We start from the raw sequence: 72089 nt of genomic DNA, 5'->3' as shown, positions 1-72089 counted from the left end.
CTTTGCCCCAATCTTTTCCCCTTTTTACTTTGAATTCATTTGTTCCTCATGTTTTCAGCTACTTCTAAACACATTTAATCAGTTCTGGTGTAAATGTGCTATTATTTTGATGTTGCTGTTGTCAAAATATCAAGAAAATTACTTTGGTAAAGTGAAATTAAAAGACATTGTGGAATTTTAATAATAATGTTGACAAAAGTGTCCTTTTTTACTCCAGGTAATTTTGGAAGAAAGTAGTGATTTGAGGTTTAGGGGGACTGAATTTTCTAAATAAGTGCAATAACTTTTTCTTTTCCGTGTTAGATTAAAATAGTGATATCACTAATTCAGAAAAAACATGTAGTTTCTATTTTCATTTCACTGTTTTCATCTGTTCATCTGCTCTCATTAGTTGAAAAACCATATAATCATTTATGTTTTCTGATGACAGATTATTTCAGTTACATTTGTCTTGTGGGCTAAGATAAATGGGTCACGGCTCTCACATTGTGGGCAGACACTTTACCATCTGAACCACCAGGGAAGTCTGATAAAACTACAAACAGTGATATTTTAAGTGCATTTTCTTGTATTAAGCTGTGATTTGCAAAGTCTTATTGTTAATGTGAAAAGAAAAAGAGCTGCTATTTCCATCTAATTGTGTTTATTTCTTAGAAACAAGTCTGCTTGCTCTGTTGACATTTTTTATACTCTCAAAGTTTATACCTAAGTTCAGAGTTTTTGGCTTTTTTTTTCTGGAGAAGTGTCAGAACTTGTCACAGAGCCACAAGACATGTCAGATTTCAGGTCATTTCTCTGAGTTCATTTGGGTACAAAGCATGCATATTTGCATGGTGACCTTTGCAAAACCAAACAAAGAATGTGACTTGTGGGTCATTTCCTAAACCCAGCAGATGAACTGACTATTCCCCAAAGCCTGGTAGTCTGAATAACAATGAAGTATGGAAAGTTCACTTCAAATCCTGAGGGGAAAAATAAGTCCCTGAAGTACATTTTTAATATATTGATTGTATATTACAACCAGTATTTTAATGGATTTTTGCTGAACTGTGCAATGCCAAAAGATCAAATTCTTTGCCACAAAGAAATATTGTCAAGCCTTCAAATATACTTTAATTTCTAATTATATTTCTTTGTCTCTGAGCTATTGTTCTTTAGAGAACCTTTTTTTATTGAAGGAGGGGAGGGTGTGATAAATAGATTTTTCCTGTAGTAGATTGTTCTTTGTAGTAAAGAAAATTTGCAGAGAGCTTCACTTAAGCTTTATTTGTTCTCTAGAACAAATGGAGGTGTAAATGAATTAAGAATATTTTTATTATTATTCTCTCCCCATATGTATAATATCTATAAAAGCATTTGGCATAATATATTGAGATAGGTATCATTATAGCTGGTTGCCATGGAAATGATTTTGACAATATTCCAGTAGGTAACTCTTTCCTATCAGAACAAACTGAAGAGAAGAGAAATGATTTACACTTGGGACTTTGAGATTCAATCAACTCACTCGGTTTTTAAACTCATCTATGCCTCCACGTTTAAAGGTAATGTCTGAACCAGAGATGTGAATATGAGATAAAGAGGACTTGATTTACCCAGCAGAGGCATTACTGGGTCATATGGTAGTCTTAATCTTAGTTTTTTAAGGGATCTCTATACTGTTCTCCATAGTGGCTGTATCAATTTACATTCCCACCAACAGTGCAGGAGTGTGCCCTTTTCTCCATACCCTCTCCAGCTTTTGTTATTTGTAGATTTTTTTGATGATAACCATTCTGACCTGTGTGAGGTGAGACCTTACTGTAGTTTTGATTTGCATTTCTCTGATAATGAGCAATGTTGAAAACCTTTTCACGTGTTTGTTGGCCATCTGCTTGTCTTCTTTGGATTACTTGTGATAGCTAGGACATGGAAGCAACCTAGACGTCCATTGACAGATGAGAATGGATAAAAAGTTGTGGAACATATTGACAATGGAATATTACTCATTCATAAAAAGGAATGCATTTGAGTCAGTTCTAGTGAGATGGATGAACTTAGAACCTATTATACATAGTGAAGTAAGTCAGAGAAAAAAAATCATACATTAACACATATATATGGGATTCAGAAAAATGGTACTGATGAACACATCTGCAGGACAAGAATAGAGATCCAGACATAGAAAACAGACTCATGGACACAGCAGGGAAGGAGAGGGTAGGATGGATTGAGAGAATTGCATTGAAACATATACATTACTAATGAAAAGTAGATTGCTAATACAAATTTACTGTATACTGCAGAGAGCTCAACTTGGTACTCTGTGACAACCTAGAAAGGTGGGATGGGGTGGGAGGGAAGGAAGTTCAAGAGGGAGGGGACATATATACAATGATTCATGTTGTGCAGAAGAAACCAACAGCATTTAAAGCAATTATCCTCCAATAAAAATAAATTTTTAAAAAGGAGAACATGATTTTACATACTTGGTGATTTGATATTGATTGTTAACTAATTGACTAAAGCTAAATAATGCTAACATCAAATGATTATTTTTAACTTATAATCCTAACATTTTTATGTTAATTATCTGTGTTAACAGCTGTATTAGTGGTTTAACTTACATATTGCTATCTAACCTAGTTATAAAATTATCAACTAGTGCTTCATATAATTGATGTTTGTGTTCCAAAATCTTATTTTGTGAAAAAACATAAATAAAAAATGAAAGCATTCATGATTTCTGAGTATTATATTTGCTCAATATTAAAAGAAGGAAAGGACAATAATCTTGATCATTGATGAAGTAGACTAGCCTTTCTTTTTTAATATCCTGCAGGTATATAATCTCATATTTCCCTGAATTTTCTGATAGCTCTCTGTGGTGTCTGGTCTATGATCTCAGTCAAGCTATACCTTAATTTCAATATGCAATGAAATTCTCTTGATGGCTCTCTTTTTTTCAATTTGTGTTCTTTCTAGGCAGTCTTCTTGACTTGCATACAGGTTTCTCAGGAAGCAGATAATGTGGTCTGGTATTCTCATCTCCCTAAGAATTTTCCACAGTTTGTTGTGATCCACACAACGGCTTTAGTATTCTCAATGAAGAACAAGTAGATGTTTTTCTGGAATTCCTGTGCTTTTTCTGCCAGGGGAGTGTGTAATTTCCTCAGTTCTGTCTCACTGCAGCAAAAATTTGAAGTGAGAGATGGACCAGTGTTATTATTCAGTTTTATAGGAAAAGCAAAGTATAGTACAACCTTAAGAAGTGAGGATAGGCAGGCCCAAAAGACAAAGAGAAGAGAGAACCTCTATCCTTCTAGGCTTCCTCTTTTTATACATTTGTTTTCTCCCCCGGAGGCTGCCCTTTGTAAATTGGGTTGTTCATTTTACCTGAGGTCCTCACTCTGGTCCTCGGACCATTCTTTGTTCTATTTTCACAGGCTTTTCCCATATTTGTCTTTTAGCCACCGCCATTTTGGACTCCTTTTCCCTATTCTAACTATCTAACATTTCTATGATCCAACGGATGTTGGCAATTTGATCTCTGGTTCTTCTGCCTTTTCTAAATTCAGCTGGTACATTTGGAAGTTCTCGGTTTATGTACTGAGGAAACCTAGCTTGAAGGATTTTGAGCATTACCTTGCTAGCATGTGAAATGAGCACAACTGTATGGTAGTTTGGACATTTTCTGCATTGCTCTTCTTTGGGATTGAAACTAAAACTGACCTTTTCCGGTCTTATGGTCACTGTTGAGTTTTCCAAATTTGCTGACAGGTCAAGTGAAGCACTTTAACAGTATTATCTTTTAGTATTTGAACTAGCTCAACTGGAATTCCATCATCTCCACTAACTTTGTTCATAGTAATGCTTCCTAAGGCCCACTTGACTTCACACTCCAGTATATCTGACTCTAGGTGAGTGATCACACCATCGTGGTTATCTGGGCTATTAAGAGCTTTTTAAGTATAGTACTGCTGTGTACTCTTGACAACTTATCTTAATATCTTAGGCTTCTGTTTAGATCCATACCATTTCTGTCCTTTATTGTGCCCATCTTTGCATGAAATGTTCGCTTGGTATCTCTAATTTTCTTGAAGAGACCGCTAGTATTTCCCATTTGATTTTTTCCCTCTATTTCTTTGTATTGTTCACTTAAGAAGGCACTTTTATCTCTCCTCCCTATTCTTTGGAACTCTGCATTTAGGTGTAATTATCTTTCCTTTTCTCCTTTGCCTTTCACTTCTCTTTTCTCCACTATTTGTAAAGCCCTCTCAACCAACCTCAGCCATTTTGCCTTGTTGCAATTCTTTGGGATGGTTTTGATCACCATCTCCCATACAGTATTACAAATCTCAGTCCATAGTTCTTCAGGCACTCTGTCTATCAGATCTAATCCCTTAAATCTATTTGTCACTTCCTTGTATAATCATAAGAGATTAGATTTAGGTCATACCCGAAGGACCTAGTGGTTTTCCCTACTTTCTTCATTTCAAGCCTGAATTTTGCAATAAGGAGCCACAGTCAGATTCAGGTGTTGCTTTTGATGACTATATAGAGCTTCTACATCTTCAGCTGCAAAGAATATAATCGTTATAAAGAAAAGCTATGATAAATCTAGACAGCATAATAAAAAACAAAGACATCACTTTACCAACAAAGGTCTATACAGTCAAAGGTATGGTTTTTCTATTCGTTATTGTGAATGTGAGACCTGGACCATAAAGAGAGCTGACAACTAAAGAATTGATTCTGTTGAACCGTGGTGCTACAGAAGACTGTTGAGAGTCCCTTGGACAATAAGGAGATCAAACCATTCAATCCTAAAGGAAATCAACTCTGAGTATTCATTGGAAGGACTGATCCTGAAGCTGAAGTTCCAATAATTTGGCCACCTGATGCAAAGTTAACTCATTGGAAAAGACTTTGATCCTGGGAAAGACTGAGGGCACGAGGAGAAGGGGATGACAGAGGATGAGATGACTGGATGGCATCACTGACTCAACGGACATGAGTTTGAGCAAACTCCAGAAGATAGTGGAGAACAAGGAAGACTTGTGTGCGGCAGTCCATGGGGTTAAAAATTGTCAGACTGAACAACATCAGCAGCCAGACGGTCTTATTTACTCCTCTTACCTCAACTAATAACACCGAGGTGTATATCACAACCCATTCTTCTGAGTTTTGATCTAATCATTTAAGCTGTTTATTAGCTACTTTCAACAGGTTCTATCATAGGTACACTATACTTATGCACTAAAACAGGCTCCATTATCTTAGTACCAAATTCTGTGTTTTTTTTTTTTAATCTTTCATGCTAGTGAAATCAATACACAACTAGCAAATCACATAAAACATTGCTTCTTCTTTTCTTTCTCTACTCCTTCCCCCAGGATCCAATAAGTCATCAAGTACTGTCTATTCAAACCAGGAAGTATTTTCTGAATTCATACTCCATTCTACATTTCAACCACTAAATTGATTTTTTTCCTCATTATTTCTGACTATATTATTTTGAGAACAATTCTAAATCAATCTATTCTTTACATTCTCATTAAATCCTTGGCCAATAGAAAAAATTCCAAGTTCTTAGCATGCTCAAACTACCTCACCATACATTTCCAGACTCATTCTCTGTGAATTTTCCCACTTATTCTATGCTAGTCACATTAGAAAATGTAACTTTGACAAATAATTCTTTCTCCACAAAATATTTCCCAAACTGCACTTCATGGACAGAATTGATTGTTTTCCTCCATGCTGCCACTGTCTTTTGAACAGCATTTAGTTAAATACTTGTCTGAAATAAGAATTTAAAACCTGTAATTTTCCTTTTAAGCATAACTTTAACTTCATAACACAAATTGTCATGCATTGCATTTTCATTATCTTCTAATAAATTATTTTCAATCTTCTATTTTTCTTTATTTTTGAAACAAGAATTATGTAGAATTTTGAAAATATGTTGCTTACTGATAAATATTTGAAACTTTTTAATGTTCTCTTTTAGAATTGATTTCTAGCTTAATTCCTGCAGGATTAAATGATTGTTCTGAATAATTTCAGTCATCAAAAATTTGTTCAGATATTTTTTATAGACAATTCTGGTAAACATACCATGCCTACCATGTACACTTGAAAAGAATAGGTATTTATATGTTATTGGGTGTTGTATTTTAATGTACATCATTACTGACTTTTGTCTGCTTGTCTCATTAGGTACAGGGAGATATGTATTAAACTTATGCAGTGTTGTATATTTGCTAATTGCCATTTGTTTTCACTATATTAAATGGAACATACAAATTTAATTTTTAGAATATTCTCTTACTTAAAATTAACTTGTTACTGTATTGCTATAGTGAAAACAGGGTTATTTTGGTTTGTGTTTGCAAGGCTCATCTTTTTCTTATTCTTTTTCCCATTTATTTTTACTAGTTGGAAGCTAATTACTTTACAATATTGTAGTGGTTTTTGCCATACATTGACATGAATCAGCCATGGATTTGCATGTGTTCCCCATCCCGATCTCCCCTCCCACCTTCCTCTCCATCTCGATCCCCCCTCCCAACTCGGTCTCCATCCCATTCCTCTGGGTCTTCCCAGTCACCAGCCCTGAACACTTGTCTCATGCATCCAACCCGAGCTGATGATCTGTTTCACCCTTGATAGTATACTTGTTTCAATGCTGTTCTCTCTGAACATCCTATCCTCACCTTCTCCCACAGAGTCTAAAATTCTCTTCTGTACATCTGTGTCTCTTTTCCTGTTTTGTGTATAGGGTTATCACTGCCATCTTTTTAAATTCCATATATATGCATTAGTATACTGTATTGGTCTTTATCTTTCTGGCTTACTTCACTCTGTATAATGGACTCCAGTTTCATCTCTCTCATTAGAACTGATTCAAATGAATTCTTTCTGATGGCTGAGTAATATTCCATGGTGTATATGTACCACAGCTTCCTTATCCATTTGTCTGCTGATGGGCATCTAGGTTGCTTCCATGTCCTGGCTATTATAAACAGTGCTGTGATGAACATTGGGGTGCACATGTCTCTTTCAGATCTGGTTTCCTTGATGTGTATGCCCAGGAGTGGGCTTGCTGGGTCATATGGCAGTTCTAGTTCCAGTTTTTTTTTTTTTTTTTAAAGAAATCTCCATACTGTTCTCCATAGCGGCTGTACTAGTTTGCATTCCCACCAACAGTGTAAGAGGGTTCCCTTTTCTCCACACCCTCTCCAGCATTTATTGCTTGTAGACTTTTGGATAGCAGCCATCCTGACTGGCATGTAATGGTACCTCATTGTGGTTTTGATTTGCATTTTTCTGATACTGAGTGATGTTGAGCACCTTTTTGTGTGTTTGTTAGCCATCTGTATGTCTTCTTTGGAGAAACGTCTGTTTAGTTCGTTGGCCCATTTTTTGATTGGGTCATTTATTTTTCTGGAATTGAACTTCAGGAGTTACTTGTATATTTTTGAGATTAATCCTTTATCTGTTGCTTCATTTGCTATTATTTTCCCCCAATCTGAGGGCTGTCTTTTCACCTTACTTATAGTTTCCTTTGTTGTGCAAAAGCTTTTAAGATTCATTAGGTCCCATTTGTTTATTTTTGCTTTTATTTCCAATATTCTGGGAGGTGGGTCATAGAGGATCTTGCTGTGATTTATGCCAGAGAATGTTTGCCTATGTTTTCCTCTAGGAGTTTTATAGTTTCTGGTCTTACATTTAGATCTTTAATCCATTTTGAGTTTACTTTTGTGTATTGTGTTAGAAAGTGTTCTAGTTTCATTCTTTTACAAGTGGTTGACCAGCTTTCCCAGCACCACTTGTTAAAGAGGTTGTCTTTTTTCCATTGTATATCCTTGCCTCCTTTGTCAAAGATAAGGTGTCCATATGTGTGTGGATTTATCTCTGTGCTTTCTATTCTGTTCCATTGATCTATATTTCTGTCTTTGTGCCAGTACCATACTGTCTTGATGACTGTTGCTTTGTAGTATAGTTTGAAGTCAGGCAGGTTGGTTCCTCCAGTTCCATTCTTCTTTCTCAAGATTGCTTTGACTATTTGAGGTTTTTTGTATTTCCATACAAATTGTGAAATTATTTGTTCTAGTTCTGTGAAAAATACCGTTGGTAGTTTGATAGGGATTGCATTAAATCTATAGATTGCTTTTGGTAGTATACTCATTTTCACAATATTGATTCTTCCAATCCATGAACACGGTATTTTTCTCCATCTGTTTGTGTCCTCTTTGATTACTTTCATCAGTGTTTTATAGTTTTCTGTGTATAGGTCTTTTGTTTCTTTAGGTAGATATACTCCTAAGTATTTTATTCTTTTTGTTGCAATGGTGAATGACATTGTTTCCTTAATTTCTCTTTCTATTTTTCCATTGTTAGTTTACAGGAATGCAAGGGATTTCTGTGTGTTAATTTTATATCTTGCAACTTTACTATATTCATTGATTAGCTCTAGCAATTTTCTGTTAGAATCTTTAGGATTTTCTACGTAGAGGATCATGTCATCTGCAAACAGTGTGAGTTTCACTTCTTCTTTTCCTATCTCAATTCATTTTAATTCTTTTTCTGCTCTGATTGCTGTGGCCAAAACTTCGAAAACTATGTTGAATAGTAGTGGCGAGAGTGGGCACCCTTGTCTTGTTCCTGATTTCGGGGGAAGTGCTTTCAATTTTTCACCATTGAGAGTGATGCTTGCTGTGGGTTTGTCATATATAGCTTTTATTATGTTGAGGTATGTTCCTTCTACTCCTGCTTTCTGGAGAGTTTTTATCATAAATGGATGTTGAATTTTGTCAAAGGCTTTTTCTGCATTTATTGAGATAATCATATGGCTTTTATCTTTCAATTTGTTAATGTGGTGTATTACATTGATTGATTTGTGGATGCTAAAGAATTCTTGCATTCCTGGGATAAAGCCCACCTGATCATGATGTATGATCTTTTTAATATGTTCTTGGATTCTGTTTGCTAGAATTTTGTTAAGGATTTTTGCATCTATGTTCATCAGTGATATTGGCCTGTAGTTTTCTTTTTTTGTGGCATCTTTGTCTGGTTTTGGAATTAGGGTGATGGTGGCCTCATAGAATGATCTTGGATGTTTACGTTCCTCTGCAATTTTCTGGAAGAGTTTGAGTAGGATAGGTGTTAGCTCTTCTCTAAATTTTTGGCAGAATTCAGCTGTGAAGCCATCTGGTCCTGGGCTTTTGTTTGCTGGAAGATTTCTGTTTACAGTTTTGATTTCCATGCTTGTGATGGGTCTGTGAAGATCTTCTATTTCTTCCTGGTTCAGTTTTGGAAAGTTATACTTTTCTAGGAATTTGTCCATTTTTTCCACGTTGTCTATTCTGTTGACAGAGAGCTGCTGGTAGTAATCTCTTTTGATCCTTTGTATTTCAGTGTTGTCTTTTGCGATCTCTCCATTTTCATTTCTAATTTTGTTGATTTGGTTCTTCTCCCCTTATTTCTTAATGAGTCTTGCTAATGGTTTGTCAATTTTGTTTATCTTTTCAAAAAACCAGTTTTTAGCTTTGTTGATTTTTGCTATGGTCTCTTTAATTTCTTTTGCATTTATTTCTGCCCTAATTTTTAAGATTTCTTTCCTTCTACTAACCCTGGGGTTCTTCATTTCTTCCTTCTCTCATTGCTTTAGTTGTAGAGCTAGGTTATTTATTTGACTTTTTTCTTGTTTCTTGAGGTAAGCCTGTAATGCTATGAACCTTCCCCTTAGCACTGCTTTTACAGTGTCCCACAGGTTTTGGGTTGTTGTGTTTTCATTTTCATTCATTTCTACGCATATTTTGATTTCTTTTTTGATTTGTTCATGATTTGTTGGTTATTCCAAAGCATGTTATTTAGCCTCCATATGTTTGAAATTTTAATAATTTTTTTTCCTGCAGTTTAGATCTAGTCTTACTGCATTGTGGTCAGAAAAGATGACTGGAATGATTTCAATTTTTTTGAATTTCCCAAGACTAGATTTATGGCCCAGGATGTGATCTCTTCTAGAGAAGGTTCCGTGTGCACTTTAGAAAAAGGTGAAATTGATTGTTGTGGGGTGAAATTTCCTATAGATATCAATTAGATCTAGCTGATCCATTGTGTCATTTAAAGTTTGTGTTTCCTTGCTAATTTTCTGTTTAGTTGATCTATCCATAGTTGTGAGTGGGGTATTAAAGTCTCCCACTATTATTGTGTTACTATTAATTTTCCCTTTCATACTCGTTAGCATTTGCCTTACATACTGTGGTGTTCCTATGTTGGGTGCATATATATTTATAATTGTTATATCTTCTTCTTGGATTGATCCTTTGATCATTATGTAGTGTCCTTCTTCGTCTCTTTTCATACCCTTTATTTTAAAATCTATTTTATCTGATATGAGCATTGTGACTCCGGCTTTCTTTTGGTCTCCGTTTGCATGAAATATTTTTTCCAGCCCTTCACTTTCAGTCTGTATGTTTCCCTTGTTTTGAGGTGGGTCTCTTGTAGACAGCATATATAGGGGTCTTGTTTTTGTATCCATTCAGCCAGTCTTTGTCTTTTGGTTCGGGCATTCAACCCATTTACATTTAAGGTAATTATTGATAGGTATGGTCCTGTTGCCATTTATTTTGTTGTTTTGGGTTCATATTCATACAATCTTTCTGTGTTTCCTGTCTAGAGAAGATCCTTTAGCATTTGTTGAAGAGCTGGTTTGGTGGTGCTAAATTCTCTCAGCTTTTGCTTGTCTGTAAAGCTTTTGAATTCTCCTTCATATCTGAATGAGATCTTTGCTGGGTACAGTAATTTGGGTTGTAGCTTATTCTCTTTCATTACTTTAAGTATGTCCTGCCATTCCCTTCTGGCCTGAAGAGTTTCTATTGAAAGATCAGCTGTTATCCTTATGGGGATCCCTTTGTGTGTTATTTGTTGTTTCTCCCTTGCTGCTCTTAATATTTGTTCTTTGTGTTTGATCTTTGTTAATTTGATTAATATGTGTCTTGGGGTGTTTTGCCTTGGGTTTATCCTGTTTGGGACTCTCTGGGTTTCTTAGACCTGTGTAACTATTTCTTTCCCCATTTTAGGGAAGTTTTCAGCTATTATCTCCTCGAGTATTTTCTCATGGCCTTTCTTTTTGTCTTCTTCTTTTCTGGGACTCCTTTGATTCAAATGTTGAGGCATTTCACATTGTCCCAGAGGTCCCTGAGGTTGTCCTCATTCCTCTTGATTCTTTTTCTTTTTTCCTCTCTGCTTCATTTATTTCCACCATTTTATCTTCTACCTCACTTATCCTATCTTCTGCCTCCATTATTCTACTGTTGGTTCCCTCCAGAGTGTTTTCTATCTCATTCATTGCATTATTCATTTTTAATGAACTCTTTTTTATTTCTTCTAGGTCCTTGTTAAACATTTCTTGCATCTTCTCAATCCTTGTCTCCAGGCTATTTATCTGTAACTCCATTTTGTTTTCAAGATTTTGGATCATTTTTATTATCATTATTCTGAATTCTTTTTCAGATAGATTCCCTATCTCCTCCTCTTTTGTTTGGCTTGGTGGGCATTTTTCATGTTCCTTTACCTGCTGGATATTTCTCTGCCTTTTCATCTTGTTTAGATTGCTATGTTTGGAGTGGCCTTTCTGTATTCTGGTGGTCTGTGGTTCCTTTTTATTGTGGAGGTTTCTCCCAGTGGGTGGGGTTGGACGATTGGCTTGTCAAGGTTTCCTGGTTAGGGAAGTTTGCCTCGGTGTTCTGGTGGGTGGAGCTGGATTTCTTCTCTCTGGAGTGCAGTGGAGTGTCTGGTAATGAGTTTTGAGAAGGGTCTATGTGTTAGGTGTGACTTTGGGCAGCCTGTGCGTTGATGCTCAAGGCTATGTTCCTGGGTTGCTGGAGAATTTGCGCGGAATGTCTTGCTCTGAAACTTACTGGCTCTTGGGTGATGGTTGGTTTCAGTATAGGTATGGAAGCTTTTGGATGGTCTCTTATTACTTAATGTTCCATGTAGTCAGGAGTTTTCTGGTGTTCTCAGGTTTGGGGCTTAAGTCTCCTGCCTCTGGCTTTCGGTCTTATTCTTCCAGTAGCCTCAAGGCTTCTTCAACTATACAGCACTGATAATAAAACTTCTAGGTTAATGGTGAAAAGATTCTGCACAGTGACGGACACCCAGAGAGGTTCACAGAGTTACATGAAGAAGAGGAGAGGGAATAAGGAGATAGAGATGAGCAGGAGGAGAAAAGGGGGGACTCAAGAGGAGAGAGAGAGATCTAGGTAGTACTTTGTTCCCTAAGTGTTCTCCGTAGCCCAGAACACCCACAGAGATTCACAGAATTGGATTGAGAAGAGAAGGGAGATGGAGGAAATAAAGGTTGTCTGGGAGAGAAAAAGGTGAGTCAAAAGGGGGAAAGAGTAATCATCACACTCCCGAGTTAAAATGGGTACTGAAAATTGGATTCTTAAATGTCCAAAATTGATATCAAATACTGAAAAACAAAGATTAATAATCTAGAGTAGAGGTTAGACTCTTAGAAATACAATATTAAAAACAAAAATACAAAAAATTTAAAATATATATGAAGTTTGCTTTAAAAATAGGGTCTTTTTTTTTTTACAAGGTTATAGTGAAATGAAAATGAAAATGAAGGTGTAATAGAGGAGCAATAGAGGACTTTAAAAGAAAATAAAAGAAAAAAAGAAAAAAAAATTTTAAAATAGTAAAAATATATGAAAATGAAAATTAAGAAGTAATAGAGGAGTAATAGGGAATTTTAAAAGAAAATAAAAGAAAAAAATTTTTTTAAAAGAAAAAAAATTTTTTTAATTAAAAAAGTAGTAAAAATATATCTAGGAATTTCTTTGGAGCTGTTGCAGGTAGTGTGAGTTTGGTTCAGTTTCAAATAGCTCCTTGTTCCAGTTTATGCTTCTCGATATCTACAGGCCCCTTCCAGTGTAGTCAGTGTTACCTACAGGGATTTTAATCTGTTGCCATGATCTTAGTTTTCTTAATGTTGAGCTTTAAGTCGACTTATTCACTCTTCCCTTTTACTTTCATCAAGAGGTTCTTTAGTTCTTCCTCACTTTCTGCCATAAGGGTGGTGTCTTCTGCATATCTGAGGTTATTGGTATTTCTCCCGGCAATCTTGATTCCAGCTTGTGCTTCTTCCAGCCCAGCGTTTCTCATGTTGTACTCTGCATATAAGTTAAATAAGCAGGGTGACAGTATACAGCCTTGATGTACTCCTTTTCCTATTTGGAACCAGTCTTTTGTTCCATGTCCAGTTCTAACTCTTGCTTCCTGACCTGCATACAGGTTTCTCAGGAGACAGGTCAGGTGGTCTGGTATTCCCATCTCTTGAAGAATTTTCCAGTTTATTGTGATCCACACAGTCAAAAGCTTTGGCATAGTCAATAAAGCAGAAATAGGTGTTTTTCTGGAACTCTTTTACTTTTCTGATGATCCAACCGATGATGTCAATTTGATCTCTGGTTCCTCTGCCTTTTCAAAACCAACTTGAACATCTGGAATTTCATGGTTCACATATTGCTGAAGCCTGGCTTGGAGAGTTTTGAGCATTACTTTACTAGCGTGGGAGATGAGTGCAATTGTGCAATAGTTTGAGCATTCTTTGGGATTGCCTTTCTTTGGGATTGGAATGAAAACTGACCTTTTCCTCTCCTGTGGCCACTGCTGAGTTTTCCAAATTTGCTGGCATATTGAGTGCAGCACTTTCACAACATATCTTTCATGATTTGAAATAGCTCAACTGGAATTCCTTCACCCCTACTAGGTTTGTTAATAGTGATGCTTTCTAAGGCCCACTTGACTTCACACTGCAGGATGTCTGGCTCTAGGTGAGTGATCACACCATCGTGATTATCTGGGTTGTGAAGATATTTTTCATACAGTTCTTCTGTGTTTTCTTGCCACCTCTGCTTAATATCTTATGCTTCTGTTAGGTCCATACCATTTCTGTCCTTTATCGAGTCCATTTTGCATGAAATATTCCCTTGGTATCTGTAATTTTCTTAGTCATCTGTATATTGAGATAACCTTATATTTTATATATTTTAATTGGTAAATTGAATTAATCGATTATAATGTTAATATGTTCCTGTATTCTTGAATTAAACCAAATTTGAATATATATTTTTCTTTGGTGGATTTGGCTTAGAATTCTTTATTTAATTCATTTTTTTGTTCTCTGGAAGAGTTTGTATAAAACTGGAATTATCTTTCTTTTATTTTTTGTTAAAGTTGATTGGGGGAAATTTAAACTGTGGATATAATTTCTTTACATGGCTATTTATGCAGCATTTATAACTCCTTTACAGCAATACATTCTAATTTTTGATCAGTAAGTTATATTTTTAAGAAATTATGTGTTTTGTCTAGTTTTCAAATTTATTTGAACAATGTTATTCTTTGATATTGTTTACTTTTGTTTTTATCTTTTTAAAATAAAACTTGTTAACATTTACCTTTTTTTCAATATATCAGATAATTTTTTTATACTACTTCAGACATTCTCAGCCTCAAATGTCTGTGGTGTCTTGGACCACCTTTTTGTAACTGCTTCAGTGATCAGCTCTACATGGTCAATTCGACCAACTTCACACAGGTTTAATCTTCCAATGCCTTCTCAGTACTTCCTGCCTCTAGGTTATTTTTTGCTGAGAATTGGGAATCTATAGATCTTTGTTTGGGACCCCTGAATACATAGATTAAAAGGGAAGATAAAGAGGTTAAATTTCAACCTAAAAGCTATAGGAGTCAGTACATATGTACCTCTCTCTTTAGGAAGGACTATCATGAGATGCAGTTGATATGACTTCTGAGAAGTGATTTACAGAATCAAGCAACTCATTGCTCTGTTCTGTGGTCAATTCAAAAACACAACCTCACTTGTGTCTCCTCTGGCTGCTTCTGTTCCATTTCCCTCACTTCTGTTCCCTGGGATCACACTTCCTAATTAAGAATATGGCATATCTACCCATTGTCTTAGATCCTGCTCTCATGATGTGACCAGTCTTTCCAAAGAATCTACTTCTTCAAGAATGAAGAGGCTTTGTCAATCCTCTTCATTGTACTCTTATTTTGTATATAATAGTAATATTTTGCTTTTATATTTGTTGTTTTCTTCTTTAAATATTCTTGCATTTTATTCTCTTATTTTTATTCAAACCTTTAAAACTGAATGATTGTTATTAATAGTTTAAGACTGTCTTATTTTCTAACCTAAGTTCTTATTGCTATAAATTTTCTAATCTATTACCACTTGCTCATATTCCACAAGTTTTGATATGAAAAAATTTGGTATTAAATTTGAAATATTGAAATATTTTCTGACTTCTACTTTACATTATTGTTCTTGCTACTAAGAAGTATGTTTTGACATTACTATGTATAAAAGTGGGTGTGAATTCTCAGTCATGTCCAACTCTTTGTGATCCCATGGACCATAGCCCATCAGGCTCTTCTCTTCATGCAATTTTCCAGGTAAGAATACTGGAGTGGGTTGCCTTTTCCTTCTTCAGGGGATCTTCCCCACCCACGTATCAAACCTGTGTCTCTTGTGTCTCCTGCATTGGCAAGTGGATTCTTTACCAATGTGCCACCTGGGAAGTCTGTATATGCTTTGTATTTTAAAATTGTTTTACAGTTTGCTTTCAAATTTATCATATCATGTCTATTTTAATGTATCTAATTTATCTTTAAGATATTAAAATTTGCAATTTGTTGAAGTTGTTTTATGACATAGTAAGTGACATTTTTCAAATATATTGCACATTTGCTTGTGAAGAGATTAATTTTCTAATTGTTGGCTGCAGGATATCACATATGTCCTCTAGATTAATTTAGTTGTATTGTTCAAATCTATAACCTTATTGGGTTTATATCTGCCTCATATATCAGTTACTGAAAGAAATATATTAAAATCTTCCATTATAATGGTCTATTGTTATTTATGTACACATGCACATGAATATATTTAAGACTATGCTATTAGCTACATACATTTTCAAAATTTTATAGCGTTCTAGTGTAGCCTTTTATTCTATTCTCTAAATTTTTTTTTTTGCATTAAAGTGTCCTTTACTTGACATTAATGTAGCAAATTATTTATTTTAAAAGCACTAGCTTGGCATAATTTTTCTATTCTTTTATTTTCAAATTTTCTCTGCCTTATTTGCTTTTAGTTTTATAAGCACGCTACAACTGGAATTTAAAGTAAAGAAAGACTAATTCTGTAATATTTTCCTTTTAACTTGTGGATTTCTGAACAGATTGTCAAACTATGACCTTTAAGCCAGATAAAACAGACTGCCTGTTTTTATAAATATGTATTATATATGAAGGAATGTATATATTGGAAGAGAGCCACATTCACTCATTTATAGACTATCTGTTGCTGCCACAATGACATAACTGAATAATCATAAGACACCATATGGTCATCAAAGCCTACAATACTTACTATCTGTCCCTTGACAGAAAAAATTAGCTGACCTAAGGATTAGTTAATTTATGTTTATACTGATTGATAATATATATTGAACTTTGTGTTTTTTAACTTAACTTTTTGCCCTTGTAACAATTTTTCCTGCTTTCTTTAAGATTAAAAATTATTTTATTTTCTCTGTTCTCATAAATTGTAAGTTATAAACTCTATTTCTTCTTTTATTTGTCATACTATTGGCCATACAACAAGACTTTCCTTATTAGTATTAATTTATAGCATAATCTTTCTTCAGATCAATAAAGGGATCTCATGGTTCTGTGATTCTAATTACAGTCATCATATCTTACATATATTTATTTCAAAGTTTTGGTCCAATCTCTATTCTCCACAGGAGATAGACAATAACAGGTTTATATTTGTCTATTTATTTATATCTCTAAATTTTTGCTACCCATCTTTTGTGTATCTCATATATAAATGATAGATTCATTTTCTTTTTGATGTACACCCTTGATCAGCTCCTTTATTTAATGAGAAGTTCTTTGCTATTGTTTGTTGTTGCTGTTGTTGTTCAGTTGCTAAGTCATGTCCAACTCTTTGCAACCCCATGAACTTCAGCACACCAGGCTTCCCAGTCCTTCACTATCTCTCTGAATTTGCTCAAACTCATGTCTATTGAGTCAGTGATGACATCCAACCATCTCATCCTCTGTTCTGAGTTCTTAATGTATTTTTAATATGTTATTTCTTTTTTATTCTTGAAGGCTTAGTTCAGTATATATTTAGAAGATAATGCTACTTTAGTTTGATGACTATCTTATACCTTTGGAAATATTCCTCCACTATTTCTGGATTTCATCAGTGCTCTTCAGAAAACTGCTACTTGATAATAATCTTTGCAAGGCATCTTTCTATTTTCTTTGACTGAATCTAAGATTATATCTTTGTCTTTTGCAATCTGCAATTCTACTTATATATATATATATATATATATATATATATATATATATATATAAATGTTATATTTGTGTGCTCATAAGTTTGGATATTTATATATAGTATCTACTTTTTAAAGATTTCCAACATAAAATCTTCAAATATTACATATCTTCCAACCTCTTTAAACTCTTTTTTCAGAACATCAGTGGAAGTAGTGATGGTAATTCTGAGTTGGGTCACTGGCAAATGGAACCTCATGGTGATTTGTGAATACAAATAAGATATTCCTTTCTGAAACTTTGACAAACCTAGACAATGAATGAGGACTAAGAAGCTATTGCTATGCAACTGGGGCCTAGAAATGATGGCTATTTGGATATGTCTTTATATTTTTCCAAATTCTCTTAAGACCAGGATACATTTAATTATAAGCATAATACATCTAATTTCTAGCTCATCCCTGATAACAAATAGCTATTACTGTAAAAAAAAATGTATTTTCATAAAGTAGTACTTTGTGTGTAACATTATATCAAAACATTGTATCAAAAGAGCTAGATCAAAATACTACATTCTACATAAGGATCTAGCAGTGATATATTCAACTGTGACATCCATCAGAAAACGCTGACATGAATTGAGCAGTCTGCTAAGGAATATGAGCATTCTTACTATTTTCTTTTATTCAAGAAAAGGTCAAGTGCTGTTAAAGGGGTAAAATACTATACAAGATGCATATCAAGGGCCAGTTTCTTGCTATTAGGGCCATATACAATTTGTTTGTGTGTGTGTGTGCACGTGCAATAAAGTTTTATTAAAGTATAAAGGAGATAGAGAAAGCTTCTGACATAGGCATCAGAAGGGGGTAGAAAGAGTACCCACTTGCTAGTGTTGGCAATGGAGTTATATACTCTCCAATGAATCCAAAGAATGTCTGGAGGTTGTAAAGACCACGCTAGACCTACTCCCATAATTTACATTTTAAGATAACAGAGTTGGCCAGAAGGTTTAATCCAAAGACTGTCTTCAGGCAGGATACATCCTTGTAAAGACCAGACCTACTCCCATAATTTATGTTTTAAGATAACAGAATTAGCCAGAGGGTTTGATCCAAAGACAGTCCTCAGGCAGGATACATTATTGTTATATAATCCTAAGGAATGTAGAGGCGAAAAAGTAAAAAAGTTTGTCCTTTCTTCCTCCTTGAATATCCCAGACCTCTCTCTCCTTGGGGGCCCCTAGACTTCTTATCAACCTGCCTGCCTGGGAAATGACTCTCTCATTCCCCCCCTTTTTTTTAGGAGAATTATGTTACCAAGGGAAAAGGGTGTTGTTTTCATTCCATAACTACTTCCTGCTGTTTAGGGGCATAGTCCCTAAATTGTTGAGGCAACACATTCTCCTAACCCTCATATTGAGGGTCTCTGATCCAGGGGTCCTAAGTAATAGTTGGAGGAGGCTGTGGCACTCATAGGAGCTCAGACAACCATTTGAAACTTAAAAGCTTTTAGACGGTTAGAAAACCCCATTATACAGTTACACATGTAAGGCAAAATAGTCATTAAACCAAGTTAAAATCAAAATGAAAAGTCACATTATGTCCATAGTTACATCAGTCCATCTTAAGGTTGTAGATGTCATCAGATGAAGAAGAGGCATAGCATATGATTGTTGTCGAAGGTATTCGCAGAATTGGAGTAAGTCTTTTCCTTGAAGTGGAGATGTCCACCACAGGAAGCCTTCCACGGATGAAGGGAGTGGTCCACAGACCCAGCAGTTAGACCGATTGTGGAATGCAGTGTAGGAGTGAGCCCAGGACAGGAAGGCATTGTCTTGAGGATCAAATGGCAGACTCAGGATTTTTGGAGTCAGCCTAAGTAAGCTCACATAGATTATCAGGTTCATCTTGTCCTGAAGGATCCTGGATGAGCCCCCAAGATGAAAGGTTGTTTATGAATCACGCAAAGACGCCGGGGTTCTTGGACTCCGGAGGAGAAGAATTCAATCCGGGGCCAGACATGAGGCTGGATTGCTCAGAGCTTTTGTGCAATAAAGTTTTATTAAAGTATAAAGGAGATAGAGAAAGCTTTTGAAGTAGACATCAGAAGGGGGTAGAAGGAGTACCCCAGGCCATATAGAATTGATTAAGACTAGATTGTCACTCCAACTTATTCAACATTGGCCACATAGGGTAGGGAGCTATCTTACAAATACAGTTCTACAAAACTGACAATTAAATGCAAATATCCTCCACCTCAGGCTTCCCTCATAGCTCAGTTAGTAAAAAATACACCTGCGATGCAGGAGACCCTGGTTCAATGCCAGGGTCAGGAAGATCTGCTGGAGAAGTGATAGGCTATTCACTCTATTATTCTTGGACTTCCCTGGTGGCTCAACTGGTAAAGAATCTGCCTGAAATTTGGGAGACCTGGGTTGGGAAGATCTGCTGGAGAAGGAAATGGCAACCCACTTGGGTATGCTTGCCTGGAGAATTCCATGGACAGATGAGACTGGCAGGCTACAGTCCATGGAGTTACAAAGAGTCAAGACCCGACTGAGTGACTAACAGACACATCCTCCGTCTCAGCCTCTCTGCAAATATAACTGAGCAACAACCACACAATTCATCTAATTGTCATATCCTCCCCCATTTGTTTTTTGTTTTTGTTTTTTTTTGTTTGTTTGCTTGTTTTGTTGTTGTTGTTTCCTCCCCCCCCCCCATTTGTGATAAAACTGTCTCCAGACATTGTGAAATGTTCCCTAGGGGAAAACTGCCCCTGGTTGAGAATCACTGCTGTACATTTACCATGCTTCTCCTATCTACCTACCAATCTGAAATCTCCTTGAGAAATGACCTTAATTAATTCTCTCAGTGTCCTTCTAGAGTTTCCTCATATAAATGCCTTATTTTACATGAAAACACTTTGTTCTTATCCTTGTTTTTGTAACTTAAAGGTTTGGAAAATTGTCATAAATTTAATTTTTTGATAAACACTTGAATTGCTTTAAGATTTTAGCAAAATGAGTAAATTTATACTTACATAATTTCATACATATATGTAATCACAGGAAAAATTTCCAGAACAGTGGTGATATACATATATATATATATTTATATTTATATTCATATTTATATTTATATATACATAGATAAAGAGGGGATGGATATTGACAAATTTCCATACAAATGCATCAGCTTACACTCTTATCAATAATTGTAGTTTCATGGAAAAATAGTATTTTTAGGTTGTTAGAAGTCACGGTTATAGTTAGCAATTCATGTTCTTTGTTTTACTTTTTTTTTTATTTCTAGTTAAAAAAACGAAAACATGATATTGAACTGCACTCCTCTATTTTCATACTGTAGTTCCTTTTATAAACTTCTTGCTTGAAAACCAAGGGGAGTAAAAGGTCCTGAAACTTTAGTGAGGTAATTTGGAAAACAAAATTATTTTCAGAGAGGTTGAGAAAAGTGATAAAGTCCAAAATAATATGGTTACTGGTCTCTGGAGTACTGATAAAATACTCTTACACTCTATTTATCTAGTGACCAAAGGTGATAATATATCCCCTGGTGGCTCAGAGGGTAAATCGTCTGCCTGCAATGCGGGAGAACCTGGTTCGATCCCTCAGTTGGGAAGATTCCCTGGAGAAGGAAATGGCAACCCACTCCAGTAGTCTTGCCTGGAGAATCTCATGGATGGAGGAGCCTGGTAAGCTACAGTCTGTGGGGTCTCAAAGAGTCAGATGCGACTGAGCAACTTCACTTTCTTTCAAAGGTGATAATCCAACTTTTCTTGAGTATGATTCACTATGAGCATGATTCAAACAGGGATTTTCAGAGTCACAAACCTATTAAGCATTTCACTTAAACTTTCTTGAGCAAGTTTAGGATTGCAGAAATTTTAATGAAGGAGGAAAAAACAAGTTTAATCAAGATTGCAATATGAATATAGCCACTGATACCTTTCACCTTTGGAGAAGGTCTAATGAGTCATGGCAGTATTAATCTACTTGAAGAGGTGATACATATTACCTTTCATGTTTTCATTATGGTTTCTGTGTGCTATTTCATAAATGGGCCCAGCTGACCAATATGTTCCTACATTATATGATATTTCATTCATTAAAATTTCTCATAAAAATGCTTTTCCCTTTAACCATTTAAGTAGCAAGAAGACTATCATATAGGGCCTTCAGTTTAGATTACTATTTCTTCCCTCTCATCATGAATTTTGTCTCTTTCCCTATTTCTATAACTTGGTCAAACTTATAACAAAGAAGCGCTATTGAAAAAACTAGCCAAACACTTTAATTGTATTCAGAAAATGTGAGTTCATTAGGTGCACTTATATGATACTTATCAACATCTAATGCTTTTCCCATTAGAATAAAAGCTATTTTAGAATAAAAGCTATTTACTTTGTAGTATAATTAAAATATGATTACTATGGAAGATCTGAAAAGTATATAATACTGTACTTACTGGAACTCACAGAACCAAAGTGTTCATTTCCATGTCTGTAAAATTGAATGAAATTATTTATAAGCTCCCCTTCAGATATCTCCTCCTAGCCAATACAATATTAACGTCATCATATAGTCAACAATATGGCATGTGAGAAGCTCTAAAATGAACACGACTGAATTCCTTTTACGTCTAAAAATCTGAAACTACTTAGAAAGCTCTAAAATTTATGAGTACCTTATTATAAATTTTTATCAAGTGTGGCCTTCAAGACGAAAGTTCTTATTTGTGTATTATGTGCATTTTTTGCACTGCTTACATGAGTGAGACCAATTCTCCATGTGAAGCCAGATAGCCAGAGAACAAACAATTAATTCGATAATCATTTGTTGTAGAAGCCATCACTTTAAACTTAAGACCAATTTGAATTGATCAATATTCTTGACCACTGTGACTTTCATGGGAAGAGAGAAAAGATAGCACAACCAAAGATAGTCTTTTCTTATGTGTTCTGTGACGATTAGCTCTTTTAATAGGTCTCTCCAAATCAGTCCCCACTGGGAAACATTACTGGAACACTTTCCTTTTCTGGGAAAGTGGGAGCAGAATAGAGTTAACTTGTTGAATTTAGAACTTCAGTGCAGTCACTCAGTAGTGTCCAACTCTTTGTGACCTCATGGATTGCACCACTTCAGGCTTCCCTGTCCATCACCAACACCCAGAGCTTGCTCAAACTCATGCCCATTGAGTTGGTGATGCCATCCAACCGTCTCATTCCCTGACATCCCCTTCTCCTCCCACCTGCAATCTTTCCCAACATCATAGTCTTTTCAAATGAGCTAGTTCTTCGCATTAGGTGGTCAAAGTATTGGAGCTTCAACTTCAGCATCAGTCCTTCCAATGAATATTCAGGACTGATTTCCTTTAGGATGAACTGGTTGGATCTCCTTGCAGCCCAAGGGACTCTCAAGAGTCTTCTTCAACACCACACTTCAAAAGCATCAAATCTTCGATGCTTAGCTTTCTTTATAGTCCAACTCTCACATCCGTACATGACTTCTGGGAAAACCATAGCCTTGACTAGATGAACCGTTGTTGGCAAGGTAATGTCTCTGCTTTTTAATATGCTGTCTAGGTTGGTCATAGCTTTTCTTCCAAGGAACAAATGTCTTTTAATTTCATGGCTGCAGTCACCATCTGCAGTGATTTTTGAGCCCAAGAAAATAAAATCTGCTACTGTTTCCATTGTTTCCCCACCTATTTGCCATGAAGTGATGGGATTGGAAGCCATAATCTTAGTTTTTTGAATGTTGAGCTTTAAGCCAGCATTTTCATTCTTTTCTTTCACTTTCATCAAGAGACTTTTTAGTTCTTCTTCACTTTCTTCCATAAGGGAGTTATCATCTACGTATCTGAGGTTATTGATATTTCTCCCAGCACTCTTGATTCCAACTTGTGCTTCCTGCAGCCCAGCATTTCACATGACGTACTCTGCATATATTGAATAAGCAGGGTGACAATATACAGCCTAATGTATTCCTTTCCCAATTTGGAACCAGTCTGTTCTTCCATGTCCAGTTCTATCTGTTTCTTCTTGATCTGCATATAGATTTCTCAGGAGGCAGGTAAGGTGGTCTGGTATTCCCATTTCTTGAAGAATTTTCCAGTTTGTTGTGACCTAAACAGTCAAATGCTTAGAAGTTGACTTTCATTAAATAAAGAAAATTATTTTCTGTGAAATTTTCTTTCAGAAACTAGATTTATTTGGGCTTGGTTCTATAGATTCTTCATGGTAGAGTTCATTTCTTTTCTTTGAAGACACAGAATGCTTCCCAGACTATGTTATGTTTAAGTAATGTCCATTTTTGATCTATGTGTCAGAAGAGGAGAAAAATACCAAGGGGCTTATTTTGTTCAGCAAAGCAAAGTCTACTACATTATCTTTGAGAACAAAGGAGTATTCACAAGCTTTTAATCAGGAGAATAACACTTCCACAGATCCAGGTGTTCAAAGGAAATCCTAGGTACTCAAAAGTTTTCAGTGCTATACCCAGATATTCCTATTTCATATCACTGGATCTTGTTCCTTCAAGATAAAATGCTATCATGGTAAACTTGCTGGAGTCAAAATTTTTACTTTCTATAGAGCTCTGACATTATTTATGTCTCTTCTAGATTTGATACTGAGCTTTTTTTTTTTTTTTCCTTCTCCGGATGTAGGTCGTTCAGTCATGTCTGCCTCTTTGTGACCCCATGGACTGTAGCCTGCCAGGCTCCTTTGTTCATGGGATTTTTCAAACGAGAATACTGGAGAAAGTTGTCACTTCCTTATCCAGGGGATCTTACTAACCAAGGGATCAAACCTGGTGTCTCTTATATCTCCTGCATAGCAGGTGGATTCTTTACATGCTGAGCCATCAGGGAATCTCCAATATGTTTGTATCCCAGTATCATTACTCTTTCTTGGTTTTTATATTTACCCTTGAAGTGTAATAAAGATTAGCAAGAAAGATAAAAAAGCCTTCCTCAATTGTCACCACAAAGAAATAGAGAAAAACAACAGAGTGGGAAAGACTAGAGATCTCTTCAAGAAAATCAGAGATACCAAGGGAATATTTCATGCAAAGATGTGCTCAATAAAGGACAGAAATGGCATGGACCTAACAGAAGGAGAAGATATTAAGAAGAGGTGGCAATAATACACAGAAGCTGTACAAAAAAGATCTTCATTACCCAGATAATCACATTGGTGTGATCACTCACCTAGAGCCAGACATCCTGGAATGTGAAGTCAAGTCAGCCTTGGGAAGCATCACTATAAACAAAGCTAATGGCGGTGATGGAATACCAGTTAAGCCATTTAAAGTTCTAAACGATGATGCTGTGTAAGTGCTGTACTCAACATGCCAACAAATTTGGAAAACTCAGCAGTGGCCACAGGACTGGAAAAGGTCCATTTTCCTTCCAATCCCAAAGAAAGGCAATGCAAAAGAATGCTCAAACAACTGCACAATTGCACTCATCTCACATGCTAGTAAAGTAATGCTCAAAATTCTCCAAGCCAGGCTTCAGCAATACGTGAACCATGAAATTCCAGATGTTCAAGCTGGTTTTAGAAAAGGCAGAGGAACCAGAGATCAAATTGACAACATCTGTTGGATCATTGAAAAACTCAAAGAGTTCCAGAAAAGTATCTATTTCTCCTTTATTGATCATGCCAAAGCCTTTACTGTGTGGATCACAATAAAATGTGGAAAAGTCTTCAAGAGATGGGAATACCAGACCACCTGATCTGCCTCTTGAGAAATCTGTATGCAGGTCAGGAAGCAACAGCTAGAACTGGACATGGAACAACAGACTGGTTTCAAATAGGAAAAGGAGTATGTCAAGGCTGTATGTTGTCACTCTGCTTATTTAACTTATATGCAGAGTACATCATGAGAAATGTGGGATTGGATGAAGCACAAGCTGGAACCAAGATTGCTGGGAGAAATATCAATAACTTCAGATATGCAGATGACACCACCCTTATGGCAGAAAGTGAAGAGGATCTAAAAAGCCTCTTGATGAAAGTGAAAGAGGAGAATGAAAAAGTTGGCTAAAAGCTCAACATTCAGAAAACAAAGATTGTGGCATCTGGTCATAAAGAAAGCTGAATGCTGAAGAATTGATGCTTTTGAAGTGTGGTGTTGGAGAAGACTCTTGAGAGTCCTTTGGGCTGCAAGGAGATCCACCCCGTCCATCCTAAAGGAAATCAGTCCTGGGTATTCATTGGAAGGACTGATGCTGAAACTGAAATCCCAATATTTTGGCCACCTGATGCAAAAAACTATCTCATTTGAAAAGACCCTGATTCTGGGAAAGATTGAAGGTAGGTGGAGATTGGCACGGCAGCAGATGAGATGATTAGATGGCATCACTGACTCCACGGACATGACTTTGAATCAACTCCAGGAGTTGATGATGGATAGGGAGGCCTGGCTTCCTGCAGTCTATGGGATTGCAAAGAGTCAGACACGACTGAGTGACTGAACTGAACTGACATATTATCCAATGAAAGGCAATGTGGTGAGCACATTAACTGAATAACAAGGAAGAAAATGATTACATCTCTAGTGCATTGACAATTACTAGACAGAATGACTATTATCTTATATCCAGCAAATATTCCTTATTTATTCTGTTTTCTGAGTAATTTTTCCTATGGCAAATCTATGTTGTCCAATTTGATGGGACTGTTTCACAACTTCCTTCTTCCCTTCCACTCCCTATTTCCTGTGTGAATAGAGAATGTGAATCCTATTAAACTTTAGAGACAGGTAGTCCAGGCTCAGCCATGAGATACTTCATTCCAAAGTGACTGGTTGAAGGATGGTTGACAGCAAGACATATCAGAAATTTACCTAAGATTTATGGTGCTAAAAGAGAAAATACCTCTTATTCTATGGCTCACAAAACAGCAAAAATTTAGACTTTGAGCTATCTGTCAGCTACCATCCTTCCTGACATGTAGAAAAGGCCTTCTCTGAAAGGAAACATGCATAAAGAAGAAAGCATCCATTTTGGAGGTGGAAAAAGACCCTAAAAGACAACATTTAAAAACCTACATCCCTGCAGCGCCAGCCCCTCTCTGCAGCGCGACGGAAATAGCTACCTGAATAAGAGTCCACCTCCGCCTGCCTGTGTCAGGGCGGAAATGAGGCCCTGAAGAGACCGGCACAGAGAAGCCAAATAAACAAAGGGAACCGCTTCAGAAGGGACTGGTGCAACAGATTAAAATCCCTGTAGAAAATCCCTTCCGACTACACCTGAAGGGGCCTGTGGATATCGAGAAGTGTAAGCTGGAATGGGGAGCTATCTGAAACTGAGCCAAACCCACACTGACCGCAACAGCTACAGAGAAATTCCTAGATATATTTTTACTTTTTTATTTTAGTAAGAAAAATTTTTTTTTTTTATTTTTTATTTTTTCGCTTTTATTTTTCTTTAAAATTCCCTATTACTTCCCCATTACTCCTGAACTTTCATTTTCATAGATTTCAACAATTTTTTTTTAATTAGGGAAAATTTTTTTTTCTTTTTCTTTTCTCTTTCTTCTTTTTTTCCCCCTTTTTCTCTTCTATTTTCTATTTTTCTTTCTCTCTTATTTCTTTTAAAGTACTCTAGTACTCCTCTACTACTCCTTAATTTTCAATTTCAATACACTATAACCTTACCAAAAAAAAAAAAAAAAAAAAGAAAAGAGAGAGAAGCTCTATTTTTAAACTGAACTTCATATATATTTCTAAAATTTTTTTGTGTGTGTTTTGGTTTTTGTTTCTAATATAGTATTTTGAAGAGTCTAATCTCTACTCTAGATTTTTAATTTTTGTTTTTCAGTATATGATATAAATTGTGAACATTTAAGAATTCAATATTCAGCTCCCATTTTTATTCAGGAGTGTGTTGATTATTCTCTCCCAATCTTGACTCTCTGTTTTCTACCTCAGAAAACCTCTATCTCCTCCTTTCCCCTTCTCTTCCCAATCCAATTCTGTGAATCTTTGTGGGTGTCTGGACTACGGAGAACACTCTGGGAACAGACAACTGCATAGATCTGTCTCTCTCCTCTTGAGTCCCCCCTTTTCTCCTCATGCTCATCTCTATCTCCCTCCTCCCTCTCCTCTTCTTCATGTAACTCTGTGAACCTCTCTGGGAGTCCCTAACGGGGACTTTCGCCATTAACCTAGAAGTTTTATTATCAGTGCTGTATAGTTGGAGAAGTCCTGAGACGGCTGGAAGAATAAAACTGAAATCCAGAGGCAGGAGGCTTAAGCCCAAAACCTGAGAACACCAGAAAACTCCTGACTACATGGAACTTTAAGTAATAAGGGACCGTCCAAAAGTCTCCATACCTACACTGAAATCAACCACCACTCAAGAGCCAATAAGTTTTAGAGCAAGTCATACCACGCAAATTCTCCAGCAATGCAGGAACATAGCCCTGAACGTCAACATACAGACTGCCCAAGGTCACACCTAACACATAGACCCATCTCAAAACTCATTACTGGGCACTCCATTGCTCTCCAAAGAGAAGAAATCAAGTTCCACACACCAAAACACCGACACAAGCTTCCCTAACCAGGAAACTTTGACAAGCCAATTATCTAACTCCACCCACTGGGTAAAACCTCCACAATAAAAAGGAACCACAGACCTCCAGAATACAGAAAGCCCACTCCAGACACAGCAATCTAAACAAGATGAAAATGCAGAGAAATACCAACAGGCAAAGGAACATGAAAAATGCCCACCAAGTCAAACAAAAAAGGAGGAGATAGAGAAACTATCTGAAAAAGAATTTAGAATAATGATAATAAAAATGATCCAAAAACTTGAAAACAAAATGGAGTTACAGATAAATAGCCTGGAGACAAAGATTGAAAAGATGCAAGAAATGTTTAATAAAGACCTAGAAGAAATAAAAAAGAGTCAATTAAAAATGAATAATGCAATGTATGAGATAGAAAACACTCTGGAGGGAACAAAGAGTAGAATAACGGAAACAGAAGATAGATAAGTGAGGTAGAAGATAAAATGGTGGAAATAAATGAAGCAGAGAGGAAAAAAGAAAAAAGAATCAAAAGAAATGAGGACAACCTCAGGGACCTCTGGGACAATGTGAAACGCCCCAACATTCGAATCATAGGAGTCCCAGAAGAAGAAGACAAAAAGAAAGGCCATGAGAAAATACTCGAGGAGATAATAGCTGAAAGCTTCCCTAAAATGGGGAAGGAAATAGCCAACCAAGTCCAAGAAACCCAAAGAGTCCCAAACAGGATAAACCCAAGGCAAAACACCCCAAGACACATATTAATCAAATTAACAAAGATCAAACACAAAGAACAAATACTAAAAGCAGCAAGGGAGAAACAACAAATAACATACAAAGGGATCCCCATAAGGATAACAGCTGATCTATCAATAGAAACCCTCCAGGTCAGAAGGGAATGGCAGGACATACTGAAAGTAATGAAAGAGAATAACCTACAACCTAGATTACTGTACCCAGCAAGGATCTCATTCAGATATGAAGGAGAATTCAAAAGCTTTACAGACAAGCAAAAGCTGAGAGAATTCAGCATCACCAAACCAGCTCTTCAACAAATGCTAAAGGATCATCTCTAGACAGGAAATGCAGAAAGGTTGTATAAACGTGAACCCAAAACAACAAACTAAATGGCAACAGGACCACACCTATCAATAATTACCTTAAATGTAAATGGGTTGAATGCCCCAACCAAAAGACAAAGATTGGCTGAATGGATACAAAAACAAGACCCCTATATATGCTGTCTACAAGAGACCCACCTCAAAACAAGAGACACATACAGACTAAAAGTGAAGGGCTGGAAAAAATATTTCATGCAAACGGAGACCAAAAGAAAGCAGGAGTCGAAATACTTATATCAGATAAAATAGACTTTTAAATAAAGGATGTGAAAAGAGACAAAGAAGGACACTACATAATGATCAAAAGGTCAATCCAAGAAGAAGACATAACAATTATAAATATACATGCACCCAACATAGGAGCACCGCAATATGTACGGAAAATGCTAACAAGTATGAAAGAGGAAACTAATAGTAACACAATAATAGTGGGAGACTTTAATACCTCACTCACAACTATGGATAGATCAACTAAACAGAAAATTAACAAGGAAACACAAACTTTAAATGACACAATGGACCAGCTAGACATAATTGATATCTATAGGACAATTTACCCCAAAACAATCAACTTCACCTTTTTCTCAAGTGCACACGGAACCTTCTCCAGAATAGATCACATCCTGGGCCGTAAATCTGGTCTTGGAAAATTCAGAAAAATTGAAATCATTCCAGTCATCTTTTCTGACCACAATGCAGTAAGATTAGATCTCAATTACAGGAAAAAAATTTTTTTAAATTCAAACATATGGAGGCTAAATAACACACTTCTGAATAACCAACAAATCATAGAAGAAATCAAAAAAGAAATCAAAATATGTATAGAAATGAATGAAAATGAAAACACAACAACCCAAAACCTATGGGACACTGTAAAAGCAGTGCTAAGGGGAAGGTTCATAGCATTACAGGCTTACATCAAGAAACAAGAAAAAAGTCAAATAAATAACCTAACTCTACACCTAAAGCAATTAGAGAAGGAAGAAATGAAGAACCCCAGGGCTAGCAGAAGGAAGGAAATCTTAAAAATTAGGGCAGAAATAAATGCAAAAGAAACCAAAGAGACCATAGCAAAAATCAACAAAGCTAAAAGCTGGTTTTTTGAAAAAATAAACAAAATTGACAAACCATTAGGAAGACTCATTAAGAAACAAAGAGAGAAGAACCAAATTGACAAAATTAGAAATGAAAAGAGTGAGATCACAACCGACAACACTGAAATACAAAGGATCATAAGAGACTATTACCAGCAGCTCTATGTCAATAAAATGGACAACTTGGATGAAATGGACAAATTCTTAGAAAAGTATAACTTTCCAAAACTGAACCAGGAAGAAGTAGAAGATCTTAACAGAGCCATCGCAAGCAAGGAAATCGAAACTGTAATCAAAAATCTTCCAGGAAATAAAAGCCCAGGACCAGATGGCTTCACAGCTGAATTCTACCAAAAATTTAGAGACGAGCTAACACCTATCTTACTCAAACTCTTCCAGAAAATTGCAGATGAAGGTAAACTTCCAAACTCATTCTATGAGGCCACCATCACCCTAATTCCAAAACCAGACAAAGATGCCACAAAAAAAGAAAACTACAGGCCAATATCACTGATGAACATAGATGCAAAAATCCTTAACAAAATTCTAGCAAACAGAATCCAATAACATATTAAAAAAATCATACACCATGATCAAGTGGGCTTTATCCCAGGAATGCAAGGATTCTTTAAAATTCACAAATCAATCAACGTAATACACCACATTAACAAATTGGAAGGTAAAAACCATATGATTATCTCAATAGATGCAGAGAAAGCCTTTGACAAAATTCAACACTCATTTATGATTAAAACTCTCCAGAAAGCAGGAATAGAAGGAACATACCGCAACATAATAAAAGCTATATATGACAAACCCACGGAAAGCATCACCCTCAATGGTGAAAAATTGAAAGCATTTCCCCTGAAATCAGGAACAAGACAAGGGTGCCCACTCTCACCACTACTATTCAACATAGTTTTCGAAGTTTTGGCCACAGCAATCAGAGGAGAAAAAGACGTAAAAGGAATCCAGATAGGAAAAGAAGAAGTGAAACTCTCGCTGTTTGCAGATGACACGATCCTCTACATAGAAAACCCTAAAGACTCTTCCAGAAAATTACTAGAGCTAATCAATGAATATAGTAAAGTTGCAGGATATAAAACTAACACACAGAAATCCCTTGCATTCCTATATACTAACAATGAAAAAACAGAAAGAGAAATTAAGGAAACAATACCATTCACCATTGCAACAAAAAGAATAAAATACTTAGGAGTATATCTACCTAAAGAAACAAAAGACCTATACACAGAAAACTATAAAACACTGATGAAAGAAATCAAGAGGACACAAACAGATGGAAAAACATACCGTGTTCATGGATTGGAAGAATCAATATTGTCAAAATGGCTATTCTACCCAAAGCAATCTATAGATTCAATGCAATCCCTATCAAGCTACCAACGGTATTTTTCACAGAACTAGAACAAATAATTTCACAATTTGTATGGAAATACAAAAAACCTTGAATAGCCAAAGTAATCTTGAGAAAGAAGAATGGAACAGGAGGAACCAACCTGCCTGACTTCAAACTATACTACAAAGCCACGGTCATCAAGACAGTATGGTACTGGCACAAAGACAGAAATATAGATCAATGGAACAGAATAGAAAGCTCAGAAATAAATCCACGAACCTATGGACACCTTATCTTTGACAAAGGAGGCAAGGATATACAATGGAAAAAAGACAACCTCTTTAACAAGTGGTGCTGGGAAAACTGGTCAACCACTTGTAAAAGAATGAAACTAGAACACTTTCTAACACCATACACAAAAATAAACTCAAAATGGATTGAAGATCTAAATGTAAGACCAGAAACTATAAAACTCCTAGAGGAAAACATAGGCAAAACACTCTCTGACATAAATCTCAGCAAGATCCTCTATGACCCACCTCCCAGAATATTGGAAATAAAAGTAAAAATAAACAAATGGGACCTAATGAAACTTAAAAGCTTCTGCACAACAAAGGAAACTATAAGTAAGGTGAAAAGACAGCCCTCAGATTGGGGGAAAATAATAGGAAATGAGGAAACAGACAAAGGATTAATCTCAAAAATATACAAGTAACTCCTGAAGCTCAATTCCAGAAAAATAAATGACCCAATCCAAAAATGGGCCAAAGAACTAAACAGACATTTCTCCAAAGAAGACATACAGATGGCTAACAAACACATGAAAAGATGCTCAACATCACTCATTTATCAGAAAAATGCAAATCAAAACCACAATGAGGTACCATTACACGCCAGTCAGGATGGCTGCTATCCAAAAGTCTACAAACAATAAATGCTGGAGAGGGTGTGGAGAAAAGGGAACCCTCTTACACTGCTTGTGGGAATGCAAACTAGTACAGCCACTATGGAGAACAGTGTGGAGATTTCTTAAAACACTGGAACTAGAACTGCCATATGACCCAACAATACCACTTCTGGGCATACACACCAAGGAGACCAGATCTGAAAGAGACACGTGCACCCCAATGTTCATCGCAGCACTGTTTATAATAGCCAGGACATGGAAGCAACCTAGATGCCCATCAGCAGATGAATGGATAAGGAAGCTGTGGTATATATACACCATGGAATATTACTCAGCCGTTAAAAAGAATTCATTTGAATCAGTTCTAATGAGATGGATGAAACTGGAGCCCATTATACAGAGTGAAGTAAGCCAGAAAGATAAAGAACATTACAGCATACTAACACATATATATGTAATTTAGAAAGATGGTAACGATGGCCCTATATGCAGGGCAGAAGAAGAGACACAGAAGTACAGAACAGACTTTTGAACTCTGTGGGAGAAGGTGAGGGTGGGATATTTCAAAAGAACAGCATGTATATTATCTATGGTGAAACAGATCACCAGCCCAGGTGGGATGCATGAGACAAGTGCTCGGGTCTGGTGCACTGGGAGGACCCAGAGGAGTCGGGGGGAGAGGGAGGTGGGAGGGGGGATCGGGATGGGGAATACGTGTTACTCTATGGCTGATTCATGTCAATGTATGACAAAACCCACTGAAATGTTGTGAAGTAATTAGCCTCCAACTAATTAAAAAAATTTAAAAAAAAAATAAAATAAAATAATTATAGAAAAAAAAAAACAAACAAACCTACATCAAGCTAGGTCCTAATCCAAATCCATCTTTGGACTCTTGAGTTGCATGAGCTAAATTCTTCTTCTTCTTAAAAACTATTATGTTAGGTTTTATCTTACTTTCAGCTGAAAGAGCCACAATACATATAAAATCATTATTTGAATATTTTGAACATTGATTATGTACTGGAGACATTCATTCCTGATCATACATATTCTGTGCTATACCCTCCTTGCCTAGAATTATCCCTAGCTTTGCATAAGTATTAGTGGAGTGAAGTATGTTATTCATAGACATAAAATTAGACTTCATGATGTGTAATACAGTAATGTTAATGGAGAAGAAAGATGTGTGTGTAAATATATTCACAGAGGGAAAAATACAATGAGGAATTACAATTCTTCTTTAAACATTTCTGACTTCTTTCAACTTCCTGTGTGTGCATGCTACATCTCTTCATCTGTGTCTGACTCTGTGCGACCCTGTGGACTGCGGCCTGCCAGGCAACTTAAATTCTAAAGAGGGGAGAATGTTTAGAATATGATTGCTTAGTTCTACTTCTAGCTCTACCAATGTCTTTGACATATGACAATATCTTGAATTTTATTTCCACACTCTATCAAACTTTATTCATTTTATTTATCAAAAGTAGTTGTTTCTGTTATTATTTACTGAGCTATTTAATTAAGGTTAAATTATTAATCAAATAATTTGTGAACTTTTAAAATATAAAAGTACATAAGTACAATACATTTCCAGGGTTAATGTCAATTTCAAATTCAGAAATGTTGAAATCACTTAAAAATTAGAAGTCCTATAATACTTCGGAGGAGAGTGCAAACTGACATGGGGAAGAAATTAGAAGCATATCATCTAGCATTTCCAAAGACAATATCAAAGCACTTAAAATAGAAGTTATTCTGTAGAATATATTAGTAGTAGGAAAGATTAATTTTGTGACACATTTATTATATTCTTTATCTGTAAAATGTAAGCTTTACAAAAGTGTTTTGTTAGTCGATCAATATAATTATATATTAGAAATATAAGTTATTTCAGATATATCTCCATGCTTATAAAGGCAAAAATAAATGTTTTGAGAAATATTTAAATATGTATTCCACTTGAAAAACTGTTTCTAGTGTACTCAGTCCAAAGCAACATTTGCTTTTAAATAACTTCTTTATTAGTAAAAGGTGCTGATAACCCTCCACCGCATTCAGAACACTTTTAGAAAAGTTGACAAATGTTTACAGAAAGAAATCGTGCTGCACACTGAACTCTAAAGATTGGGATGGAAACTTCAAACTTGGTGACTGTGAATCCATACCCCACAGACAAGTTTTGCATACATTTTATTTTTTCAAATAATAAAGAACAGCTGATATAATAGCACATCAACTTTTTAAATCCATCTTAGATTTGCTTATTAATTCTTTCATGGCCTAACGCAGAAACACAAATATTTTGAGCCCCAGATTATTGTCTTGTTGGGGAGGCACCATGAGGGTTTTGAATATGTGAGGGGAGTCTACCTTGAGGTGGTACTGCTCCCGCTGCTGCTTAGTTGCTCAGACATATCTGACCTGAAACCCCATGGACTGTAGCCCGCCAGCTCCTCTGCCCACGGGATTCTCCAGGCAAGAGTCCTGGAGTGGGTTGCCATGCCCTCCTCCAGGGGATCTTCCCAACCCAGGGACTGAACCCAGGTCTCCCACATTGCAGGCGGATTGTTTACCACTGAGCCACCAGGGAAGCCCTGAGGTGATACTATCCAAATGTAATTGTTGGTTAGTAGTCACATAAAATTCAGTTTTAAGTTATTATAAAAACTTGGGCTTATATTTTATTGAAAACTAAGTAGTGACATGTTCATTTGATAATATTGCAACTTGAGCTTAATTCATGCATATATTAAATGTGCTAAAATATATTCATTGGTTTCACTGAACTCAACAAAAGTGAGGCCAAAAATAGAATTTCTGTTAAAGAAATGAAGAGTCAACACAATTATGTAATTTAAGAATAGTGGTTAGTTTCACCATAAATAAGTGAAGATATACAGGATTTAAGAATTAGTTTTTGTTTTGTTTTTCTGGCTAATCCTACCATGCAATTACTTCTACTAATTAACTCATGTTGATAACTCATTTCCTAGAAAGAAAAAAAAAATTTTTTTCCCAAAGTGGGAAATTTATTTTAGTTACCTATGTTAGAGTCCAAAGTGTGATATTTGTGTTTTTAAGAAATCTAGAAGAACTGCATAAGCTTTATTTTATGCAAATTTTATTCCTGTCTTCCTCTACCCAAATGGAGCTTTTGAATCAATATTCATCTCAATATTTGATTCCACCTTTCACTCAGTGATTTTTTACTGACTTTCAACTTTCAAGTTGAGATCATTCATCAGAATGTAATACTAATGATATTTAGTTTTAACAGAAGCAATTGTTTCTACTTGCTGATTATATCAAAATTTCATTTTGAATGCCCACAGCACTAATTAGCAACAGTATAAACTTAATAAAAATTCAGCTGCTAGTTTCTAGATTATTTTAAGAATAGCTAAACCCATTATACCTTTAGAAATAATGTTTTTAGGTAAACAGGCCTGTATTTGATTCCAGAGTTGGGTCAATGAATTTTAACAGAGAATGCAGCAATGCACCTCATTTAGGGCATTTCTGATAGTGGTCATTAGATGTGATTATGAGGAGATAAATAGTAATTTTGCCACCTAAATAATATGGACTAACTTTCTGTCTTTCAGAACAACTTGAGTTTCAAAGATGTTAGCTGTGAAATATTACTGTGAACCTAGTAATACAACAGGAAAATTATACCTTGATTATAAGTGTGGGATACTGTTTTGTTTATTGTATTTATTGATTGTACAATAATCATATGCCTAAAAGTATGCAAGGGTGACTCTAACTCAAGTAACCTCACTGTCCTCATATACCATCGGTTATTCTAGAAATGCTTCTCCTTCCTAGTTTGAATCTCTGAACATCTTTCTCCAATTCTCTAAGTAGTATATAAAACTGAAAGTTGCAATAAATGCCTGATATCTGCTCTAAAAAAAGTCTATTTTATTGATATACACTTCAGTCTTTACCTTTGTTTCCTTGTGGTTAAACTTTCTCATTCTTTGGTTCCTTTGATGTCTAATACCACCAATGTGATTTACCCACTGGCTAGCTTCTAGACTTTAAAGTATGACTGTTTCTGGATTTCTGATCTCATCCAAGTCTTATACCATAAATTCACTGGTAGCAATGTCCTTGTTTGGAATGATTCCAGGACTTTGGCACTAATCTTGTAAATATCTGTTACTTAGTTCTGTCTACAGACTTATCTAGAGCATCTGTAACTGAAAAATCAGAATTTGGAAGAATTTTAATAAAACATATGCATCAGTTCAGTTCAGTTTCTCAGTCATGTCTGACTCTTTGCAACCACATGGACTGCATCATGCCAGGCTTCCTTCCCTGTCCATCACCACCATAAAAGCATGAAAACAACACAATGTTATAGCCTGGAATAATAATGTAATTATTATGAAAATTCACAAATGTTGCTTTGATCTCCTGCATTGCTGGCAGATTCTTTACCATCTGAGCCACCAGGGAAGCCCAAGAATACTGGAGTGGGTAACCTATCCCTTCTCCAGGGTTCTTCCTGACCCAGGAATTGAACAAGGGTCTCTGGCATTGCATGTGGATTCCTGATCAGCTGAGCTACCAGAGAAGCACCATGCTCAGTCAATAAGTTCTTTCCAGCTCCCTTGCAACCCCATGGTCTACAGCCCACCAGGTTCCTCTGTCCATGGGATTTCCCAGGCAAGAATACTGGAGTGGGTTGTCATTTCCTTCTCCAGGGGATCTTCCTGATCCAGGGAATGAACACATGTCTCTTGCATTTACACACAGGTTCTTTACCACTGAGTCACCAAGGTATCCCAATCATTACATAGTATAAGTTTAATCTTTTCAACTAAATTTTAGTTTGGCATAAAAAGTCATCAGTTATAAAGGCTTTTTCTTAATATTACGGAGATCAAATTATAGACTAGGAACTTATAACCAACATCCGCCTTGGTTATTTCATTTACTTTATTGGAAAATACAAGTTAAGTATCTCTACTAAGTAAAGATTATCTAATATGATGGGGCAAACTGAGAGCATGTGCGAACTCCAAAGGAGAGTTAAATCTCTAAACTTCCCACTTCAGGAGAACAGTAAATTTGTGTAAATTTCATTGGATAATTTGGTGTTCTATAATGAAAGCACAATACATTTCCAGAGCTAATATTTAAGTAGTATACTTTCTATAGCTGCTTTGCTGGAAGTTGGTCTGATTGACAGTATCTCTGTCATTCAGGCTATTGATTTTTCGATATTACCTTTATGATTAAAAAATAAATCTACTCTTGGTGTATGCTCTAATTAACTTAAAAACACGTAAAAGTATGTTCATTGCAGTAAATTTTTATATTATTAAAAATCAAAATTAAGAACACTTTACAAACATCTGTAAGCATAAAAAGAAGGGAAGATTTTGACAGGAGCAATTATCTTGTATACATTTTAATTGGGAAATAGAACACTTGGTTACCAACAGCTACTTCCAAGAACTGCTATAGATGGAGGCTGGCTGGCTGGCCCATTGCTTCAGGTAAGCCTTTACTGATAGTGTCTCCACAAGCTAATATCCAGGCTTTATGTATGCAGCCTGAAAACTCTGTGGTATCAGTGCTTCCAGAAGTGATTATATTCTGAGGAACTGATTCACAGTGGCTAATCTCACAAAGAAGGGGACGCATAAACCAAAATGGCAATTTAAACATTCACAATGACAGATATCTGGCAGGATAACCAGCACCTGTCATTTCCCTGAATTCTCTCTCCTGATGGGTAAATCAACCCAGGGCAACCACATTATAGATTAGAAGGCTGATCTGTGTGCCCTGGACTGAACAAAATTCATATATTATAGGGCTATTTCAAGATATGACTCATATCTTGATGAATTTCTTTTTCTGCCTGAAAGATATTTTCACTCAAATAACTGATAATAGTCCTTAAAATCTGACACCTTTTCCCTTTTCTGAACTGTAGAAATATGTGCATATTTTACATTTGCTTCTCTTTAAAATTGAAAATAGTCCCATATGGACAACTTCCCTTCTTTTGTTACTACTTAAAGTTACTTTGAATATATTTTGATATATTTGAAAATATCCAGCTGCTTTTTTTTTTTTTTTTTTTTTGGTGTACACCTGATCTCAAGATAAACTTTTGTCAACTTGGCTATGCTTGAGAGCAATTTGTATGCTCATTCAAGATTTATTCAGCAAACTCATATTGCCTGCCAGATTAGGCATTGGCAGAGACAAAAGATCCAAAAGATCTCCAATCCTGGCTTTCAAAAAGTGAGCAGTTCAAGATATAGAAAAGGTAATCTCAAAAATATTTCTAATTTCCAATGATACTTGTTATAGTAACTAAAATTTAAGGTACAATAGAGTTACAAGAGAAAAAGCAAAAACAAAAACAGACTTAGAAAAGGATTTCTAGAGGGTAAAGCATTTGAGTTGACAAGAGGGAGTAGTAGGCATTTGTAGACTGAATATCAAAAGAAATGTGCTTTAGATAGTAGATAAGATAATATGCAAAGGAACAGATTCCTAATTTATGAGAAATCCTAGGTTTCATGACTGGAATTTGGAAATACACCAATCTCAGTAGGACCTCAATTCTAAATCTCTTAAGTAAACCTGTTTCTTGAAATGAGTGATGTCATCTTTCATATTTACTAAGTTGAATATCAGAGGATTATTTTTTGGGGCAGTTTTGTAACATAATTCTGAGGGTTCTTTTTCAGTGTTCTAGTCTACAGTGGAATCACTCTAAGCAGAGTAACCCACATCTAAATCTTACAGTCTAATTGGGGAATTTGATATAATGTGAATTCCTACTTTATTGCTCTATCAAAACAAATTCTGTATAGTTGGTAACACTGGCCTTCAGGCTACAAGAGCTATAATAACCCATATTGATTTATTTGGTGTTGAGAATGCATATTTTAAATTTTAATAAAAATGCCACATTTCTACTCTTTCAAAATTCTTCACAACTCAGGTCACGGTATTACTAACGTTAAACTTTCCAACACTTTAATGTTTAGCCGGATGATTATGTTCAAATATAAAAGATAAAAGCTGTTTAGTGCCCATCCAAGTTTGTGGACCAAGATTTTCTCATTTTCTGTTGAAAGAACAATATGAGGTATGTTTGTTAATTAGCAAACTGAAATCACAGAAAGCTTAAGTTGCTCTTAGTCCTAACTGTATCTTTCATTATATCTATACAGCATTATGTGGAGGAATTTCCAAAATTGATGCTAGAGATACTGTGTGTGTTATACTTAGAAATTTTGATTTAATATATTTATCTGTTGATAAAAGTTATCATACATGTTGTCATACAATACTTGAAGATGCAAAAAGGTTTTTTTTTTAATTGCTATCTATAATTTTTCCACTTAGACCTAAGCATTTTGAAGAATATGTTGAATTTTCTTTCAGTCTTTCTCATATTTTTGTGTATATTTCTGAATATGAGGGATTTTATAACTTGGATATGCAACCTTTTGAAATACAAGTTTTATCATAATACATTGTGACTGTATTCCCATGCTGCTGCTGCTGCTGCTAAGTCGCTTCAGTCGTGTCCAATTCTGTGCAACCCTATAGACGGCAGCCCACCAGGCTCCCCCGTCCCTGGGATTCTCCAGGCAAGAACACTGGATGGCACCCCACTCCAGTATTCCCATGACCTTAGATAATAATTAGATATATACTTCACAGTATTGCGTTATATAGAAAAAATTATGTGTGATAAATTCTTAATCCTATACCATTAGGTTATTTTAAAAATTAACCTAAATTTTATAAAGTTTTTATTGAAAGAATATTCCTTCATACTACCTTTTTCTTTGTTATTTTGACCACACTACATGGCATATGGGATCTTATTTCCCCAAGCAGTGATCAAACTCATGCCCCCTGCAGTCAAGTGTGGAATCCTAACCACTGAGTCACCAGGGAATCCCCTAAGTTAATTTTATTTAGATTATTATAATAATCAAAGCCCTAAATGCACAATTTTTAATGAATTCTTAATTGTTTCTTTAGGAAAAATCTTAGAAGTTGAGTCTAAGCATAGGTAATATTTTTGATGTAGTTGTTGTTTAGTTACTAAGTCATGTCCAAATCTTTTGTGACCCCATGAACCATATAGCTCTCCAGACTCCTCTGTCCATGGGATTTCCAAGGCAAGAATACTGGAGCAGGTTGCCATTTCCTTCTCCAGGGGATCTTCCCAACCCAGGGATCAAACCTGTGTCTCCTGCATCTCCTATATTAGCAGGCAGATTCTTTACCACTGAGCCACCTGGAAAGCCCAATATTCTTGATAGAAGTTATCAAATTACCCTTCACAACGACTGTACTAGTTTGAGTGCATTGATCCACCTTGTATGAATTTTAAAAAACATAAACAAATGTATTCTGGTCTCATTGAAAAACATGTGTTAGGTTTTCTATTACATTTTATTTTCATAGCTGTTGAAAGCTGTAACACAGCTAGAAAACTAATTTGAATAGGTACTAGCTACATGGTTCAACCAGTAAGCAATGATCTTGATTCATTGTATAGATTTTAAACCTGTATGAGTTACGTTATCCTTGGAGAGCAAAGGTAAGTTTTGTTTTGTTTCTTGTTGCTATGTTTAAACTCTATATTTTCATCCAGCTAGCTGAAATAGCCTTATTTTAAAAATAAATGAGTAGCCTTTTACAGTTTCTGTAAGAAAATGCAGCAAGACATTTATATTCTCTGTATTTTACTGAGCAAAATACATATAGTTTTATTTATGGCCTATTTTGCTTTTCAGAACATTTTGATACCTAGGATTCTGATTGAATGAACTAAGGAATGGCCATAGGTTTGCAAGTTTAATCTCACATTTATCTTTGCATTAGGGATAAGTACTACTTTTCCAAACACCCAAATGTTATAAAAAGCTAATGATGTTAGGTAGTTTAAGCCCTGCTTCCCTGTAATGATTTTAAGATGTTCTTTCTGAGGAACTTGGGGGCTTTAACAGGGAAAAACATGCAATCATCTGCTAATTATTTCTGACCCTGACAATAGTGGGTCTGTTTTCTGCACACAATGAGAGATGATGTTTGTGACTAAAGGAAAGGTGTGATTTTTCTGTAACAAGTTGACCTTTAAACAGGAAAGCACAAAAACTTGTTTAGGTCCTAAAATGAATGAAAACAACACATATGAACTTTTAGGTTCCTTTCAAAATCAAAATCTATTTTCACTCCTAAAATTTTAGAGGAACTTGTTTAAATCTCCTCATGTAATTTGCAAATGTTTGATATGCTAGTAGGTGGTATATTTATTTTTGAGTTCATTTTTCTCTGCTTATTGTTTGATCTTTGAGTGTATTGTTTTCTTTTCTCTTCAATGATTTGTGTGAAAACTATTCAGTTGGTTTTCAACAATCAGAATTTAAACACCACCAAATAATAAACCCACAAACTATATTACCATTCTCCTAGATTTTTCCTAGTTTTGACAATGGCTGAATATAATATTAACACCATGAACACAATAGATTTAAAAGAAGTAGTTATCATTCTTTGTGTTCTAAATTGTTTCATTGTGTCCAAATCTTTTTGACCCCATGGACTGTAGCCTGCCAGGCTCCTCCGTCCATGAGATTCTCCAGGCAAGAACACTGGAGTGAATTGCCATTCTCTTCTCCAGGGATCTTCCCGACCCAGGGATTGAACCTGAGTCTCTTATGTCTCCAGCATTGGCAGACAAATTCTTTACCACTACTGCTACCTGGGATCCTAACCAAAATAAGACTTATTTTTCAAAATTTGCTTGAATACAAATGTAGTAAATGATAGAAATGAAATTAGCCTCTATATCTATGTATTTCAAAGTCTGAAATGCTTGCTATAACAAACATTATGTAAAAGCATTATAAACATTTTTTCATAAGCTAACAATACGAAGAGTTCTTCAGGTCTCCCAATGACAAGACCTGAAAATACAAAAACAAGAAGGGGTCAAGCACATTAGCTTCACAGACTTTCCCAATGGAACTATCCATTTGCAAAAGTCATTAGTGGATATTTGGATTTGAAACAGAGCTCCTTTGTGTTATGATCAAATGCCCTTCTCTTTAGCAATAACTGGAATCACTACGTTTTAGTTTCTTCTTCCTTGTTTGAATTTTTAACTATCATTATAATAATGCACTCTAAGACTAGAAGCAAATTAGCTAAATAAAAATAGGTGGGGATTTATATCTACACAACAATGTCATTACCCATATTTTACTTTAAGAAAAATGTGTCAAATAATCTTAAAATAGACCATAGAATCGTGGTACAATATATTTATTTTTGAAATTCAAATTTGCCTAAATGAAAGTAATTGAATGAAGGCAACTCATAAAAATAAACTAACATATTTATAAAACTTATCAAAGTAATATGAAAATTTTCAGGCCTTCAATAATGCCATTGTACTGAATTTCATATGGCATCCTGAGGTTCTAAAAAACTGCCAATGATTCTATGGAGGTATTTAATGTGGAAACATATAATTCTATATTTTCTAATATTTTATTATATAGTTTGCAAAGTTATAGGAAAGTTGAAACAATTTCAACGAAGACATACATTTATACACATCACATATATTCAATAATCTATATTTAACTTTATTTTCTCCATAACATTTCATTTACCCATCCCTCTATATATTCTTCTATTTATCTATCACTAGATATTATTTTATTTTGCAATTCGACATAAGTTGTAGCCATCATTGCACTTCCTCCTAAATACTTGGTCTCCATATATGCCATTAATTATCATTAGCTAAAGTTCAATACTAGTTTATAATTCTTTTTCTTTTGAGGTGAAATTAATACATAATGACATATACAAAGCTTAAGATCATTCAGTTGTTTAGTCGTCAAGTCCTGTCCAACTCTCTGCGACCACATGGACTAGGGTCCTCTGTTCAGAGGATTTCCCAGGCAAGAATACTGGAGTGGGTTGCCATTTCCTTCTGAAGGGCATCTTCCAAACCCAGGGATCGAATATGCATCTCTTGCATTGGCAGATGGATTCTTTACTGCTGAACCACCAGGAAAGCCCCATATAATTCAGTACATTCTGAAAAATATAAGACTGTGCAAACCAAAACTCTATCAAAATAATGAACATTATCATCATCCAAGAATTTGTTTCACATTTCCTCTCAGTAAACATTCATAACACCCCTCCCCACTATTCAGAAACAACTTCTAATTTTCCTTACCACAGATTAGTTTTATCTCTTTTATAATTTAATATAAATAAAGATTATATACATATGGACATATATATATGTGTGTGTGTGTGTGTGTGTGTGTGTGTGTGTTTATCTGTTGTTCAGTCACTCAGTCATGTCCAATTCTGCAACCCCATGGACTGCAGCATGGCAGGCTTCCCTGTCCTTCACCATCTCCTGGACATGCTCAAATTCATGTCCATTGAGTCAGTGATGCCATCCAACCATCTCATCCTCTGTCGTCGCCTTCTCCTCCTGCTTTCAGTCTTTCCCAGCATCAGGGTCTTTTGTAATTATTTGGTTCTTCGCGTCAGGTGGCCTCAGTATTGGAGCTTCAGCAACAGTCCTTCTAATGAATATTCAGGACTGATTTCCTTTAGGATTGACTGGTTTGATCTCCTTGCAGTTCAAGGGACCCTCAAGAGTCTTCTCCAACATCACAGCACAAAAGAGTCAATTCTTCAGTGTTCAGACTTCTTTAAGGTCCAACTCTCACATCCATACATAACTATTGGGAAAACCAGAGCTTTGACTAGATGGACTTTTGTTCGTAAAGTAATGTCTCTGTTTTTTAATATAATGTCTAGGTTTTTCATAGTTTTTCTTCCAAGGAACAAGATTTTTTAAATTTCATGGCTGACATCACAATCTGCAGTGATTTTGAAGCTTAAGAAAATAGTTTGTCACTGTTTCCATTGTTTCCCCATCTGTTTCCATAAAGTGATCATGGATGCCACGATCTTAGTTTTTTGAATGTTGAGTTTAAACTAGTTTTTTCACTCTCCTCTTTAATCTTCATTAAAATTATATATGTGTGTATATATATATATGTGTGTGTGTATATATATGTATTTACATATATTTATATATGTGTGTGTATATATATATTTATGTGTGTGTGTATATACATACATGTATGTGTATATACACACACACATAAAGAAGGCTGAACCCCAAAGAACTGATGCCTTCCAGCTCTGGTGTCGAAGAAGACTCTTGAGAGTCCCTTGAACTGCAAGGAGATCAATCCAATCAGTCCTAAAGGAAATCAACCCTGAATATTCATTGGAAGGACTGATGCTAATGTTGAAGCTAATGCTAATGCTGATGTTGAAGCTCCAGTAGTTTGGCCACCTGATGTGAAGAACTAACTCACTGGAAAAGACCCTGCTGCTGGAAAAGATTGAAGGCAGAGGGTGAAGTGGGTGACAGACAGAGGAGGAGATAGTTGGATGGCATCACTGACTCAGGGACATGAGTTTGAGCATACTCTGGGAGGTGGTGAAGGACATGAAGACACAAAGAGTCGGACACGACTGAGTGAACAACAAAATATATAGCCATACAATATTTAATCATCCATTTGTTTGAGTTTTCTTTGATAACAAAAGAAGCAAGCAGCAGAATAATAAGACAAACCAATGGAACAAGTTTTATCTCTGAAAGATGAACTCCCCAGGTAGGTGCCCAATATGCTCCTGGAGATTAGTGGAGAAATAACTCCAGAAATAATGAAGAGATGGGGCCAAAGCAAAAACAACACCCAGCTGTCAATGTGACTGGTGATGAAAGCAAGGTCCGATGCTGTAAAGAGCAATATTGCATAGGAACCTGGAATGTTAGGTCCATGAATCAAGGCAAATTGGAAGTAGTCAAACAGGAGGTGGCAAGAGTGAATGTAGACATTCTAGGAATCAGCAAACTAAAATGGACTGGAATGGGTGAATTTAACTCAGATGACCATTATATCTACTACTGTGGGCAAGAATCCCTTAAAAGAAATGGAGTAGCCATCAAAGTCGACAAGAGTCTGAAATGCAGTACTTGGATGCAGTCTCAAAAATAATAGAATGATTTCTGTTAGTTTCCAAGGCAAACTGTTCAAAATCATGGTAATCCAACTCTATTCCTTGACCAGTAATGCTGAAGAAGCTGAAATTGAATGGTTCTATGAAGACCTACAAGACCTTCTGGAATTAACACCCAAAAAAGATGTCCTTTTCATTATAGGGGACTGGAATGCAAAAGTAGGAAGTCAAGAAACACCTGGAGTAATAGGCAAATTTGGCCTTAGAGCATAGAATGAAGCAGGGCAAAGGCTAATAGAGTTCTGCCAAGAGAATGCACTGGTCAGAGCAAACACCCTCTTCCAACAATATAGGAGAAGACTCTACATATGGACATCACCAGATGGTCAACAACAAAATTAGATTGATGATATGATTTGCAGCCAAAGATGGAAAAGCTCTATACAGTCAGCAAAAACAATACTGAGAGCTGACTGTTGCTCACATCATGAACTCCTTCTTGCCAAAATCAGACTAAAATTGAAGAAAGTAGGGAAAACCACTAGACCTTCAGGTATGACCTAAATCAAATACCTAACGATTGTACAGTGGAAGTGAGAAATAGATTTAAGGGACTAGAGCTGATAGACAGAGTGTCTGATGAACTATGGATGGAGGTTCATGGCATTGCATAGGAGAGAGGGAGCAAGACCATCCCCAAGAAAAAGAAATGCAAAAAAGCAAAATGGCTCTGAGGAGGCCTTACAAATAGCTGTGAAAAGAAGAGAAGTGAAAGCAAAGGAGAAAAGGAAGGATATATCCATTTGAATGCAGAGTTCCAAAGAATAGCAATGAGAGATAAGAAAACCTTCCTCAGTAATCAGTGTAAAGAAATAGAGGAAAGCAATAGAATGGGAATGACTAGAGATCTCCTCAAGAAAATTAGAGATACCAAAGGAACAGTTCATGCAAAGCTGGGCTTAATAAAAGATAGAAATTATATGGTCCTAACAGAAGCAGAAGGTATTAAGAAGTGGTGTCAAGAATACACAGAATAACTGTACAAAAAAGGTCTTCATGACCCAGATAATCACGATGGTGTGATCACTCACCTAGAGCCAGAAAACCTAGAATGCAAAGTCAAGTGGGCCTTTGGAAGCATCACTATGAACAAAGCTAGTGGAGGTGATGGAATTCCAGTTGATCTATTTCAAACCCTAAAAGATGATGCTGTGAAAGTGCTGCACTCAGTATGCCAGCAAATTTGGAAAACTCAGCAGTGGCCACAGGACTGGAAAAGGTCAGCTTTCATTCCAATCCCTGAGAAAGGCAATGCCAAAGAATGCTCAAACTACCTCACAATTGCACTCATCTTACACACTAGCAAAGTAATGCTCAAAATTTTCCAAGCGAGGCTTCAGCAATATGTGAATTGTGAACTTCCAGATGTTCAGGCTGGTTTTAGAGAAGGCAGAGTAACCAGAGATCAAATTGCCAACATCCTCTGGATCATTGAAAAAGCAAGACAGCTCCAGATAAAAACATCTATTTCTGCTTTATTGACTATGCTAAAGCCTTTGTGTGGATCACAATAAACTGTGGAAAATTCTGAAAGAGATGGGAACATCAGACCACCTGACCCACCTCTTGAGAAACCTGTATGCAGGTCAGGAAGCAACAGTTAGAACTGGACATGGAACAACAGACTGGTTCCAAGTAGGTAAAGGAGTACATCAAGGCTGTATATTGTCACTCTGCTTATTTAACTTATATGCAGAGTACATCATGAGAAATGCTGAGCTGGATGAAGCGCAAGCTGGAATCAAGATTGCTGGGAGAAATATCAATGACCTCAGATATATAGATACCACCACCCTTATGGCAGAAAGCAAAGAAGAACTAAAGAAGAGCTTCTTGATGAAAGTGAAAGATTGAAAAATTTGCTAAAACTCAACATTCAGAAAACAAAGATCATGGCATCATTCCCATCACTTCATGGCTTACAGATGGAGAAACAGTGGAAACAGTGGCAGACTTTATTTTTGGGGGCTCCAAAATCACTGCAGATGGTGACTTCAGCCATGAAATTAAAAGATACTTACTCCTTGGAAGGAAAGTTATGACCAAGCTAGATAGCATATTAAAAAGCGGAGACATTACTTTGCCAACAAAGGTCTGTTTAGTCAAGGCTATGGTTTTTCCAGTAGTCATGTATGGATGTGAGAGCTGGACCATAAAGAGAGCTGAGGGCTGAAGTTTTGATGCTTTTGAACTGTGGTAGTGGAGAAGATTCTTGAGAGTCCCTTGAACTGCAAGGAGATCCAGCCAGTTCATCCTAAAGGAAATCAGTCCTTACTGTTCATTGAGAGGACTGATGTTGAAGCTGAAATTCCAATTCTATGGCCACCTGATGCAAAGCGCTGATTTATATGAAAAGATCCTGATGCTGGGAATGATTGAAGGCAGGAGAAGAAAGGGATAACACAGGATGAGATGGTTGAATGGCATCACTGACTCAATGGACTTGAGTGAGTAAACTCCAGGAGTTGGTGATGGGCTGGGAGGCCTGCTGTGCTTCAGATCATGGGGTAATAAAGAGTCAGACACAACTGAGCCACTGAACTGAACTGAACGGAACAGGACTACAAAGATTTTTTTTTTTTTAATTCTATATGTTTGATGGTAGAGTTATTGTCTGCATGTTAAAGCCAATACAACCCACAGTTAAGTTTCTGTCATTTATAAGAATTTATCAAAGATCTGGGTATAAGATTAATGTATGAAACTCAATATTACATCTATATAATACCAAAAATGTGAGATAATAATTATAAAATGCCCTGTAGAAAGTAATAAAAATATAAAGCATATAACAGTAAATCTAGTAAAAGATATGTAAAGTATTTTTGAAGAAAACTGTGCAACCTTGTTGAAAGATGATTTGAAGAATATCTGCAGTGACAGAGATACTCATTGTTGAAAGTGAAAGTGAAATCGCTCAGTCGCGTCCGACTCTTTGCGACCCCATGGACTGTAGCCTACCAGGATCCTCAGTCCATAGGATTTTCCAGGCAAGAATACAGGAGTGGGTTGCTAAGATACTCATTGTTAAGTGAGATTAAATATCATAAAGATGTCAATTCCCTCAAATGGATCTATAGATTCTATACAATTCCAGGCAAAAGTTAGGGAGATTTTAAAGAACTTAACGAAAGTTTTAATAAAATTATTTCAAAGAAAAATGGTAAGACACTTCTAAAAGAGGCTCCAGTCGTGTATTTGCTCTGATACGGTCACAGAGTAGGACACTCCTGAGCGTAGCACAGCACACACATCGTCTTGGGGTACTGATATGGTGCTCAGTCACACAATCGTGTCTGACTCTGCGAGGCTTTGCTCTGTAGCCTGCCAGGCTCCTCTGTCCATGGGATTTTTCAGGCAAGAATACTGGAATAGGTTGCCATTCTCCTCCTCCAAGGTATCTTCCCGACTCAGGGATTGAACCCGTGCCTCCTGTGTCTCCTGCATTGCAGGCAGATTCTTTACCCACTGAGCATCAGAGAAGCCTGGAGTACCTGTTTAGGGATAAATAAATAGAACAATAGAGTATAGTGTTAAACCTAGAAACAGACTCAAGCATATACAGACACATAATTCACAAAGAAGTAGAATTTTAAAGTATGCTGTAAGTGGCAGTATTCAATAAGTGATACTGGGACCATTGTTTATCCATTAAGAAAAAGAAATAAATTGGATTCTACTTTACATAAATGAAAAGCAGTTCAAGGCAGATTACATACAGATATGGAAACAAAACTTTATATATTTGAGGAGAAAATAAAAGATATATATTTATAAGTTTAGGCTAGAAAATATTTTCTTAGATGAGACAAAAATTTCTAAGCATAAAGGAATAAATAGATTTGATTAAATTAATACAATAGCCTATTCATAAATGATGGCATTAAAATTGAAAGATAACTTAGCTGGGTAAAGATATTTGTCATAATCAATAAAGAATGTTTATTCATCATTTGTATCTAACATTTCAATCAAAATCAAAGATTTAGAAAAAACACAGCATTACCATTTTTAATAAATTTCAACACAATAAAAATACAAGATAATATTTTGAAAAATTCAGCATGGTGGTTCAATAGGATGGTTCCCTAAGGGAAAGCAGATTGATGTGAACAGGTAGGAGCTCAGAGAGAGCTTCAAATTTGACAGTGTGATAGCTCTTGGGGAGGGTGGGAAATTTACAGATGCGATGGCTTTATTGAAATGAGAATTTGACTAAGACAATGGTCCCCAGTTACTCAATGAAACACTAATGTAGGTGTTGCCATGGAGACATTTTGCAGATATATTTAAAACCCATGATAAGGTAAGTTTAAGTAGGGGAAATCAATTTGGCTAATTTGGATGGGCCCAGCTGAATCTATTGGAAGGTCTTAAACCAGGGTTAAGGTTTCCTGGAAGAGAGAATTCCATTCTGCTCACTATATCCCCTTCCTGACTGCTTGTCCTATATATCTGGACTTATTTTGCCAACCTCCATAATCATCTAGGTGAATTCTTTGTAATAAATCATATACACATATATGTATGCATAATATGTGTATATGTGTATATATATACATACACAAATGTGCAACTTACTAATTCTACTTCTCAGGTGGAATTTTGATGTAACATTCTTGATATAACAGATGCTTTATTATTTTGTATCATTTATATATAAAGATCATTGGGGAGCAGAATATAGTATCAATATTTAAGTATGCTCCACTTTTATTTATTGTTATTATTATTATTACTTTTAGGTAACCACCTCAAGAAAAAGTAAATCACTGTTCAACAATAAAACACTGTTGCAACAATTATTGATTAAGACTGAAAGGATTACTTTCTGTAAATAAATTAGAATAATCTCATAATTCTGGTAGAATTTTTAAACTCATGTTTTAATAAAAAACATTACACAGTATTCTCTGCAAATAAGCTCTCATCCAAAATGTGGGTTTGTTTTTAAAATATTTATAATTTGCAGGAATCTGGTCAGTCTAATCTCACAATCTAATTAAATGAGATATAGAAAAGAGGACACAGATATCTCAACTGCACTCTGTCACATACATACACACCTACACACACATAGGGTAAAATTTTTACAATGAGCTTTGTCTCAAGTCACTACAATGCACCTTCCTATGTTTTCTGGGAGCTGCTCCAGTGCCTCAGCAGTTACCGTTCACCTGTCTCTTGTCACTTGCTTCCAGATTTAAAAGTATTCCAGGGATAGAATGAATCAGGTTACTTTGATAGCTTCTGAGGAGGAAGAAGAGAAGCCTGTGTTGTAAATATTGCACTGACAGAAGCAACGCTGCAGTAGAATGGGGACACCTGGATGAACCAAAAATTTAACTAACTAAAACTAAACTTTTGCCAACAAGTAACTTTTGTAGCAAGTGAGAAGCAGGAAGAGCATCAATAGAAGACTAGGTGGAGAAAATGCCTGCAGGGCATCATCTGTGACTTGCATTAAATGACTGATTTTGGACAAGTTAACCTCCTCAGAATTAGACTTCTACTCTGCAAAATGGGTATGCAAATAGGATCTCCTATATGCAGTGGTGGCTTGAGATATTCTACATCAGAGAGGTTTGCATGGCATCCTAATAAGTGGAGAAAGCAACTGATTTTCTTAGAGCTCTAATGCAAGCACATTATTTTGATGTAGACTCTTTTTATTTATTGTTGTTTAAGGGAAAAGATGCCACAACTGCTAATAGAATTGCAGTGATAAATAATGAGATAATGCACAAAAAGTAGTTGGCACAGTGCTGCCAAATAATATTATAAATACTTTGTAAATTATAGCAGTAATAGTTAATATTAAAGCTAATATTAATTTTTAGATCAGTATACTTTGTTTTTTCCTTATTTCTACATTGATACTTATTCATATTTGTAATGTTTGTAAGTGGAATGTTCATAACATAAAATAGGTGAATTTATTTTTAATTTGACTTAAATTTACATTATGCAATTCACCTAAATATATGAGATAACAACTTTTAGTAACTTTTAGCATGGAAAGAAAAAATCCTATATAGTTTCTATTAAAGCAAATAAAAATATGCTGAGCAACTTAAAAGATAAAATTAATAGTGTATTTAAAAGCAATTATAAACCACTTCAACAGTCTCCATTAGAAACACTATATAAACAATAAGCTAGTCAATATCACATGCAAAATAAGTCCATACATTTATTCTAGCCTCGTGACCATATTTTTTTGTTTTTCATCTTCAATATTCCCATATGATCATAAATGATCATCTTCTTAATTTAAAGTGCTGTTGTTTCTAACATTTTTCATTTATTCAATAAAACAATGAAGCAAGTTAGGCCAGAAACACATTACCTCTGGAAAATCATTTCAATAAAACAAAAGCTCATTGGTAATGTAGTAACTAAGGTGGTTATTGAAGTCATCACTTACAACACAACAAATAAGCAAAAGCATTCCAAATGAAAATGGACTCAATGCACTGAGGTAATTGTCATCATCATCATAATATTAATAACAATAAAATAATAAATCATATTTCACATAGAAATGAATATATGTTTTCCATGATTTATATAGACCTGCTAAGTTTAGGTAAAGCCATTAACTTGGAAGATTAAAAACATCATGGGTAGTGAACTATGAAAAGTGGTTCCCATGAAGGCAATAGCATTGGAAAACTGTCATAGTGAAGCTGGGTCTCTTTGAAAATGCTCTATAAGGTTTTCTTTTTAGTAAATAAGCTATGTTAATTGTAAAGTATAAATACCAGCTCTGTGTTTCTAGAGGCCTTACAGTTTAGCACAAATAAAAAACAAAGATGATGAAAATATTTCTTTCTCTGTTCCCTCTACTCCGGTACACTGAGTTCAAACTCTAGAATCATAGATACATTATATAGGAATTGGTCAAAGGTATTCAATGTCCCTTAAGAACATCATTATATATTCTTGAAACCTATTTCCACCTTATTAACTTTCATCTCTGTTGTAGATTTCTCATCTATTCAACTTCCACTCTAGCCTTTCTTTCTCATGCTCTTTTGTTGCTGTTTAGTCACTAAATCTGGAGAAGGCGATGGCACCCCAGTCCAGTACTCTTGCCTGGAAAATCCCATGGACGGAGGAGCCTGGTAGGCTGCAGTCCACGGGGTCGCTAAGAGTCGGACACGACTGAGCGACTTCACTTTCACTTTTCACTTTCACGCACTGGGGAAGGAAACGGCAACCCAATCCAGTGTTCTTGCCTGGAGAATCCCAGGGACGGCGGAGCCTGGTGGGCTGCCGTCTATGGGGTCGCACAGAGGTGGACACGACTGAAGTGACTTAGCAGCGGCAGCAGCAGCAGTCACTAAGTCATGTCTGACTTTTTGCAACCCCATGGACTGTAACCAACAGGGAGAAACCCATGGACAGAGGAACATGGGAGAATTCTGGAGTGGGTTGCCACTTCCTTTTCCACTTGTGTTGTCTATCCTCTTGCTACACCAATTAATAATAATAAGAGCAAACACTTATAAAGCATAATTCTAGGCCAATCATGACTCTAAACATATTATGTATACTAGTTTATTTAATCCTCACAATAATCCTATGGGGTTGATGTAGTGTTTATCCTTAATTTATAAACAAAGAAAATTTGAGTTAAAACAGAGATATTATTTTGGGCTTCCCTGGTGGCTCAGAGGTAAAGAATCTGTCCGCCATCACAGGAGACACAGGTTCAGTCCCTGGTCTGGGAAAATCCCACATGCTGCAGAGCAACTAAGTCCGTGAGCCACAACTTTCCAGCCTGTGCTCCAGAGCCCAGGAGCTGCAACTACTGAAGCCCATGTGCCCTAGAGCAGCTTGAGCTCGGCAACAAGAGAAACCGCCGCAATGAGAAGCCTTCACAATGCAACTAGACAGTAGCCCCTGCTCACCACAACTAGAGAAAAGCCTGTGCAGCAATTAAGATTCAGCACAGCCAAAAAATTAAATAAATAAAAAACGAGATATAGAATTTGTTCAGGATCATTTGAGTGGCCTATAGGTAAATGACAGATCCAGAATTTGTACCTACTTCTCTTTTTTAAAGTTTTAATTATTATAATTTATTATAATTTAATTATTCAATATTCATTCATTAACAACTCAGATCCACTCTTGATTTCTTTATAAGTCCATTTTACTTCCCAAGTGTGGGGAATCTTGATGCAAATCTCAGACATATATTTGTCAATATTTTACATGTATCTTTAAAATATGAGACCTGTCCTAAACATAAAAACAATGCCATACTCAAAATTACAAATTAACAACTCTTCTTGAAGTCCAGTTAGTACTTAAACTTCCATGGCTATCTTTGTGAATGTAGTTTTCTATTGGATTGCTTAAATCAGGATCCAAAAACAAAGCCCAAATATTGCCCATCATTATGTCTCTTAAGTTTCTGTAATCAGTCGTTTTCTTCTGACTCTGATTTTCATCCACTCTTTGTTTAATATAAAAAAAGTTTTTGTGCAGTGGAGTTTTCTAGTTTCTATATGTTGCTGGTTGCATCCTTATGATGCTATTTACTGCATTCCTTCCCCTGTATTACTGATAAACCAGTAGTTACATCTAGAAGCTTAAGATATTGTATATGTGTGTCTGTATGTGTGTGTGTTGTTTGGTTTGGTATGGTTGTTTTGGTTTGAAAAACTATGTTACAGGTAAAAAGCCAGAGTTTGAACATACTCTGGTTCCAGAATCTGTGCTTTGAACTACTCAATGACACATTCTCACAAACTTGCATCCTTCCATTGTTTTTCACAACTTAATTGTCCACTGCCCACCTCATCAAGCCTTTCATTATACCACTGAGTTGTCACAGAACCTCAGTCCTCCATTGCCTATGATAGAATATTTATTTTGAATGTAATCTTTTTAAAAGCATTTATCATATCTCAAGATAGTGAAATAATTTATTGGTGTAGCTCAACACTAATATTCTGAACCCAGATGATGTGGTTTTATGTTTTTATTTCCAGTGCTTGCTAATATATGATACGTAGTATCATATATTGACCTTAAAGAAAAAGACTTCTAATTGTTTCTCCAACAAAAATGGGTTTATTAGGGATTATCAAAAAATTGCAACATGGAGTCTGTAACAATGATGAGTCACATGCAAGTTCCACTGCAACAAAGAGAGGAAAACTCTTATATAAAAGGGAAAGGGAAGATGGGAGACCACAGTAAACAGAGCGCATTGGAGGAATTGAGAATTCAAAGTGTAGTGGCTTTCCATCGGCTGAGTTATGAGTGTCTCAGGGGCTGAGCTCTTGCCAGGAAAGAAAAGGAAATCTTCCTTCCTCTTGTTGGACTCTGCTATTATTTGAGCATCTATTTCTAGCCTCCCAACTCTACTTTAATTGAGGTTTCTATTTATTAATTTTTACAACCATAAGAGTGGACTAATAAGTATTTGTGGGAGAAATGAATAAATGCATACAGGTTTGAATGAAATGAAGATGCTTATAAAATACATAGTATCTAAGCAAGGAGAGATTAAATTATGTTTTAAGTGTCAGATACAGAATAGTCCACAACCCTAATCCAGAATCCTGAGCAAGCTATGATATATTTTTGACATGTTAAAAAAAAAAGCAAAAAATGAAAGAAGTAAAAATAATCAATTAGGATTTTTTTAATCATAGTGGCTCAGATGGTAGAAGAATCCACCTGCAATGCAGGTACAACTCTTTGTGATCCCATGGACTGTAGCCCACCCGGCTCCTCTGTCCATGGGATTTTCCAGGCAAGAGTACTGGAGTGGGTTGCCATTTCCTTCTCCAGAGGATCTTCCCAACCCAGGGATCGAACCTGGGTCTCCCGCATTGTAGGCAGACACTTTTTACCATCTGAGCCACCAGGGAAGCCACTGCAATGCAGAAGACCTGCGTTCAATCCCCGGGTTGGGATAATTCCCTGGAGGAAGGTATGGTAACCCATTCCAGTATTGTTGCTTGGAGAATCCCCGTGAACAGAGGAGCCTGGAGGGCTACAGTCCACGGGGTCGCAAAGAGTCAGACATGACTGAACAACTAATCACACATTATAAGCAATATAAGATAACTTTGGGTAATTATTTAAAGGAAATTTATTACAAACATAGAGTCCTGAAAAGTAGCATCAGAGCAGGGAAAGCAGTCTTGGAGACAGGAAAGCATGAAGCTGAGACACAGACTATCAAGAACATTTCTAGAACCTCCACAGGAAAGAAACTAAGACTCATGTTCTGCTTTTTTTTTTTGCCTCTCTGCCCAAGATTCATTTTCCAGAAAGGAATCATCATCCCTAACCTTAGCCAGGGGAAAGGCAAGATCCCTGACTTATAGTCTCACTGGATTACATCTTATGGAAAAGAATTCCTCCAAAGCAAATGCAGTATTCTTAAGAAGGCAAAATATATTTTTAAATTTCTCTATAAAATTCTCAGAATACCAGTATTTCCAAAATATTTCTGAGGTAACTACACTGAAAATATAGCCATGGATGAGACACATAAAAACATTTGCCTTTTCGAAGTTAAGAGAAAGAACCTGTGTGGCAATTGTTCCAAAAAAGCAGGTAGGGAGTGCTGTAGTAACCTACAGAAGTAATTAATTAAACCTGGATATTAAGAGAAGAATAAACATATAATCTGGCTCCTGAAAGATGAGTAAGAGTTGCCTAAGTAATGGAAGGGTGAAGGAAATCCCCACATAAAGAAATAAAATGAACCTGAAAGTCCTCAGGCAAGACAATGAAGCCCCATTATTGAAAAGAGACAAGATTGATATAAACAGTGGAAAGAGATGGGCTGAACAGTATGGCCAAAGACCTGGAGAGGAACCAGCAGGGAGAATCCTGTCAGAATTTTGGATCTGATATAAATGACAAGGGAAAATTATTAGTTTAAAAAAAGAAAAAAACTAAAAAAATTGTTCTATATTTTGGCCTCACTTGGTTTTTGTTGTTGCATTCAGGTCTTCTCTAGTTGCAGCGAGCTGGAGATACACTCCAGTTGCAGTGCACAGGCTTCTCATTTCAACGGCTTCTCTTATGGCCGAGGATGAGCTCTAGGGCACATGGGCTTCAGTAGTTGTGGTGCGTGGACTTAGTTGCCCCTTGGCATATGGAATCTTCCCAAACCAGGAACTGAACCCGTGTTTCTTGCATTGGCAGGCAGATTCTTAACCACTGGGTGACCAAGGAAGTCAATAAGGTTTTCAATAATGATGTAGATCAAGAGCTTTGAATCACTTTGGCAGCAATATGAAGAATGGCTTGAGTGGACAAAAGTAGAAATAGGAAGGCTAATTCAACTAGTAGTCATGAGAACTGAGAGAAATGGACTATTTGAAAAATACTAAGAAGGTACAAGGGACAAAAAAGGGAAAAAGGATGGTGACAGGTGAGGAGAAGAAACAAGTCATTTCTGGCCTGAGTCACAGGAAGGAGGGCAGGGCCATTTGTTGAGATAGAATACACTGAAGAAACAGCAGGAGTTCCATAAGGAAGACAGAACATTCAGTTTTGATTTAATTAGTTTGATGTACTTGTGAACCTCAAACCACAAGGGTTTCCCTGGTGGCTTAGTGGTTAGGAATCCATCTGCCAGTGCAGGAGAGACAGGTCTGATCTGAATCTAGAAGATCTCCTGAAGAAGGAAATGGCAACCCACTCCAGTATTCTTGCCTGGAGAATTCCATGGACAGAGGAGCCTGGTGGGCTATAGTCCATGAGGTTGCCAAACAGACATGACTCAGTAACTAAACAACAACTTGTGAACCAAATAGGAATGCCAAATAGGTACTTGGAAAATCAATCAGGACCCCAGGAGAGATTCAGTACTGTTTGCTGACACTATGGAGACACTGATCATGGACAAGTTTGCAGAAGTACAGAGGCAGTTTGAAAATAAAATAAAGATTAAAAATTGTCCATTGAATTTAATTACATAGAAGTGATTTTTAGACTAAATGAGAAAAATTAAGTGGATCAGTAAGAATGAAAGCCAAATGGGAGAAAATTAAGGGGTTAGGGGTGGGCAGATGTAGATACTAAATATAAGAAAGTTGTTTTGGAAGGCTTGACTGTGGGGGGAAAAAGGCAAGAGAAGTAGGTGATGACAAGTGAGAAAAGTTTTTTTATCCTATTACTATTAGTAGTTGGAACTTTGGAATCTATTACTGATCAGTAGGCATGTGTAAGTTTCTTTCCTCTAAATGGTCAAGATACTTAAATTGTCATTTTTTTATATGCTGTGAGCTATTTTGTTTCATATCAGTGATCTTCAACTGTTGTAACACAGAAGAGCTGCCCTAAACTAGGATTGCAAATAAAATCTTTTGCAACACAATCTTTCAGGCAGCTATTATCGAAAATAATGGATTTGGCGCTTGTGATGATACCTAAGGCTAAATCTGGACTCAGCAAGAAAGAATGCCATGATTGATTAGCCATGTCCGCCATTAGCTCAGAACTAAGGACTGATCCTGCCAAATACTTGCAGACACCAGGCTGGGAACTTCACTTGGCAGCATCCCTTCTTAAAGGGCTAGTTAGTTGATAGTCAAGTCAAAATAATTTTGGTATAAATAATTTGTATGCCTGAAATCCTACATATGCCAATATGATATGTTATATATTTATAATATTAATATATAACATATCCTTTTTTAATGCAATGGTATTGCCTTTTATTTTGACTGTATATTTAAGCTGAGCTGTCTGTGTTTATAATTATATACTTTTTAATTCTGCACATTTACATGGTGGTTGAAATATTTCACTTGCAATTGCTCTATTCACTTTTCAATATGGGCATATAAATGTTTATTACTCAAGTAAATACAATCCTTTTCTGAAAAACAGCTGATTGCAACAAGATGCACCTTTGCTCCAAGTCTGTGCTTTTTTGTGGTTCAGCTGAGATTTGCATGTGAACAGACATAACTTGTCAGGGGCTGCACAGAGGTGTGAATGTGTAGGCTTTATTTCCCCATAAGTGAAGAATTACAGCAGCAAAAGAAAGACAATGAAGAAATAAGCAAAGCATCCATTTTAAGACAAAGCATTTAACCTGGGTGTTAAATCTGAAAAGACTGGGAGCATAAAAGAAAGCAAAAATACAGGGAGAGATCCCAGACTATCAATTATTGGGGGTTGAAATTTTCCTTTGCCCTGTAATGGCAGACATACCCCAGGGGTCATGTTCCATCACCTCAAGAACACTGCAGCTGGACTTCATTGGCAAGATGACTAATGAACAAGGAGGGCCCAGTGAGTACCATTTATTTTCTGACCATGTCTCCAATTTGCCATTCACTTGAGTCTCTAGAGGAATAACTCACTATTTAGTCCATCTTGTTGGTAGCTGTATGGTTTTGGTAACAGTTTTTTCTTGTTGAAATATATTCCCCACAAACACTAAAGTGTTGGATTATGAAGAGATAATTAGGCAAGTGATATATATAATATTTAATTTTTATTAAATATTAATCAATTGTTAAATATATTATATAAAATGTTATGTATATAATATTTAATTTTTAGGACAGAAACTACTTCTATCAATTAATCAACTTAAATGCCATTAGGACATTATTGCTAAAGATGGTTTTAGTTTATAGTACAGTTTCTAAGAATATCCTTTATGGTTTCATATTGAAAAACAGATATTGAATTTAAAAAGGAATGTAATTTAAATAAGAGTAAAACAAAGCTTTAGGAAACATTACTTACCACGTGGATGGAAATAGCAAAGAAGCAAGATTTCAATGAAATTTGAAGGGACCAATTGTTTTAATAGGATAATGTTCTTATATAAATACAGGCCTAGGTGAAACTGCTGTTGGTGTTTTGGTAATTGGCTTCAAAAATGTTGCTGTAATAATAAACCAGTACCTCCAGTCCTGTGAGCTAAGCAACTTAATAGAAACATATAAATAGATGAGATTCACAAAGGCTCCTGTCTGAACATATGGGATTATTGGATTTGAGGTCAATGATCTTTCTTTCACCACATCCACAAGTCATTTAGTCATTTGTAACTGCTGGGAAACTTATTTTACTAAGGATGATCAATATTTCCTAGAAATTAAGAGGCACCCATGTAAGAGGCAAAAAAAAAAAAAAGAAATATGAGAAAATAGAGTTCTTAGGAGAAATCCATGGTCAAGTATCTAGAGCATCAGAAATGTGTTTTTAATAAAGTGTGCGAGGATGATTTGCTCTATAATTATCCTTTACAGAATATTGTCAAAAACATGTTGCCCAAGAGAAAATTCTGAACTGTGTTCTCCTAAGTAAGTGACTTCATATATTAAATTGCTTCTCCTAATAGCAAAAAAAAAAATCACTAAAATTATTAGTGTAAAGATTCTATCATAGCAGATATAATTGTTTCAAATAAAAGGAATTTTTCTTTGAAAATAATTTAGAATTTTAAATTATGGAGACCACATGATTTATCAAACTTACCAGAGAAGTGACTATTAATTCTTTCATTGTTGATTCCTTTATCTAAGTTTTATAGTTTTTATGTGCTTTACCTTTCAACTGAACATTATAAAATAAAAATATTTTTTTTTCTTTCTTAAAAAAACAACTGTAGAACATATTGTGTGAGATGGCATGAAGTCACTAACCAACTAAAATATAAATCAATCCAATGACTTTTATGATTAACAAGTTCTGCTTACATTCTATCCTTATAAAATGATTAGAAACTGTCTGACTTCTCTAAGGACAAAAACATTATTTTGAAAATAGTGAAATGTTTTTGAATTTAAAAAAGTAAATAAGAAACAATGAAATGATGATTAATATATAAGTCTCGACTTTTGGAGTAATACATAATTATATTCATCAAAAATTATTGACTATTTTTAAATACTCTGGTACTGTTCACAATGGACAATCCAAAGAAACAGATAAGAATATGACTTCTTTCTATTGTGAATTTAAAAAGAAGCAAACATTGAAATCTCAAAATGATACTATTCTAAGCTTATCCCTGAGGATTACTTTATTTGAGATAAATACTGATAGCAAAAGTCAAAAAATGTCTGGCCAAAATGCATGCAGCAGAGACCAAATAAACTTGAATTCAGGTCCTAAATTCAGATAACTCCAAACCAGGATATCTTCTCTGCGTCATACATGATACCTGCCTTGTTTTCTCACTTTGAACACAGTTACCACATCCTACCTGCCATACTCCTAGTTATCTTCACCAAATATGCTGGTCTCTGCTTAGGATTCCAACTCAAGCCCTGTTGAGAGGGTTCATTTCTAAGAGAATGTTAATAATTTCTGAATAGAGAAAAAGTGAAGGAAATTGGGTAAGCCAAACAATGCTCAATTTTATAAAAATATCAATGCCCAGTTCTGTCACTAAAGGTTTCTAACCATTTTATGTAACCACATTACTTAAATTATACACTTTGAAAGAGAAGTGTATAATTACACTTATACACATTAAGCATGTGATCTTTATAAAATAAATGAACTGAGTGAAAGGGAGAAAGGAGAGAATTTCTTTAGAAGATCAGAATTCTAATCTTCAGCAGAATTGGGGAAAAGAGAGATCTTCATCAGAAAACTTCTGTGATACTTTGATTTATAATAAGAAATTTTATATTTGTCCTTCACTCCAGTTTCTGGCACAGAGCTGCTATAACTCTTGGAATTTCCTATGCGGTGAGAGTGATAAAGGTGTATTTTGTAATGTTAATGAGGTGACTTTTGGGCTGCTCTTAGATCAAGTAGGGCTTCCCTGGTGGCTCAGATGGTAAAGAGTCCGTCTGCAATGCAGGAGGCCTGGGTTCAACCCCTGGGTCAGGAAGATTCCCTGGAGAAGGAAATGGCAACACAATCCAGTATTCTTGCCTGGAGAATCCCATGGACAGAGGAGCCTTGTGGGATACAGTCCACAGGGGCCCACAGAGTTGGACACAACTGAGTGACTTTCACTTTACGCTTTAAATCAAGTGAGGATGGCCATTGGTCACCAGAGGAACCAGCCTTGTGATTAGAAGGTTGGAAATTTCAATCCCATCCCCTGACATCCAGGGAGAAGAGACAAGTCAGAGGTTGAATCAATCATCAGTGGTCAACAGCCAATGATTTCATTAATTTTAATTATGTAACAAAGCCTCCATAGAAAAACCAAAAAGAAGAGGCTTCAGCGAGCTGCCAGGGTGGTGAACACCTGGAGATGTAGGGAGAATGGTGCCTCAGGCAGGCATGCTCCTCACAACTTTGCCTTCAGCATCTCTTCTGTATGACTATTCTTGAGTTACATTCTTTAACAAAAAAACATTGATAATCTAGTGAGTAAATGGGTTTCCTGAGTTCTGTGAGCCATTTTAACACATCAGTCAAACACAAAGAGGAGGTTATAGGAGTCTCTAGTTTACAGCCAGCTGATCAGAAATATAGCCGACAATCCGATCTTGTGATTAGCATTTGAGTTGGAGAGTCATTAATCACAACCTACAGTTTGTAGCCAGTCTGTCAGAAGCACATGTAATAACCTGGGTTTATGATTGGTTCTAAAGTGAAGGGTGGTCTTGTAGGAATGAGGCCTTTACTTATGGAATCTGATGCCATTCCCTGGTAGATAGTGTCAGAATTGAATTAAATTTTCAGATAGCCTGTTGGTCCCAAGCATTGCTTGTTAGAGTAAGGAAACTTCCAGACCTGCACACATATTGGAATTGGGTCCAGAAACCTGAAATAAATTTTAAAGCAAGCAGTGGGTGTTGTGTGTATCATTGGATGCACTTTCTTCATTGGATGCTCTTTATTATCACTCCTTTTTTTTTTTTTTTTAATATCTTCAGACAATGAATTATGGAAAATCTATGAAGTATATTTGTTAATTCTTTCTGGAAAATGTAAGTATATGAGTAGAAGGTAATATTTACATAAACCAAACTACTTGTTATTTTGAGGCTAAAGAATAAAACTCATTTTTGCTCATTAGTCAAAGGAGACCAGGGAAATATGTATATCAGTTTTTATCAAATTCAATAAAATGGCATTTTCTGTTTTATATAGAGATATTTATGAAACTGATTGCCTTATTCGTGAAGAAAAGCATATTAAGCAAATAAAAAAAGATGGTATTGCAAAGGCAAAAGTTTAATTTCAGCACGTACCCTTTTAGGAAGATAACAAAATTGAAACTGTGAAACTAAAAGTAATGATGTCTTATGGCAATAAAGAAAAGCAAAAGCATTTTAAAATACCAAAGCTGATATAGTGAATATCATGTGAACAAATAGTTAATTTATTGATAATATATTATTTTATGGAATATATTTCTTAGGTTTCTATGGCATAAAAACAGAAAGAAATTCTTTAAGTGATTTAACTTTAAAGGGAGAAAAAGAAAATCCATCCAAGTGGAATATAATCTTGCATAAAGGAGAAAAGTAGCAAGGGACTTGGGGGTCCTCCAGTTCTGTAATTCTCATATGACAGGAGGGAAAATATACAAAATCACTTAAATGAACTGAGCTTTTCAATCACTAAGCACATTTTTCAAAGTGCAAATCACTATGCTAAATAGAAATGAGAGCCTTGGAATAATGAAATACCCCATGAAAAATAAATGAAAGAAAAAGACATGCTTAATTACAAGAGGCAGATAGCTTCATTTGACTTTTGAGATAAGAATTTTAGACTATAAACAACTTATTAAAACATCATTTGAAATCATCCCCTAAAATTATGAGAATTTTGTTTCAAGCAAGTTTGGTAAAATCAGACCTTAATGTACAAGTTCATTTGGATAATCCAGGGGGCACTTTTTAAAAATTAAATTATTCTTTTGTGAGTACTTCTAAATTATTAATTCCACTACTCTGGCTTAAGGCTTACCTTTTGGGATCACTGACACATTTGCAAACCCTCTGTCCTTAGAAAAATGCAGATCTACTCATGCATAAGACATTGTATTTCCAAGGGCACTTGGAGTTTTAGGTTTAGAATCTCTGGTTTATGCCCTTATTTAACTATGTCACCCCTTTGGAGTAGGACGATTTATCAAGTAGTGTTTTTTTATTTTCCCATAAGGCAATTTTTTAAAAAAGATAGAAATGGTGCATTTTGCTCCAGAAGATGGTAAACCAGTAATATTATGCAGGTTATGCCCGATACAAAAGTGTATGGCAGTGGCGGTGGGGTGGAGTTGGAGACGGGCTGAGGGTTGAGGGTTGAAATCACCAATTCATGAGGCTGTTAGCTGAGCTGTAGACAGCTTGGAGAGGAAGCACATGTTAACTGATTTGCCCACAAGGATGCCTTTTCAATTGTTTGTGTTGGTCTCTGCCCTGCATTCCAGGTCCTCTAATTTGACTATTTATGTACAATGAGCATAAAGAAAATGTACTTGTATGCAAAGGAATACACATACACACACACACACACACACACACACACACACACTCCACATAAAGAGATTTTGAAAACTAATTCAGTTTAGTTTAGTTTTCCAAAACTAGATTATTCTGGACCTAGTTTTCTTTCATACTTTTTAATCTTATTTCTACTCTTAGGAAGATGGTTCTTTCTTTCTGTTTCTACTCATCATTGATGATCTAGATATGACAAAAAATATTCACCTAGGTAGACTTTCTTTTCTTCCTAGCAAGTATGGTCTAACATTGATATGTCATTTTTAGTTAGTAGGAAAGATTATTGTGTATTCCATTCAGCTCTGGACACAAAGAGACTTGAGGCTCCTTAGGAGAGAAGAGGATTTTTATTTAATTTTTGCCTGTATGTGTACGACGGCTTCACCTCCATTGCTCACAGGGAGTTTGGATACTTAATCTGAATCTCACTTTTCATCTTATTAGCCATCCTGAATCAGTGCTTGTTGAAACACTCTACAGCATCCCCTAAAGCCAAACTTTGTCCATGTAGAAAAGCACATCTGTTCCCTCCAAATCTCTGCCCTGCCTAAGTAACCATCCTCAAGTGGCTTCTAGAAAAATGGAAACTTTATGAGTCCAAACAATACCCACTTTTGCCACCTTAGGCTCTCTACTCAAGCAGAGAGCCCTGGCTAGCTGAGAGAATTCTGATGGATTTATGTACATAGAGCCAAAATCCTCCTATCAAGAGGAAATCTTTCTTTTAGTGCCCTCAATAAATTTTCCTTCAAACACAGAAGACCCCTGTGACTCTGAGGCTTTTATTATTATTATTATATTAGCAGCTATTTGCTATTTCTCTTGCAAAGAATTCTGTTGTGAGCCTCTGTTTATTCTTTTTTTCCATTTGTTTTTATTGGTTGGAAGCTAATTACTTTACAGTATTGTAGTCGGTTTTGCCATACATTGACATGAATCAGCCATGGATTTACATGTGTTCCCCATCCCGATCCCCCCTCCCACCTCCCTCCCCACCCCATCCCTCTGGGTCTTTCCAGTGCACCAGCCCAGAGCACTTGTCTCATGCATCCAACCTTTATGTTTACTGTCTACATTGAACAACCTTTTGAGGTCAAGTTTAGTGCAAATTCAGTCTTGCTACCAACATGCTCACGAAACATGCAATAAATATTTGTTGCTGTTGATAAGTTCAGGAACTGGATTTTGCCAGGGCCCACTATGATCAACAGCTGCACCAGAAGCGGATGTAGTCACTGTCTAGCATCGGCCCCTACATGCTACAAAAATCTGGAGAGGCTGTCAGAATGCCTAGTGTATGGCGCTCTGCCCTCCATCCCAGGTGTTACGGTTTCAACCTCCCTTGTGTCAGTCCAGCCCTGATGGCGTGAAGCAGAGTTAAAGTTGCTGCAGAAGCTTTTGATTCAAATGCATGCTGAGCTCTCCCTGATCAGCATGCTCCTTTGGGCGATATCACAATTTCAGCTTGTTCAAGCTGTCTACATTCCTGTTTACTTAGGTTTGCAAATGGAACTTTAGCGCTCAAATTAGTACTGACAGTACAACCTGCAAGGGTTCTAAATCCTCATTTGCCTTCATTCTGAGGGACAGCGCTCTATTTTCAGAGCAATATTGTTTCATGTCAAAATTGCTCTCCTGGTTTGAAAACATAATGACATGAAGACGCATGAAAACCCTGCATTCTCAATTTTAAAGGCAGTGATCTGGGAGAGAAAAACAGCACCAAAGGGCATCAGATTCCTTGACCACCGGCGTTGTTTCTTTCTTTTGTTATACCCAAGGAGCACAGAGACATGTGTAAACAAGAGAAAAGATATACTCAAGATGGTAATTTAATGGTGAATGAAGATGATGCTTTTTTTTTTCTTAAACAATTTCTGACCTACAAAGTTTTCTCCTGCTGGGGTTCTGATTGTACTGCTCAGAGATGCAGTATCACAATGAACTGAGGGTAAGTCATACTGCCTCCAACAGGCAGGATTGGAGGCTGGATGGCCAAAGGAAAGAAACCCCAGAGAGAATGAACCACTTCTCATTCTAGCTCATTCCTATTAGATGGGAAACCTGGGGGTAAAGTCACAAAAATATAGCCTATTTCCTTCTGGAACAATGGTCAATTTGTATGTGAGTCGCGGTGTTCACTCCTGGCTGCATGCCAGATTCATCTTAAGAGATTTTTCAAAATCTACATACCTGGGTGCCATCCAGACTAACCTAAATCAGGATTTCTGGGCATGAGGCCCGGGTCCTGGGATGATGCAGTGCTCCCCAGGCTCCTACAGTTGCCCAGATCAGCAGGATATCATGCTCTCTTTATCCAGACAGACAAGCAACCCCGTGTTTTCCACCCAATAGCTCACATGGGATGTCAGTGTTAAATGGTGCCTCTGATTATTGAGACCTTTTGGGATTCTGCGTCAAAAACAGACTTGTCTCCTACAGGAGTCCTTGCAGTCAGCTTCCTCCTCTGCAAACTTTCATTCACTTTCTGGCATCCAAAAATTAGTTTCCACCTCCTGTCTGATCTTATCTCCTCATTTTGAAGGATTTCTACTTTTCCGCCCTCCATTTGCTAGCATTTTATTGCTGTCTTGAGAAACAGTAGAGACCCCAGTATTTACTACACCATGCTTAACCAGACACATTTCCTTTTTTTAAAGTGTCTGAATTATCCTGTCATCGGAGGGACCTTTGCTAAAATGTCTTGCTTTCCTTGTCCATCTCTCTAGCCTCCACTAGAGGACGCTATTGCCACCACCTAAGAAAACTGTACCTTCAACCCTCATCTATCTCAGAAACATCAATTTACCTGTCACACATCTTTAGCCATTTCTAGTGTTGTGGGGAGGAAGAACATTTCACATTACTCCAGAAGCATTTTTTTCTCTTCATCCCTCCATTCTACCTTCTTAGGTCAGTCAACACTCTCTCTTTTCAAAGTTCCCCTTCCCAAATCATTCTCATAGTCCACCTAGCAAGAGGTCTTTCAAACTCTCTAAATACAACTCCCTGTTACAACGAGATTAAGGGAGACATGACTGTAAGTCAAAAGATTTAGGAAAGGACTTAAATTTTTTTTAAAGAGGAATCTTTGTAAACAGTGCTATAACCCATTCTTTTCTATCTTAAATGAAATCTTGTAAAGATGAAAATAAAAAAGGGCCTAGAGTCCTTGTTTTAAATAAAAATAACAAAATATGTGGTCAAAAAGTTCATAGAACTGAATCATATAACATGAAATTGGTAAGCTTTCCATCACCTCCCACAAAACTCTATCCCAAGACTAACTACTGTTAACTAAATGTTGAGTTTTAAACTAGATATTTTCACTCCCCTCTTTCACTTTCATCAAGAAACTGTTTAGTTCCTCTTCACTTTCTACATATCTGAGGTTATTGATATTTCTCCCAGCAGTCTTGATTCCAGCTTGTGCTTCATCCAGCCTGGCATTTCACATGATATGTTCTGCATAAGTTAAATAAGCAGGGTGACAATATACAGCCTTGTGCTCCTTTCCCAATTTGGAACCAGTCCATTGTTCCATGTCTGGTTTTAACTGTTGCTTCTTGACCTGCATACAGATTTCTTAGGAAGCAGGTAAGATTTCTCTGGTATTCCTATCTCTTTATGAATTTTCTACAGTATATTGTGATGAACATAGTCAAAAGCTTTGGCATAGTCAATAAAGCAGATGTTTTTCTGGAATTCTCTTGCTTTTTGTATGATCCAATGGATGTTGGCAACTTGATCTCTGGTTCCTCTACCTTTTCTAAATGCAGATTGAATATCTGGAATTCTCAGTTCACATACTGTTGAAGCCTAGCCTGGAAAACTTTGAGCACTGCTTTGCTAGCTTGTGAGATGAGTGCAAATGTGTGGTAGTTGAACATTCTTTGGCATTGCCTTTCTTTGGGGTTAGAATGAAAACTGACCTTTCCAGTCCTGTAGCCACTGCTGAGTTTTCAAAATTTGCTGGATTACTGGGAGAGTGAAAAAGCTGATTTAAAACTCAGCATTCAAAAATCTAAGATCATGACATCCAGTCCCATCACTTCATGGCAAATAGATCAGGAAATAAGGGAAACAGTGACAGACTTTATTTTCTTTGGCTCCAAAATCACTGCAGATGATGACTGCACCCATGAAATTAAAAGATGCTTGTTTCTTGGAAGAAAAGCTATGACCAATCTAGACAGCATATTAAAAAGCAGAGACATTACTTTGCTGACAAAGGTTTATCTAATCAAAACTATGGTTTTTCCAGTAGTCATGTATGGATGTGAGATTTCGACCATAAAGAAAACTTAGAGCTGAAGAATTGATACTTTTGAACTGTGGTGTTGGAGAAGACTCTTTAGAGTCCCTTGGACTGCAAGGAGATCCAGCCAGTCAATACTGAAGGAAATCAGTCCTGAATATCCATTGGAAGGACTGATGCTGAAGCTCAAGATCCAATACTTTGGCCACCTGATGCAAAGAACTGACTCATTTGAAAAGACCCTGATGCTGAGAAAGATTGAAGGCAGGAGGAAAAGGGGATGATAGAGAATGAGATGCTGGATGGCATCACCAACTTGATGGACATGAATTTGAGCAAGCTCTGGGAGTTGGTGATGAACAGGGAATGCTAGCTTGCTGCAGTCAATGGGGCCACAAAGAGTCGGGTCACATGACTGAGTGACTGAACTGAACTGAATTAAATGCTAATATTTTACTTCCCATGTATTCATGAATACAGAAATATATATATATATATATATATATATATACATATATGTATAACTTGCAATATTAATGTTTTTCACTGTAAAAAGAATTTCACTTCTAACCCTGCTCTACAGCATTTTAAATTTGATATAATGTGGAAGTCTAGAAAAAACTCAAACTTGCTTGTCCAATTTGATGACAGTGGAAATGTCTACAGGAACTAAACAGGGAATACTTGATCATCATGAAGAAATACTCAATATCCAACCAACATTACTTTATCTTTGAAAAATCTGAAAGCATCTCTAAAAAGGAAACTTTTGCAGAACTTATAAACTTCTTCTGTCTCAAGTTATTTCTCAGAGTTGGTTTAATTATAATTTTAATTATCTTTTTCTTACATTTTTTCAGTGTTAGCAGTAATGGAAAATTCAGATGGATTACTGATGCTATCTCTAGAGAGATACCTGAATTCAGTTCAAAACAAAATCACCCTGATATGTAAACACTTTAATAAATTCACTGAAGCTTAATGACTTCAATTGTTCTCACCATCACATATGTCCCTAAAACCATGCTAATTGCATATGTTCCACAACTGTAACAAAATAATTATTTTCAACTTCAAGATTTTGAAGCTCTGCCAGTTTCAAAAATAAGAACAAGCTAAACCCAATCTACATGCTTGACCATATTTAAAAATTTTAAACTGGTTTGTATTTAGAAGTTTATTACAATTATATGACATGTGTATGTATGTAGATATTTAAATGCATATGTACATATGAGTGTATTATACATACATTTATATTCCCCATAACCTTTACACACACACACATGCACAGACATAGTTTAAGTTCTTAGAAAAATGGAATTAGAGGTCACTTGAGGGCTTCCCTGGTGGCTCAGATTGTAAAGCATCTGCCTGCAATGCGGGAGACCCAGGTTCATTCCCTGGGCCGGGAAGATCCCCTGGAGAAGGAAATGGCAACCCACTCCAGTACTCTTGCCTGGAAAATTCCATAGACAGAGGAGCCTTGTAGGCTATTGTCCATGGGGTCTCAAAGAGTCAGATACGATTGAGTGACTTCACTTCTTGAGAACTGAGTTGAATTTTTTTTTAATAATCTCAAATTCTCTTTTTAAAGTATCCTCTTTTTAGATAAAATCATGTAATACTTCTGTTTTTTAAAAAATAAACACATTTAGGAACTTTTAAAGATTAAATGTGATTCTGCTAAATTGATGCTTTCTCAGAGCATCTCTGTGTAAAACCAGAGGACTGGATGCCAACGGGAGGTCTGATGGCGGTGGGTGTGGGGAACTACTTTTGTCCTGTTCTTAAATGTTTAAATCTATAGCTACTTCACACAGAAGAATCAGTTAGGCCTAGTTGGCTGGTATATCATCAGGTATAAAACGAGGCAGTTTGAATTTCAACAAATGACCCCAAGCCACTACCCACCTCCTTTCACTTAGAGTTGTAAAGAAATGTGTCATAGCTCTTAGACCTGGGGGATGCTGAAGACAAACTTTCTCCTCAGGAGTCCACACTGGGCTTTGCTCATCTGAAAACAAACGGGGATATGAACAGGGATCACATTATAGAAATCAACATCTCAGGGGTTAAATAACTAAAACTATGTGACAATTTAATCTCATCAAATAGTTCTGGAAAACCTATAGTCTGTCCAGAATAGGACTAAACTATGGGGTTAACCAAAGGAGGTGGTGCTCTTCTGTATTTTAAAATCTGAGCTGGTTTCAGAAGTTAGTTTAAAATAGGAACCAGGTTTGATGCATGAGACAGGGTGCTCAGGGCTGGTGCACTGGGATGACCCTGAGGGATGGGATGGGGAGGAAGGTGGGTGGGGGGTTCAGGATGGGGAACACGTGTACACCCATGGCTGATTCATGTCAATGTATGGCAAAAGCCACCACAATATTGTAAAGTAATTAGCCTCCAATTAAAATAAATAAATTAATTAAATTAAAAAATAAAAATAAAATGGGAACCAATTTGAGAGCAAAAGTCATTTAATTTTGAATATTAGAATTGCAAATTGCCGATTTCTGCCAATAAGCCATTACTGTGCTCGTGATAAATAGCCAAAATGAACAAGGCATCCACCCTCAGATAACTGAGGTTCCTCCTGTCCTTCATCTTCTCTGTTCTCTCACTCTAGGAGCCATCCTAACTCTTGCAGTTTCCTTCCTGGACTCTGCCCACACCCTGTTATCTGTCTCCCATCTTATGCAGAGCAGACACTTTAAAGTCTTGGCAGGGATGGGTCATTAGAGAAGTCAGCACTCAGCTTACAGGTACAGAGGTGATCTGCAATGAATACGAATTTTCCTCACTGTTTCTTTTCTCTTTTTAAGTTCCTTATATGTATCATTGTATGTATATAGCAGAAACATCCCAACATACCTCTGCAAATGGATCTCTGCTGCTGAACCACTGGTTGACAGTTACGTGCAAGCAGGGAGTTTTTTATGAGATGTGGACTCATTTTTTTTTCAGGAATGCATCCATAATGATAATAGAAACATTCAATAACTTTAAAATTACCAAAGAATAATAATACAGAAATTGACTAGTTGCAATTATACGAAGGCTGTAGCCATAATTGAGTTGCTAACTATGTTGAAATACAATGCATTAATAAGGTAAGAATCAAAGTTTAGGAAAGAAATCCCCTCCACATCACTAAATACATAGTACTGATATGACTTGATTTTAATTTGTTCTATGACTATGTTGCTTCTGGTTGGTGCTGTGCTTGCAATGAAATCAGCTGTGATTAATTAACTCCATTAGGAAACTAAAATATGAAATATTTCAAATCAACTCAAAGTGCATATTTGAAAATTATAAATGGTTTTAAACTTTAAAATCAATCCATCATCTTCTCCAGAACTAGGTTTTCCCCAGTATTAATGTTGCCTCCAATTATGCACATTTCTGCATGTTACTATTAACTACAGGTCTCACAGGGGAAAGTCTCAGGCTCAAATTTGCAGTTTTAAGATAATTTACTCATCACTTCTTTTTATAACAGAGTTGTAAGTATAAATACACATGACTTCCTCTTGTGGCTTTAGTACGGCCTTTCTTTATATTAATAGTTTCTCTCTTTTTTCTTAGATATGTCTTTTGAATTTTCTTCAGGAAACCATGCTTCAGAAAGCATAGATGAAGCCCTAGCTGCCTCAACTTGGGATTCATCACTGAATTTGTACCAAGTTCACAACCCCCTTTTGCTGTTCCCAGTTAATGATGAGCATAGGACTAAGGATAGCAGTGCCCACCCTTTCTTGCCTGCCCAGGACTCATCCAAAGACCAGCCTATGCTGGGGAACTTCCTATTGTTTCAGCCAAAATTTCTG

Source organism: Muntiacus reevesi, chromosome 3 (genome assembly GCF_963930625.1).
Source record: "Muntiacus reevesi chromosome 3, mMunRee1.1, whole genome shotgun sequence".
Lineage (NCBI taxonomy): Eukaryota > Metazoa > Chordata > Mammalia > Artiodactyla > Cervidae > Muntiacus > Muntiacus reevesi.
The sequence above is the reverse complement of the archived record's forward strand: the minus strand, read 5'-3'. Positions refer to the sequence as shown.